Source organism: Uranotaenia lowii, chromosome 2 (genome assembly GCF_029784155.1).
Source record: "Uranotaenia lowii strain MFRU-FL chromosome 2, ASM2978415v1, whole genome shotgun sequence".
In the NCBI taxonomy this organism is placed as follows: Eukaryota; Metazoa; Arthropoda; class Insecta; order Diptera; family Culicidae; genus Uranotaenia; species Uranotaenia lowii.
In genome coordinates, this window is record NC_073692.1 from 69,666,949 (window position 1) to 69,739,037 (window position 72,089).

At 34.7% G+C, this 72,089-nt stretch overlaps 4 protein-coding genes across 6 annotated transcripts in view; 3 read left to right on the forward strand and 1 right to left on the reverse strand.

Moving 5' to 3' along the window:
- Positions 1-2,455, forward strand: part of LOC129742209 (uncharacterized) — a 172,975-nt gene extending 170,520 nt beyond the window's left edge. For 2 of the 3 annotated variants that reach the window (XM_055734080.1, XM_055734079.1), the window contains exon 2: positions 1,429-2,455. In XM_055734080.1, the coding sequence (XP_055590055.1) occupies positions 1,429-2,238 (810 nt within the window). In that variant the 3' untranslated portion in view covers positions 2,239-2,455. The remainder of the gene's footprint in view (positions 1-1,428) is intronic. The other variant, XM_055734081.1, reaches the window with a different exon arrangement.
- Positions 2,456-15,126: 12,671 nt separating this feature from the next.
- LOC129748442 (trypsin-1-like) lies at positions 15,127-29,710 on the forward strand. The gene is made up of 2 exons (XM_055743067.1): positions 15,127-16,105; positions 29,251-29,710. The coding sequence occupies exons 1-2, from the start codon at positions 15,572-15,574 to the stop codon at positions 29,545-29,547; spliced, it is 831 nt and encodes a 276-aa protein (XP_055599042.1). The 5' UTR covers positions 15,127-15,571; the 3' UTR covers positions 29,548-29,710.
- Positions 29,711-33,186: 3,476 nt separating this feature from the next.
- Positions 33,187-37,702, forward strand: LOC129744259 (leucine--tRNA ligase, cytoplasmic). The gene is made up of 5 exons (XM_055736691.1): positions 33,187-33,391; positions 33,476-34,276; positions 34,329-35,515; positions 36,006-37,354; positions 37,412-37,702. Exons 1-5 carry the CDS (start codon positions 33,389-33,391, stop codon positions 37,618-37,620), a joined length of 3,549 nt encoding a protein of 1,182 aa, XP_055592666.1. The 5' UTR covers positions 33,187-33,388; the 3' UTR covers positions 37,621-37,702.
- A 436-nt stretch (positions 37,703-38,138) lies between these two features.
- Positions 38,139-38,796, reverse strand: LOC129747208 (thioredoxin-like protein 4A). Its single transcript, XM_055741302.1, has 2 exons — positions 38,623-38,796; positions 38,139-38,559 (listed from the first exon to the last, which is right to left on the reverse strand). The coding sequence occupies exons 1-2, from the start codon at positions 38,698-38,700 to the stop codon at positions 38,209-38,211; spliced, it is 429 nt and encodes a 142-aa protein (XP_055597277.1). The 5' UTR covers positions 38,701-38,796; the 3' UTR covers positions 38,139-38,208.
- Positions 38,797-72,089: the final 33,293 nt, after the last annotated feature.

Genomic DNA, 72,089 nt, shown 5'->3' on the forward strand with positions numbered 1-72,089 from the left:
TTTCGAGGTAGTTTTTCAACACAGTTTTTTTGGAGTTCACGCTGCAGAAAGATTTTCCGGATTTACAAAAAAATCACCAGCACAAGAATAAACCATCGCCAAAATTCCTGCTCATCTCAACTTCCGATTCAATTTCAAATCATACCAATAATACTACCAGTCGTCTGGTCCGTCAAGCTCCATCGGAAAGTACAAAATTATTCTGATTATCGGTCCTAGAAATTCACTTTTAGTGACCTTGATGAAATTCTAAGTTTTTGATTTTGTGATCTCAGAATTTCCAATGCGGTCACACGGTACAAAGTACTTATTTCTTGATCAAAATTATCCATCACACCTTTGATTATCCTGGATATTCGAAAATGGATCTCCATTCGGTTTAATTGCAAGATAGTGCTGCCATCTATGACTTGAAACTAGAGAAATAGTGTTTGATTATTTTAAAACATTAATATTTTTGAATTTGAAGCCTATTGTTTAATTTAAATTCAGCCTTTATTCTATGTTTCGTCATTTTGCATCATACTGAAGAAATCGAGCAGTTTGATAAAGTATTACAGCTCAAATATCAAATTCCTAAACGCGGGAGAAGCATCTCATAAAACCCCCTTTTTAAACCTTTGAAATTCTAGAAAGCTCCTTAAAATGCAGTTATCTATTCGAATAATTCGTAGAAGCATTATTATTCACTTTTACACAGTAAATTTCTAGAAATAATCTTGTTTTTGTTGAAAAACACAAGTGGCACTATACTTATTTCGCTCACTGTATCAATAAACAGTTGGACCAAAAATATCTATTCTTCCTAGGTAGATATTTCTTTATTGAGAAGATTGTACTAGTTTCAGAGACTTTGTCCAGATTAAAAAAAACCCCTTTTTATACCTCCTCTTATTGCTTCGAAAATCATAATTTTTCTACCACATTAGATTTTGTATTTGACTCCATATTAACTTTATCTGGTCTTGTCAAGATCTTTTGAGGCGAATATTGGTAAAATGCTTCGACTTAATCTGAAACGTGTGTATCAAAAAAGTTGCTCCGTATTACCAATGTTGTACATTTTCTTACACCCCTTTTTTGCACCAAAGATGACTTGAATTGAAGAAAACTTCGGTACCGATGTGATTTGCAAATCGACAAACAAGGCGAACCAACGTTTTTTTTTTCTTCAAATTTTTGCTTTCAAGCCGTTTCTCTTTCTGCTGGTGGGTTGAACATGTTGTTCGATTTAATCTGACATATCTTAAGTGCCTTGTACTACTCATGCAATAGACCCAAAATGGCATTTCATTTCTGATAATTTAAAACCAGCATAATGCTGGGTTAAGTTTAAAGTAAACTACTGTCAATCATAAGTGAAGCCGAGCCATCCCTTTCTAGGTAGTTAGGAAATTAATTGACGTTTTTTTTGTTCTCCTATTACAGAACCCACGACTCATTATTATTTTAATTGTGTGCGGCTTTAGCACGAGATCCTTGGCGCGAGCTGGGGTTAAGCAGAAGCGGCTCCTGTACGACCTTTCCGATCCCTTTCTTACGGTAACTGAACCAACTCCCTACTATCACTCTACCACCTTCCTCCCATCTGGGCCCATCTACTCTGCCCACGCCCCTATCCTAGATCATCATGTAATCAAACCACTCCCAACTTCCATTCCCACTTTCCTTTCCGCAAAGCCATCTTCCCTAGATTCTATCTACAAAAGCAACTTCTTTGAGTATTCCAACTACGGCTCACCTTTCCACTTCATCGGAGGAAACCACCTGGGATATCACGATACCGACACCTACATCGCTGACGGGAGAATCCTGAAACAATACTCGGTCACGGAACACCATCCGGAAGAGATTGAGCGGAATCGGTTGCTGCAGACCAACATCTATCATCCCAGAACGACGGCCACGGCCCCGACATATTTCCCCAGCAAATATCAGCCCTTCTACAATACCTTCCTCCAGCAGCCGACGACGACGGCCACTTTCCCCCCGGTGATTGGTTACAATCCACGGCTGCACCAGAACCTATCGCCAGTTCTCACCAAAAACCATGGCCCAGTCGCTCTCGGATCCGGCTCAATCGGATACATCCACGGTCCCAACGGAGTGGCTCTGGGTTCCGGTTCGCTCGGCTACATCAGCCACAAGCAGCATCAGGACTCGCTGTCGGAACTTTTTGCCCGGAAAAGCCGGAAGCACCGCCCCAGTCCTCTTCATTTTGGCCATAATCACGACTAAAAATGCACACGAGCGAAAACGCATTCCTTACTCTTTCACCGTCTGCGAGATTTCGTGCATTTTTGTAAATTTACTTTCCTATCTACATTACATAGCCTAAGATGCGAAAACATGTGCCTTTTAGAAGAAAAAAAGTTTGATTAGTTGCAAGCACTCGTGTAAATATTGCATATACGAATTTCTTTGTTTGACCGTTTTAAATTTGAAGAGGCGAGAAATTTCGAAAAAAAAACTATATATTATGTACATATCGAAAATGCGAAATAAATTATTATTTGTTTACGAGTTGTTTTAAAATTTTTTTTATATCACAATCCAGCTTATAATACAATATAAGAACGAAAAAATCTTTGTTTTTCTTTTTTAGATGACAAGATTTCCAGAAATTTCTTTGATTTTTTTACATATAAGCTTAAAATCTGAATAAATTCAATACATCAAAATAATGAATTTTCGTAGAAGAAAAACGTTGATTCAAACAAATAACAACATTGACATAAATAATAAAATTGGAAATTTTTTAAAAAATAACACACAATTTGAAAAAATAGACAAAATTTATAAAATTACAAAATTGACAAAATTTGTAAAATTGACAAAATTGACAAAATTGGCAAAATTGACAATATTGACAAATTTAACCAAAATGACAAAACTGACAAAATTGAAAAATTGGCAAAATATAAACTATTTACAAAATTGACACAATTGACAAAAATGACAAAATTCACAAAGTTGACAAAATTGACAAAATTAACAAAATTGACACAATTGACAAAATTAACAAAATTGACAAAATTAACAAAATTGACAAAATTGACAAAAATGACAAAATTGACAAAATTGACAAAATTGACAAAATTGAAAAAATTAAAAAAAAATGACAAAATTGACAAAATTTGCAAAATTCACAAAATTGACAAAATTTGCAAAATTCACAAAATTCACAAAATTTACAAAATTGACAAAATTCACAAAATTCACAAAAGTCACAAAATTTACAAAATTCACAAAATTCACAAAATTCACAAAATTCACAAAATTCACAAAATTCACAAAATTCACAAAATTCACAAAATTCACAAAATTCACAAAATTCACAAAATTCACAAAATTCACAAAATTCACAAAATTCACAAAATTGACAAAATTGACAAAATTGACAAAATTGACAAAATTGACAAAATTGACAAAATTGACAAAATTGACAAAATTGGCAAAATTGACAAAATTGACAAAATTGACAAAAATGACAAAAATGACAAAATTGACAAAATTGACAAAAATGACAAAATTGACAAAATTGACAAAATTGACAAAATTGACAAAATTGACAAAATTGACAAAATTGACAAAATTGACAAAATTGACATAATTGACAAAATTGACAAAATTGACAAAATTGACAAAATTTACAAAATTGACAAAAATGACAAAATTGACAAAATTGACAAAATTGACAAAATTGACACAATTGACACAATTGACACAATTGACACAATTGACAAAATTGACAAAATTGACAAAATTGAAAAAAATGACAAAATTGACAAATTGACAAAATTGAAAAAATTAACAAAATTAACAAAATGGACAAAATTAAGAAAATGGACAAAATTGACAAAATTGGAAAATTAACAAAATTTAAAAAATTGAAACATTAAATAATTGACACTGTGAATTCTTATAATTTTTGTAATTTATGTAATTTTTGTCATTTTTGTCATTTTTGTCATTTTTGTCATTTTTGTCATTTTTGTCATTTTTGTCATTTTTGTCATTTTTGTCATTTTTGTCATTTTTGTCATTTTTGTCATTTTTGTCATTTTTGTCATTTTTGTCATTTTTGTCATTTTTGCCATTTTTGTCATTTTTGTCATTTTTGTCATTTTTGTCATTTTTGTCATTTTTGTCATTTTTGTCATTTTTGTCATTTTTGTCATTTTTGTCATTTTTGTCATTTTTGTCATTTTTGTCATTTTTGTCATTTTTGTCATTTTTGTCATTTTTGTCATTTTTGTCATTTTTGTCATTTTTGTCATTTTTGTCATTTTTGTCATTTTTGTCATTTTTGTCATTTTTGTCATTTTTGTCATTTTTGTCATTTTTGTCATTTTTGTCATTTTTGTCATTTTTGTCATTTTTGTCATTTTTGTCATTTTTGTCATTTTTGTCATTTTTGTCATTTTTGTCATTTTTGTCATTTTTGTCATTTTTGTCATTTTTGTCATTTTTGTCATTTTAGTCATTTTCGTCATTTTTGTCATTTTTGTCATTTTTGTCATTTTTGTCATTTTTGTCATTTTTGTCATTTTTGTCATTTTTGTCATTTTTGTCATTTTTGTCATTTTTGTCATTTTTGTCATTTTTGTAATTTTTGTAATTTTTGTCATTTTTGTCATTTTTGTCATTTTAGTCATTTTAGTCATTTTTGTCATTTTTGTCATTTTTGTCATTTTTGTCATTTTTGTCATTTTTGTCATTTTTGTCATTTTTGTCATTTTTGTCATTTTTGTCATTTTTGTCATTTTTGTCATTTTTGTCATTTTTGTCATTTTTGTCATTTTTGTCATTTTTGTCATTTTTGTCATTTTTGTCATTTTTGTCATTTTTGTCATTTTTGTCATTTTTGTCATTTTTGTCATTTTTGTCATTTTTGTCATTTTTGTCATTTTTGTCATTTTTGTCATTTTTGTCATTTTTGTCATTTTTGTCATTTTTGTCATTTTTGTCATTTTTGTCATTTTTGTCATTTTTGTCATTTTTGTCATTTTTGTCATTTTTGTCATTTTTGTCATTTTTGTCATTTTTGTCATTTTTGTCATTTTTGTCATTTTTGTCATTTTTGTCATTTTTGTCATTTTTGTCATTTTTGTCATTTTTGTCATTTTTGTCATTTTTGTCATTTTTGTCATTTTTGTCATTTTTGTCATTTTTGTCATTTTTGTCATTTTTGTCATTTTTGTCATTTTTGTCATTTTTGTCATTTTTGTCATTTTTGTCATTTTTGTCATTTTTGTCATTTTTGTCATTTTTGTCATTTTTGTCATTTTTGTCATTTTTGTCATTTTTGTCATTTTTGTCATTTTTGTCATTTTTGTCATTTTTGTCATTTTTGTCATTTTTGTCATTTTTGTCATTTTTGTCATTTTTGTCATTTTTGTCATTTTTGTCATTTTTGTCATTTTTGTCATTTTTGTCATTTTTGTCATTTTTGTCATTTTTGTCATTTTTGTCATTTTTGTCATTTTTGTCATTTTTGTCATTTTTGTCATTTTTGTCATTTTTGTCATTTTTGTCATTTTTGTCATTTTTGTCATTTTTGTCATTTTTGTCATTTTTGTCATTTTTGTCATTTTTGTCATTTTTGTCATTTTTGTCATTTTTGTCATTTTTGTCATTTTTGTCATTTTTGTCATTTTTGTCATTTTTGTCATTTTTGTCATTTTTGTCATTTTTGTCATTTTTGTCATTTTTGTCATTTTTGTCATTTTTGTCATTTTTGTCATTTTTGTCATTTTTGTCATTTTTGTCATTTTTGTCATTTTTGTCATTTTTGTCATTTTTGTCATTTTTGTCATTTTTGTCATTTTTGTCATTTTTGTCATTTTTGTCATTTTTGTCATTTTTGTCATTTTTGTCATTTTTGTCATTTTTGTCATTTTTGTCATTTTTGTCATTTTTGTCATTTTTGTCATTTTTGTCATTTTTGTCATTTTTGTCATTTTTGTCATTTTTGTCATTTTTGTCATTTTTGTCATTTTTGTCATTTTTGTCATTTTTGTCATTTTTGTCATTTTTGTCATTTTTGTCATTTTTGTCATTTTTGTCATTTTTGTCATTTTTGTCATTTTTGTCATTTTTGTCATTTTTGTCATTTTTGTCATTTTTGTCATTTTTGTCATTTTTGTCATTTTTGTCATTTTTGTCATTTTTGTCATTTTTGTCATTTTTGTCATTTTTGTCATTTTTGTCATTTTTGTCATTTTTGTCATTTTTGTCATTTTTGTCATTTTTGTCATTTTTGTCATTTTTGTCATTTTTGTCATTTTTGTCATTTTTGTCATTTTTGTCATTTTTGTCATTTTTGTCATTTTTGTCATTTTTGTCATTTTTGTCATTTTTGTCATTTTTGTCATTTTTGTCATTTTTGTCATTTTTGTCATTTTTGTCATTTTTGTCATTTTTGTCATTTTTGTCATTTTTGTCATTTTTGTCATTTTTGTCATTTTTGTCATTTTTGTCATTTTTGTCATTTTTGTCATTTTTGTCATTTTTGTCATTTTTGTCATTTTTGTCATTTTTGTCATTTTTGTCATTTTTGTCATTTTTGTCATTTTTGTCATTTTTGTCATTTTTGTCATTTTTGTCATTTTTGTCATTTTTGTCATTTTTGTCATTTTTGTCATTTTTGTCATTTTTGTCATTTTTGTCATTTTTGTCATTTTTGTCATTTTTGTCATTTTTGTCATTTTTGTCATTTTTGTCATTTTTGTCATTTTTGTCATTTTTGTCATTTTTGTCATTTTTGTCATTTTTGTCATTTTTGTCATTTTTGTCATTTTTGTCATTTTTGTCATTTTTGTCATTTTTGTCATTTTTGTCATTTTTGTCATTTTTGTCATTTTTGTCATTTTTGTCATTTTTGTCATTTTTGTCATTTTTGTCATTTTTGTCATTTTTGTCATTTTTGTCATTTTTGTCATTTTTGTCATTTTTGTCATTTTTGTCATTTTTGTCATTTTTGTCATTTTTGTCATTTTTGTCATTTTTGTCATTTTTGTCATTTTTGTCATTTTTGTCATTTTTGTCATTTTTGTCATTTTTGTCATTTTTGTCATTTTTGTCATTTTTGTCATTTTTGTCATTTTTGTCATTTTTGTCATTTTTGTCATTTTTGTCATTTTTGTCATTTTTGTCATTTTTGTCATTTTTGTCATTTTTGTCATTTTTGTCATTTTTGTCATTTTTGTCATTTTTGTCATTTTTGTCATTTTTGTCATTTTTGTCATTTTTGTCATTTTTGTCATTTTTGTCATTTTTGTCATTTTTGTCATTTTTGTCATTTTTGTCATTTTTGTCATTTTTGTCATTTTTGTCATTTTTGTCATTTTTGTCATTTTTGTCATTTTTGTCATTTTTGTCATTTTTGTCATTTTTGTCATTTTTGTCATTTTTGTCATTTTTGTCATTTTTGTCATTTTTGTCATTTTTGTCATTTTTGTCATTTTTGTCATTTTTGTCATTTTTGTCATTTTTGTCATTTTTGTCATTTTTGTCATTTTTGTCATTTTTGTCATTTTTGTCATTTTTGTCATTTTTGTCATTTTTGTCATTTTTGTCATTTTTGTCATTTTTGTCATTTTTGTCATTTTTGTCATTTTTGTCATTTTTGTCATTTTTGTCATTTTTGTCATTTTTGTCATTTTTGTCATTTTTGTCATTTTTGTCATTTTTGTCATTTTTGTCATTTTTGTCATTTTTGTCATTTTTGTCATTTTTGTCATTTTTGTCATTTTTGTCATTTTTGTCATTTTTGTCATTTTTGTCATTTTTGTCATTTTTGTCATTTTTGTCATTTTTGTCATTTTTGTCATTTTTGTCATTTTTGTCATTTTTGTCATTTTTGTCATTTTTGTCATTTTTGTCATTTTTGTCATTTTTGTCATTTTTGTCATTTTTGTCATTTTTGTCATTTTTATCATTTTTGTCATTTTTGTCATTTTTGTCATTTTTGTCATTTTTGTCATTTTTGTCATTTTTGTCATTTTTGTCATTTTTGTAATTTTTGTCATTTTTGTCATTTTTGTCATTTTTGTCATTTTTGTCATTTTTGTCATTTTTGTCATTTTTGTCATTTTTGTCATTTTTGTCATTTTTGTCATTTTTGTCATTTTTGTCATTTTTGTCATTTTTGTCATTTTTGTCATTTTTGTCATTTTTGTCATTTTTGTCATTTTTGTCATTTTTGTCATTTTTGTCATTTTTTTCATTTTTGTCATTTTTGTCATTTTTGTCATTTTTGTCATTTTTGTCATTTTTGTCATTTTTGTCATTTTTGTCATTTTTGTCATTTTTGTCATTTTTGTCATTTTTGTCATTTTTGTCATTTTTGTCATTTTTGTCATTTTTGTCATTTTTGTCATTTTTGTCATTTTTGTCATTTTTGTCATTTTTGTCATTTTTGTCATTTTTGTCATTTTTGTCATTTTTGTCATTTTTGTCATTTTTGTCATTTTTGTCATTTTTGTCATTTTTGTCATTTTTGTCATTTTTGTCATTTTTGTCATTTTTGTCATTTTTGTCATTTTTGTCATTTTTGTCATTTTTGTCATTTTTGTCATTTTTGTCATTTTTGTCATTTTTGTCATTTTTGTCATTTTTGTCATTTTTGTCATTTTTGTCATTTTTGTCATTTTTGTCATTTTTGTCATTTTTGTCATTTTTGTCATTTTTGTCATTTTTGTCATTTTTGTCATTTTTGTCATTTTTGTCATTTTTGTCATTTTTGTAAATTTTTTTTATTCTTTGTTATTGTTGTATTTTTTTATCATTTTCGTAATTTTTGTATTTTTTAATAATTTTGTTATTTTGATCAGTTTAGTTATTTATAAATTTTTTGTCATTTTTGTCATTTTTGTAATTTTAGTCATTTTTGTCATTTTTTGTCATTTTTGTCATTTTTGTCATTTTTGTCATTTTTGTCATTTTTGTCATTTTTGTCATTTTTGTCATTTTTGTCATTTTTGTCATTTTTGTCATTTTTGTCATTTTTGTCATTTTTGTCATTTTTGTCATTTTTGTCATTTTTGTCATTTTTGTCATTTTTGTCATTTTTGTCATTTTTGTCATTTTTGTCATTTTTGTCATTTTTGTCATTTTTGTCATTTTTGTCATTTTTGTCATTTTTGTCATTTTTGTCATTTTTGTAATTTTTGTCATTTTTGTCATTTTTGTCATTTTTGTCATTTTTGTCATTTTTGTCATTTTTTGTCATTTTTTGTCATTTTTGTCATTTTTTTTCATTTTTGTCATTTTTGTCATTTTTGTCATTTTTGTCATTTTTGTCATTTTTGTCATTTTTGTCATTTTTGTCATTTTTGTCATTTTTGTCATTTTTGTCATTTTTGTCATTTTTGTCATTTTTGTCATTTTTGTCATTTTTGTCATTTTTGTCATTTTTGTCATTTTTGTCATTTTTGTCATTTTTGTCATTTTTGTCATTTTTGTCATTTTTGTCATTTTTGTCATTTTTGTCATTTTTGTCATTTTTGTCATTTTTGTCATTTTTGTCATTTTTGTCATTTTTGTCATTTTTGTCATTTTTGTCATTTTTGTCATTTTTGTCATTTTTGTCATTTTTGTCATTTTTGTCATTTTTGTCATTTTTGTCATTTTTGTCATTTTTGTCATTTTTGTCATTTTTGTCATTTTTGTCATTTTTGTCATTTTTGTCATTTTTGTCATTTTTGTCATTTTTGTCATTTTTGTCATTTTTGTCATTTTTGTCATTTTTGTCATTTTTGTCATTTTTGTCATTTTTATCATTTTTGTCATTTTTGTCATTTTTGTCATTTTTGTCATTTTTGTCATTTTTGTCATTTTTGTCATTTTTGTCATTTTTGTCATTTTTGTCATTTTTGTCATTTTTGTCATTTTTGTCATTTTTGTCATTTTTGTCATTTTTGTCATTTTTGTCATTTTTGTCATTTTTGTCATTTTTGTCATTTTTGTCATTTTTGTCATTTTTTGTCATTTTTGTCATTTTTTGTCATTTTTGTCATTTTTGTCATTTTTGGCATTTTCGTCATTTTTGTCATTTTTGTCATTTTTGTCATTTTTGTCATTTTTGTCATTTTTGTCATTTTTGTCATTTTTGTCATTTTTGTCATTTTTGTCATTTTTGTCATTTTTGTCATTTTTGTCATTTTTGTCATTTTTGTCATTTTTGTCATTTTTGTCATTTTTGTCATTTTTGTCATTTTTGTCATTTGTGTCATTTTTGTCATTTTTGTCATTTTTGTCATTTTTGTCATTTTTGTCATTTTTGTCATTTTTGTCATTTTTGTCATTTTTGTCATTTTTGTCATTTTTGTCATTTTTGTCATTTTTGTCATTTTTGTCATTTTTGTCATTTTTGTCATTTTTGTCATTTTTGTCATTTTTGTCATTTTTGTCATTTTTGTCATTTTTGTCATTTTTGTCATTTTTGTCATTTTTGTCATTTTTGTCATTTTTGTCATTTTTGTCATTTTTGTCATTTTTGTCATTTTTGTCATTTTTGTCATTTTTGTCATTTTTGTCATTTTTGTCATTTTTGTCATTTTTGTCATTTTTGTCATTTTTGTCATTTTTGTCATTTTTGTCATTTTTGTCATTTTTGTCATTTTTGTCATTTTTGTCATTTTTGTCATTTTTGTCATTTTTGTCATTTTCATCATTTTTGTCATTTTTGTCATTTTTGTCATTTTGTGATTTTTGTCATTTTTTGTCATTTTTTGTCATTTTTGTCATTTTTGTCATTTTTGTCATTTTTGTCATTTTTGTCATTTTTGTCATTTTTGTCATTTTTGTCATTTTTGTCATTTTTGTCATTTTTGTCATTTTTGTCATTTTTGTCATTTTTGTCATTTTTGTCATTTTTGTCATTTTTGTCATTTTTGTCATTTTTGTCATTTTTGTCATTTTTGTCATTTTTGTCATTTTTGTCATTTTTGTCATTTTTGTCATTTTTGTCATTTTTGTCATTTTTGTCATTTTTGTCATTTTTGTCATTTTTGTCATTTTTGTCATTTTTGTCATTTTTGTCATTTTTGTCATTTTTGTCATTTTTGTCATTTTTGTCATTTTTGTCATTTTTGTCATTTTTGTCATTTTTGTCATTTTTGTCATTTTTGTCATTTTTGTCATTTTTGTCATTTTTGTCATTTTTGTCATTTTTGTCATTTTTGTCATTTTTGTCATTTTTGTCATTTTTGTCATTTTTGTCATTTTTGTCATTTTTGTCATTTTTGTCATTTTTGTCATTTTTGTCATTTTTGTCATTTTTGTCATTTTTGTCATTTTTGTCATTTTTGTCATTTTTGTCATTTTTGTCATTTTTGTCATTTTTGTCATTTTTGTCATTTTTGTCATTTTTGTCATTTTTGTCATTTTTGTCATTTTTGTCATTTTTGTCATTTTTGTCATTTTTGTCATTTTTGTCATTTTTGTCATTTTTGTCATTTTTGTCATTTTTGTCATTTTTGTCATTTTTGTCATTTTTGTCATTTTTGTCATTTTTGTCATTTTTGTCATTTTTGTCATTTTTGTCATTTTTGTCATTTTTGTCATTTTTGTCATTTTTGTCATTTTTGTCATTTTTGTCATTTTTGTCATTTTTGTCATTTTTGTCATTTTTGTCATTTTTGTCATTTTTGTCATTTTTGTCATTTTTGTCATTTTTGTCATTTTTGTCATTTTTGCTATTTTTGTCATTTTTGTCATTTTTGTCATTTTTGTCATTTTTGTCATTTTTGTCATTTTTGTCATTTTTGTCATTTTTGTCATTTTTGTCATTTTTGTCATTTTTGTCATTTTTGTCATTTTTGTCATTTTTGTCATTTTTGTCATTTTTGTCATTTTTGTCATTTTTGTCATTTTTGTCATTTTTGTCATTTTTGTCATTTTTGTCATTTTTGTCATTTTTGTCATTTTTGTCATTTTTGTCATTTTTGTCATTTTTGTCATTTTTGTCATTTTTGTCATTTTTGTCATTTTTGTCATTTTTGTCATTTTTGTCATTTTTGTCATTTTTGTCATTTTTGTCATTTTTGTCATTTTTGTCATTTTTGTCATTTTTGTCATTTTTGTCATTTTTGTCATTTTTGTCATTTTTGTCATTTTTGTCATTTTTGTCATTTTTGTCATTTTTGTCATTTTTGTCATTTTTGTCATTTTTGTCATTTTTGTCATTTTTGTCATTTTTGTCATTTTTGTCATTTTTGTCATTTTTGTCATTTTTGTCATTTTTGTCATTTTTGTCATTTTTGTCATTTTTGTCATTTTTGTCATTTTTGTCATTTTTGTCATTTTTGTCATTTTTGTCATTTTTGTCATTTTTGTCATTTTTGTCATTTTTGTCATTTTTGTCATTTTTGTCATTTTTGTCATTTTTGTCATTTTTGTCATTTTTGTCATTTTTGTCATTTTTGTCATTTTTGTCATTTTTGTCATTTTTGTCATTTTTGTCATTTTTGTCATTTTTGTCATTTTTGTCATTTTTGTCATTTTTGTCATTTTTGTCATTTTTGTCATTTTTGTCATTTTTGTCATTTTTGTCATTTTTGTCATTTTTGTCATTTTTGTCATTTTTGTCATTTTTGTCATTTTTGTCATTTTTGTCATTTTTGTCATTTTTGTCATTTTTGTCATTTTTGTCATTTTTGTCATTTTTGTCATTTTTGTCATTTTTGTCATTTTTGTCATTTTTGTCATTTTTATCATTTTTATCATTTTTATCATTTTTATCATTTTTATCATTTTTTTCATTTTTGTCATTTTTTTCATTTTTGTCATTTTTGTCATTTTTGTCATTTTTGTCATTTTTGTCATTTTTGTCATTTTTGTCATTTTTGTCATTTTTGCCATTTTTGTCATTTTTGTCATTTTTGTCATTTTTGTCATTTTTGTCATTTTTGTCATTTTTGTCATTTTTGTCATTTTTGTCATTTTTGTCATTTTTGTCATTTTTGTCATTTTTGTCATTTTTGTCATTTTTGTCATTTTTGTCATTTTTGTCATTTTTGTCATTTTTGTCATTTTTGTCATTTTTGTCATTTTTGTCATTTTTGTCATTTTTGTCATTTTTGTCATTTTTGTCATTTTTGTCATTTTTGTCATTTTTGTCATTTTTGTCATTTTTGTCATTTTTGTCATTTTTGTCATTTTTGTCATTTTTGTCATTTTTGTCATTTTTGTCATTTTTGTCATTTTTGTCGTTTTTGTCGTTTTTGTCATTTTTGTCATTTTTGTCATTTTTGTCATTTTTGTCATTTTTGTCATTTTTGTCATTTTTGTCATTTTTGTCATTTTTGTCATTTTTGTCATTTTTGTCATTTTTGTCATTTTTGTCATTTTTGTCATTTTTGTCATTTTTGTCATTTTTGTCATTTTTGTCATTTTTGTCATTTTTGTCATTTTTGTCATTTTTGTCATTTTTGTCATTTTTGTCATTTTTGTCATTTTTGTCATTTTTGTCATTTTTGTCATTTTTGTCATTTTTATCGTTGTCAGCTTGATTATTCAATGGCTGTCTGCTATTTTTGTTGTAATTATAGATTTTGAACTTCTGTCTTTCCATGGTAACTACCAAAAATCTTACTCTGTTATTTTGACTTTTTTTAGAAAAACCCTTAATCAAACAAAACCTTCAACGAAATTTAAGCGAATTCACATGCATGAATCTGCAAGAATGTGCCAGAACAAATCGAAACCTACTTTATTAATTGTGCAATGTATAACAGGAGATTTTCAGCATTGAAAAAGGTTTCTGGAAAATCACTCTCTAAGAAAGTAAAATTTGTACTTTCGCACTGGTCGGTGGATTGATGAGAGAAATTTGTTTTGCCTCATACACTCCTAAAAGTTCAAATTTACTCTTGTTAACTTTATTCAAAAATTCTACAAAAATTACTGATGAGCTTTGGACCAAGACGATGCTTTTCAGATTCCAGGGTTTGGGAAATTCAACAATGACTCCGAATCGATATGCTGTTTTGGTAAATTTAATACGATCATTCCTTCTTAGTGATTCTATTGTTCTTACGATATACCTTCTTAAATGTTTGCTGGGATGTTTGAAGAAGTTTGAATTGCCTATCTATTTTATGTATTGAGAAGAATTTTTTTTTTCTATGTTTATGAAGAATAGGTACCTAAATATTTATTCAAAAAACTTGTAAGAGATAAAATTTTATCTTTCAGCTGATCGACACACAGTTTCACTAAAATCCTAGGCTGATTTTACTTTTAATTTTAGCGTCTTTTTAATTGTCTTTTTGGTTGTTATTAAAGTGCTCTTTAAATAAATTTCAAAGTACCGTAAAAATTGTAGGAATGGCAAGGATTTCAGAATATGTTCATTTCCTGCTGTTCGCTGGTTTCAAAATTAGGAATACAAGTAACACCTAGTTTAAAACAAAAATAAATAAAATAAAGCGAATTAAATGATAAAAATAACAAAAATGAGTTAAATGATAATCATTGTCTCAAAATAAGGACAAAAATTGCAGTCCTGGAAAGTCGATTTTTGGTCAAATTTTTTTTTTCGTAATAGATCTCGACGTTCTATGCTTTCGATAGAGATTGGGAGATAATATAAGATCTGCGATCTAGAGCCTACCTAGATGGAACCAGTTCATTTCAGGTAATATAACGCCATGCAAGCAAATTCTATTTGCTCTAAAAAATATCTACTGCTTCACTTTTGTTTCCGTGATATATTTGGTAAACAAGTTTGTTGTAAACACTCCATATAAATAAATTTTCACTCTGATTACATATCAATTCATTTTTATTCCCTGCACGTGGGAAACAAATAGCCATTATCATAAGTCTGCGGAAATCGTCGAAATCCTCGCTTTAGTGATTCCCGGTACCTATTGGTTGTAGACGAAGAGACAGTGTGGAAGCTGCAAGGCTGTCGTATGCATAATTCGTTCTAATGGCAGACATTAGCCTAGGCATCAAGTGAACAGTAGAATAGTTACGACGAGTGTAGACAACGCAGCGTTACACATTTGATGAGCGGGAAACCACTTTCCCATGATCCGCTAATTTGGTTATTTTCCCTAGACCTAATGCGGATTGTTAAAACCGAGTCTCAGTTTGTTTTGAGTCGTTCGACTCGATATAACTGGCAAAGTTCGTTTTATTGTAGGCGCAAACGTTCGTTTAGAAGGGTTGTAAAGCGTGCGCCAGCAAACTAAACCCACGCGAATTGTAGTGAACCATAACTAGTCAATAACTGAGTCATTTAGCTGGAATACTAAGTTTAAGGCTTTTCAGCCTGATACTGATTGAAAGATCCTGGATGATTGATCGATTTACCGCTTATATCCGGTAAGAGACAGTAATCGCGCGATTGATATTTGTTACGGAACGATAACGATGTTTCAAAGATAAGAACAATCAACGATGAAAATCAAAGAGGATAATTCTTATTTATCAATTCCGTACAAGAGGTTTGATTATTGATATCAAGTATAAAAGCACAAGTCTGAGTGATTGTGCCTGTTAGTTTTGAATAATTGATTCAGTGCAATAGGATTCTAGTACTTATCTAAGGTGAAAGATGGCCCGGTGTCTTTATTCTTTCCTGTGCGTCGCACTTTTTCTCGTGAGCTGTAGTGCTCTACCGGATCCCAAAAAAGTTCGCGCTCGCTCTCGCCCTCGTTACGAGACTGCTCCAACAACTCCTTCAGTGCCAGGAGCTCCACGAATCGTCGGAGGATTCCAGATTGACATTTCCGATGCTCCGTACCAAATTTCGTTGCAATCTTTCGGAAGTCACATTTGTGGTGGATCCATCATCGCCAGAAAATGGATTCTAACGGCAGCCCACTGTACCGATGGAAGAACCGTTTTCAGCCTTCGAATCCGAGTCGGTTCCAGCAGACATGCCCGAGGTGGTGTGCTGATGAGAATCAAGAGAATTATACAGCATCCGGAGTACGACGATAGCACAATCGACTACGATTATTCGCTGCTGGAGCTGGCAAACAACATAGCCCTTTCGAAAAACGCTCAACCGGTCGCACTTCCGGAACAGGATGAATCCTATATGGATGATACGCTGTGTAAAATTTCCGGCTGGGGTCTTACTCAGGTAAGCTTTTATGCTTTGAAAATAACAAATTAAGTTTTCATTCTTCAGAACACTAAAAATGATAGGTCTAAATATTTAAAGTTTAAAAAAAAGAATAGGAAAATATGAATTATACCATATTAAATATGAAATACCTATGTATTCTGATTCAGAATTCGAATTCTTGATTCATTTTCGAAATTTGGCCTCTGATGTCGGCCTCCAAATTATGCATTCTGAATTGAGAATTATGCATTCTAAGTTCTGCTTTCTGATGCTGGTTCCAAATAACTAATTGTAAATTTCGGTTTTAAATTCTAAATTCTGAATTCTGAAATTCTGTTCTAAACACTGATTCTCAGTCTTATGCGTATTCTGTCTAAAACGAAAGCTTTTCAAGAGTATATTCTGCCACTCATGTATCTTACTGATTTAAAATTTTTTACAGGTTGGACTCGATTACTACGTATACTCGATAATCAGGTTTACCGATTATCCGTAGGGGAGAATGGGGATACTTGATCCATTTTTTCTTATTTTCATCATTTTTTTTTTAACTTTTGCAAATGACAGCGTCTAATTTCAAGTTTATATGCTGCAAAAGTTAGATCGTTACATGATCCCGTAGATGAACTAGAAGCGTTTTCGTGGGACTAAAAACTGATATTTTGAAAGTTAAATGAGACTTGATGCTTTATTAAAGGAGACTTGATCCTTCAATCAGGGTGCCCTATGCTTTGACAAAAATCATGCAAAATCTAAAGGTTAAAGTTCCATTGACTTTTTTGGTCAAATTAGGTTTCATTTCACAATTTATAAGTGCCAGACAAAAAGAATTCTAAAAGGTTTTTTTCTACCCTAAAATGATTGCATACTTAAAGGCGCAATTTTCTTACTTTTAGATAAAAGCACTTTTTTGAGTCCTTTTACTAGATAAATATAAGTCATTGGATTAATACTAATAAAATCAAGATTGGGAATAATAAATATCCATTTCGAAGAAAAATATATCTTTTCAGACTCCAGGGATCAAGTGAACCCATAACATAGTTACACATATGTACATTTTGGTAAACTTTTTCTTAATAAAATTGAGAGTTTACTGTTGCTTTGATTGGCAGTTAAGTATAACTGATTGACATATTGAAATATATCTATATTGTTATTATTTTTTTTTTTTGTGTGTGGGAAACATGTTAAAGTGATAAAAAAAGATCTTCAAGTCACAATTTCTTAGATTTTTCAAACAAAGTGCAATAACTCAAACAAATTTTTATTGTGATCACAGGTTTGTTATTTTGTACTGTTTGACTTTTTTTTCTAGAACATTTGATCTATGAAGCTCTTGGGATCAAAGGGGTGCAAGTGCCTTAATGATAGCTTCGCGCTTCTAAGTTGTGAAGGTGCTCGATTTTTCATATGTTTTTCGAATTCGAGCAATTTTAATTCAATCAAAAAAGTGTTAAAAAAAAAACAATCTGAGTTTTGCACCAGATGTACATTGAAACATGAAGAATCGTTAGGTATACATAACTCAATTTTGTTGATTTTGGCTCTGGCACCCCTCTGATACTGAAGGCCTCCTACGTAAGACATTCCAGTTTCGAGATATAGCCAAGGAATCAAGTATCTTAGCAGTCTTAGATACTTGAATCTAAGTACAAGTAGGCTAAATGATCTCGAGTTGAGCTAGCCGAAATCTGATCTTGAGCGGAACTATTTAAGGGAAAACTGTACAAGACGCACCAGCGGGGTAAGATGGTAATTTCATTATTTTTCAAAAATATCCCAATTAATGGCTACGAATGAAGTTTTTATTTGTTTTTTTTTTTTGCGGCAAACAAGCTTCTCTATCATGTCTTAGGTGAAAATTTCATCAAAACTACTTAAATTATTAGAAACAGAAGGTTAACTCGAATCAGCGTGAAACTTGTAATTTTTCATGATTATCATTTAATGTTTAAGGCAAACCAGACTGCGCAGATTTACAAAATTTCAGCTTTTCTTTTTTCCAATCCAGCCCCTTCGGATGACTATAATAATTTTTTTATATTTCATTTAATTTTCACTAAATTCAAATAAAAATAATCATATCAAAATTGGGGCAGAGAGTTCTGGTCTGGTACGCTGTGACAATAATTTACATTAATTTTTGGTTCTATTCGAACTTCATTTAAGTACATCTTTTCTGTCCCTAAAACCGACATAAGAAAAATAGAAAGGTGCTGCATACATTCAGGGGTAAAAACTGGCATAAGGCAGCGCACGTACCGGTTGGTTTTGGAAGCTATGATTTCTACTCAAGATCAAAAATGATTCCACTCAATATCATATTTCAAATTTAAAAACTACGCAATTAATTTATACTTGATGGAAAACTCGTTACAAATCCCGTATAATGCTTTTTAATGAGTTTAACTACCATTTTAGTTATTAAGAATCAATTCATAACGTCAGCAAGATTGGTGAAAATTGCAGCAGAAAAGGAGTATGTTTTTCAAGCTGCTAAACATATTATTTCATTCCATAAAGTTTAGCAAAAATGACAAAGCTTGTATGAAAAAAATTTGAAAAAGTGCCGAGAACTTATGAAGTTTAGTCATAAATAATTTCAGAATTAGAATCAATCTTAATTGCCGTTACTTTTCGAATTTTAAGAAACTCTCATTGAAAGAGGTTGTTCTTGAATTTGAAATTTCAATTAAAAACGATCTAACATACAAAAATATTAATAATTTTCACGATAAATTTCTTCGATTCTGCTAAGTGTAGCAAAGCACACCAGGTCAGAAATTTTATAATACATAAGGATTCAATTGGTAGTATAGTGTTGAAAACCTATCCGATTTACTTGTGGTTGATGTTAACACTCGAGCTCGAACTCAAGGAAATCGGTTCGGGAAATAATTGTTTTATCAACTGAGCTAAATACCTAATGTTTCCATAATTTTAAAATAAAGAGTTTTGTAGTTGTTTAGATCTGGGGTGAGCGACTTTTTGAAGCAACGGGACAAATTGAATTTTAAATCTTTTTAGCGGGCCGCACTCAAAATAATATTTATGATTTAATAGTTTGCAGAGCATAACGTCATTTATAACGACAAATTTGTGACGATAAAAAGGGAAAATAAAACGAATTCACGTTTCAAAAGGAAACAAAAATTTAACACCATTTTTTTTAATACAAGGTGAATAATACCAGCCAAAATTGAACAGGTATCTGTATAACTAAATCTAGGTCATTTTTTAATAGTTTAAATTTTTTTCATCGACTTGAACTTTTTCACTGATTTTTCTTACAATCAGAGACATTGTTTGTTTGAAACGAAAATTCTGAATTCGAAAAAGGTTTGAGTCCTTTTCTAGAAAAAAAAAAAACTGTTTTTGGTTAAAACTGATGCTACTATTCGTCATCACTTCAGTTTAAAATGGAATTATGGAGCTTAATCTCAGCGAAAACTTTGAATGAGAAAAACATTTTTTTTAACACACTGTCTTCCTATCGTGCGATGTCGAATCGTTATCGAAATTTGATTAACTGATTAACTGGTTAATCGCCGCTAAACAAATTTGTAGATTTAAAATTCTTTTCCTGTGCCTATTTTCGAAAAGTTTTTTCACTATTCAAATTTTGTTCTCGAAGATCAGATTTTTTTTACAAACGGTAAAAAACTCTTTTTTTTTGCTATTCAATCACACAAAAAATCACAATGTCACAGATTTTTAGCAAACTTTGTCAAAGTTACAGTTTTCATTCTCGATTCTAGAATTTTTTTTACAGACTTCATGGATTTTCATGAATTAAATTTAGACACCACTGGTATAAGCTTTTCAAAGCTTATTCATGAAAATGTTATGACTAAAGTATTGTCGATTGGCTATTTTTCAAAGTTTTTGGGTCAAATCACAGAATTACAAATATTTCTTTTTGACGAGAATTCACAATTGTCGGAGAATTAGATGTTTAGGCAAAAAAGTTTCATTTTCAATTAATTTTTCTTTATAATAGATCATCGAAGTTCGAAAAAATGGTGGATTTTCACCACTAAAATTTGCAAAACTTTAAAATTAGTTCAAAGTTTTCCATGAAAATGTTCAAGTCAGTGCATTTTAAGCTCCTCATTACAATAAAAAGATCAATACACAATTTTTTATACAAAAACACAATCTTTTATTGGCATTTTAGTAAACTGAGTTAACAATCATGAATTAATGTTAATTGTTCTACATAAGAATTGTATATGGTAAACCGGTTGGATTGAAATCATGACAATCAGTTGAACACTCAATATCTACCAGCAAGACCTTTTTGAAGTTGATATTTTCTTCATTTTTTAAACGCTTTAGCTTCAAGGCGACATTGCATTCATTAATAAATTAAGAAAAAAACCTTGATGCAATCTTCAAAGGACAAAAAAACTCCATTACATAGTCAAATAGAGGCTACAACAAATCAGAAATGAAATTGGAATTCGATTCCGATTTAAAACGTGCTTTTCTTTGAAATTCCTACCATTCTCACATAAATTTTCGATACAATCGTTTTTGTGACGTCACAAAAAAATCCAATATGGCTCTCGACACTACCTTATTTAGATATTCCTTGATCGTTCTCCCAGTCTTTATTATTCAAAAGTTTAAAAACCCCTTGCATATGGATTATTTTTCCTATTTTTTAGGTATTTGAGTGCTAACAGAACAAGTCATTTATCCAAATTTAATCTATATATATAAAAATGAATGTGTGTCTGTCTGTCTGTTCCCTATAGACTCGGAAACTACTGAACCAATCACCGTCAAAATTGGCATCTGAAGGTTTTTGGGCCCGGAGATGGTTTCTGTAATAGTTACAAACCGCTCCGACTTAAGGGAGAGGGGGCTCCTATACAAAATTTGTAGTTTTTCGAAACAAATTAAAGTCATGGCATCCATTTTCTCTATTTTTTTTTCCTTGGGGCAGTTTGTTTTTCGTCTCCATGGTCAAGGCGTCGCGAGAGGATAGTAACCATGGCATAGCATACTGATCAGTGGGAATATTTTGGCGCGTATTTCTCAACCAAGCATTTTCTCAATGCAAGGGGTGGCGATATGAACTCTTGATGTAATTTTTTTTTCAACTTAATTCATAGCTCATTTGTACAGCACCATGTTATGAATGACGCCTAGATGTGACCCAGATTGTCATTTTGAAGATCGAATAAAACATATAAATTTTTTTTGCCAATTTAGATCGTGTTAATGTAGGAAGCATTTGTTGTCTAAAAATATAAATTTAGTACTGATTCTAATGAAATAATGATACCCAAGTAACAATTTTAGTTTTATAAGAATCTACAAGAGATCTATAAAACCTCGCCTGAAATCAACACCAAATTTCATAAGTTCCTTCAAAACATTTATAAAACGCTTATATATACAAAAAGGCCCACCTACAGGAGGTTTTCCAGACAGGAATTAAAATACTTTATAAAACCATGGGAATATATAAGGCCTTTACCAAAAACTCTTCTAAGACCATGAATTCTCGTGATAGAAAAAAACTTCTTGATTGAATCAATTCTCTCCAATAGATGGTTTAAAAATGTTTATAACAAATCAAATCATTGTGACTTAATGTTTTTATATTTTCTCTATCCAATAATCAAAACTCTAAAGTTACATTAGATTTTTTCAAGTTCTTCTCGCATAAAGATATTGCGCTTCTGATTTTATCGATTAATTTTTTGAAAAACTAGCAATGAAAATGCGCCCCACATTAAACCTTCGAAATTAACTAAAACAAATCAATTAATTTTCTTGATAATAGCATTCCGTTTTGTGAAAATGTATTTTTCCTTGTTTTCTTCGTCATAATTTGATTTAACATTCTGCGAAATTAATATTTTTCTTCAAAATACTGTAAAAAATTACTTTTAACGCAATAACATTCAATAAAAAAAAATATTTTTTTTACATTTTCCCTTTAAAAAATGGGGAATGAACAATAATTCCTATTTGATTTATAAAAGTCAGTTATAAAACTAGATTGTCTAGATAAATTCCTTTTCTGGAATAATTGGACTTGGTTAAATCCCTTATGCATCTTATAGAACATTTTATCTACATTTTTTCTTGAAGAAAACCATATCCGGAGAAATTTGTTGGCTATAAAACTATTATGTTTTATGCAAAGCTTCCTTTTTTAAGGTTATTTGACGTTTAACTAGAGCGTACAGAAGAACCCAGATGGGTTTTGGTGATTTATCCGGGAAAATAATATACCAAAGTCCAGCCCGTTACTACGGCAAACCGGTTACTCATTTCGGACAAGTGAAGCTGAACGAACTCGGATCTTGGATTGTGCGCCGCGAAAAGAGTCCCAAAGCCGAAGCCGGGACTGTGGTCACTCGCGCCTTGTGGCGATGATAGCACAAATAGTGGCCACCAAAGCGGATGGGATCCGCTCTGTTTTTGAAGGCCATCGTTTAAAGAATGGTTTTACGGTACTACGGTAAACTGAAGCATCATCGGAACAACAAGTACCTCTAAAAAGGAAGAAATGGAGCACAGGAATGGACCAGTGAATGTGGGTGCTGTGGAGTCGATGTGTTATGTAAGATCAAGAACGTCACAGCCTTCCGGCGGGCATTTTCGATTCAAAACATGCTTGATGGAATCAATGTTAGCCATAATTGAAAACGAACGAACTCCCTAAAAGTTAGATTATACATTTTGTAACTGGTGTGAAGATAAAAAAGGAAATATTGACAATAAATTTTACAATATATCAAAATGCAAAAAGTTTGTTTACATTCTGTTTGGCGTTGTACATTTTTTTCTTGACGAAGACCTCATACGGAGTTATTTGCTACCTATAAAACTATTAAGTTTTATTCAAAGCTTTCTTTCTTAAAAAGGGTTATTTAATGGTATTTTAAAAGACAATTTGTAATACTATTAAACTATAAGGTTTTAATTGGGACTTTTTATATTCATAAGGGTTATTTAAGGGTATTTTGACTGTCAATTTGTAATACTATTAAACTATTAGGTTATAATCAAAGTTTTCTTTCTTTATAAGGGTCACAGTCAATTTGTACTATATAAAAGCAATTATGATTTTATTCGGAAGATATTTCAGATTTCATAAGGAAGTGTGGAAATGGTTTTATAGAACTCTTGAAATCTCTTACAAAAACATCAAAAGAAACATAATTGACACTTTTGTAAAAAGTTTTATAAAGGTTTTGTAGCTATCTTGAAGAACGTTTTTATAGAGTTCTTATCGAAATACCTTAAAGGATAACAAAGACTTTTTGAATCTTTTATAAAACAACCTCATTTGCTTACAAAGCCTATTGGAATTTAAATTGTTACTTGGGATAGGACACTTTGGGGACAATTGAAAAAAAAAATACAGAAAGTAAAGAATTTACGTAGATACAATCTTTTAACCCATTTCGCCAACAAAGTTATTTTACAATCATATTGATAACAGAAATATGAATAAGATGTTTTACAGAGGTAAATCGCAAACATTTTGTTGAACATGAAAAAAAAAGTACTTAACTGAAGTTTTATCAAGCGCTATTCAAATTTAAAGAAGATAAAAAAAAAACCCGATCCGACACATGAGCTGATCAAGAGCCTCTTCTTTAAATTAGATAAGATAGAACTGACGTGTGCATAAGAGAAAGGTATCAGTGAAATAAACTAATTTTTATTGAACAAAAGTGAGGGAATTCATTTTCCGAAAGAATTTTCATTCAAGGAACACTAGAGCATGTTCAAACGTCCAAGTTTTCTTTGTTACAAAAAAAAAAAAATGTTTTCTTCTAGAAATGGTTACTTCAGCCTAAATACACAACTGAAACGAATTTAGAAATGAAAATGGGAGCTTTTTATTTTAAATAATTCTTTAAAAAAATATCGTACTTTTTGTTAACATACCAATTCCAGTACGTACTTAACATGAAAAGTGTTTTTGTGTTACATGGCTGCGTAAAAGAGACTTTTGATCCACATCTTTTTTAAAAAGTGAGACATTAGAACTGATATTCAACTGGAAGCAAAATTTTTATGAGAAATTTTTAATAAACCCCTACAGTTTTAAAAAAATATTCCCTCCTGACAACTCACACGGTGGGGCAAGAGCAAATATCGAACTTTTAAGAAATTCATCCTTTGATTCAATATGTTGGAAAGACCAGAAGGGGTATTCTGAGTTTTGATGCGTTGATTCCGAAAACTGAAGCGGATATTTAAAATTCTTAAATGTCTTTGGTAATGAAGGTCATTTGCTTTGAACAGCATTCGTTAAAAGTGGAGTAACAAACATAAATTTATACTGCAGCAATAATGCAGATATAAATATCAATGAAATTTGACAAAACAAACAAACAGATATACGTATCAAATCCATTTTAAAGCCATTACTCTGACGCATCTGAAAATAAGCTTTGCATTATACTTGCCCCAATAAACGGGGAAAATGTTAACTTAGAAATTTGTTTTTGCCAACATTTTTGAATATTTGACTTTCAAAGAGAAAATAAAAAACGCTGAAAATCTATTTCGTGTTGCAACTGATGTTTTTTTTTAAATATTTAAATTGTTTGCTTTAATAAATTTATTTAAAAAAAAAAGAAATTTGCATTGCATAAAATCGATAATTTTCATACCATGACAAGAGCTGTTTGGGAAAACTTCAAGTTGTAATGTCTCATGTCCACGAAATTGACATATGGCGAAACTTTTTTTTAACATAATTTTGCGCAAAAAGGATAGATATTCAAACTGCTGGGAGAGGATGGTGAAAAACGCCGTTTGAAAGTGGTTATTTAAAATCCTTTTCATCGTTTTATTTCAAATTTCTATAGCTTATTTTTTCAACAACAAAAAATACGCCATCTAAAGCAAATCAGGAGCTGTAGGTGATCATAATACAGGATATAAGGAATATACTCAAAAAAAACTGTCCCGATTCACGCGTTTGATCGATTTTCGAAATTCTATTTCCATAAAGTACAATATGCAATAAATTCCAACATGCGAATCTTTTTCTTTCAATTTGAAATTTATGTAAACTCGAGCCGGGTAAATCAGCCTATCTTCTTCAAGCAGTGGGGGACAAAATTGGAAAAGATCGGGGAGCTCTCATGTAAGTTTAAGATAAAGAGCTTTTCAAAGAAGGAGCCATATTTTATGAAAGGATTTGTTTTGCGCACGGATATTTGGCATAACTCAAGAATAGATGTGACAAATGTTTTTATGGAAGTTCCTAACTTCCCACTTTGGGAAAAAACAAGGTTGAGAATCCATAAATTTTGACATTATTTAAGTCATTATGAAGCTTTAAAAACAGAGTACAAATTTCAGATCTTGAAAAACAAATTAGAGATCAAGTTTCAGTATTTAATGTATACCATCTTTGAATTGCAATTCGGAACTCCAGCTGCCGCTCTTATTTCAAAGTTGTTGGTTCTGAGCTATGATGAGGTTTAATTTTAAAAAAAATGCTTACAAAAATCTAAATTTGAATAATTTTTTACAAATTACATTTATTTTTGGAAGGTGTTGCAAAGCACACCGGGTCCGCTAGTGAAGTAATAAAAATTTTGGAAAAAAATAATTTGTTGAGAATATTCATCATAAAACTTGATCTTTGCTTGAATCCGTTTCATGGATTTGAATTTGAAAGTGGTAGTTAAATAGTGATGCGCGAGCGCTCAAGAGCCGCTCATTTGAACCGGTTCTTTAAAAAGAACGAACGACCCGTGGCTCTTAAAAAAAGAGCCGCGGTTCAAAAATGAACCGTGACCCGCCGCTCAACACCGATTGAAATATTTAACCGCTACAATATGCAAGAGCGGAAAGTGGAGAGCCGTCCGTTCTTCGAATCAAACGAGTCCGGGTTCGTTCGTTCTTTCCAAAAGAGCCGGTTCAAATAAACAGCTCTTGGTTGCTCTCCCATCACCAAACAAGCAATACACAAACTGAAGAGCGGAGAACAGCAGAAATCCGTTCGTTCGCTCTCCCGAACCAAAAGAACCGAGGTGGGTGGTGGGTGGTTAAAAAAGAGCTACAGGACGGCTCGAAAAAAAAACCGAACAGAGCGTCCGAGCCGAGCCGTTTATTTGATCAAATTGAACGGCTCTCCATACTCCGCTCTTGCCGTTCAGATTGTGAACCAGAGTTGAGCGAGTTGCGGTTCTTTTTTGAGCGGTTCTTTTTTGAGCGGTTCTTTTTTGAGCCGTTCTTTTTCGAGCCGTTCTTTTGTGAGCCGTTTTTCGACTCTTTTTTGAACCACCACCCAGCACGGTTCCTTTGGTTCGAGAGAACGATCGAACGGCTTTCTGCTGTTCTTCGCTCCTCAGTCTATGTTACCTGTGATTTGATGGGCGAAGAACCAAAAGCTGCTAATTTGCTGCTAATCAACACACAAAAGAGGGATGCGCTGGAGTCTTTGATTTTTCAGCCATATCTCGTGCTCCGTATACGTATTCGTATACAAAATTAACAAAATTCAGACACTCGAAAAATGTGAGCCTATAATGTAATTTTAACTTTAATTTGGCTAATGTGAGAAAGCTGCTAAAGTGTGCTAGAGATAAATGAACGAAAATTGAGGACTCCAGCGGACATGTTTCTGTGTAATTGAACATGTTTTTTTTATAACATTAAACATTAATCCCGAGTTTATATTCGTAGTAGAAGTTTAATACGTAATGTTGCTTTGAATTTAGCACTTTTAAAAAAAGTTATTTATAGTTTTCATTAAAATACTAGATATTTTAAAATATTAATTACAATTTCATAATATTTATTCAATGTTCAAAAATAGTTATGGAGTGAGTATGTCCACGTGGACATGACTCAAACTCCTACCCCCCTCTACATGTAAATTTCCAAACCACCCTCCCCTCCCCCCACCCCCTTCCCTTAGGTTCACCACGTGGTATGTGAACGGGTCCAGTGTTAGCCGCGTGACACGGTTCATTTTTGAGCCGTTCAAATGAACCGGCTCATTGAATTGAGCGAACGGCTCTGAGCCGCTCATTGAAATGAGCCGTTTTGCCCACCCCTATAGTTAAATGAATAGAAAAAATTGTAAACTGAACAAAACAAAAACTTCAATACCTATAACGTTTCACCAATGCTTAAGATTGCTGTGGAGTCCCGGTTCTGGACCCTATTGAGGTCCAAATCCAGACTGCCGCACAACTGACTTGATTGCTGACTAGACTCTGCATAGGTCAGTTGCGCTAGCGATTGCTCTACATCGTTGGTTGAGTTTGGCTCGTGTATAATCTGTATGGTGAGAGCGCAAAGACAACTTATATCAAGATGCCACAATTGCATCTATGATTTTAAAATAAATACAATAAGAAAATTTAGAAAAAAAATCACAATCTGATGGTTTTGGGGCAAATTCAAATACAAACAATCGATTTGATAAGGTAACTGAAAGATCTTTTCTTTTAAATTGGTATGGACCAGCATTAAAAAATGATTTACAATTTATCATAAATGTCATCATAAATCACAATCTAATCATAAACCACCTGAGTTACCAACTAATAAAAAAAACATTTTTAGTCAAAAACTTAAGTGTTCTTCATTTTCAGTAATTGGCATTTTTTTGCACAAAATTCAACAAATGTGTTTTGATAAGAATGGAATAAGGATTCAAATGCAACTTGAATTTTGAGATGATCGGATTTCAATTTCAAGTGCAGTTTTTGGAAAATGTTTAAACTTTAAGCTATGTTTAAGTCATATACAGTAAACGTATACATTTTGCCCAATGAGTCCGAGAGATTTAGCTCACATACTTTCGAATGTTATCAAAAGAAATGCAATATGTCATAAGATGGCCGAGATGTGGTTGCAAAAAATGTTCATGTTTTCGAGGCGGTGATCCCAAACTTATAGCCGGCAGTGTGAGTAGATCAGAAAATGATCAAACGCATTGAATTTGACTTCAAGTTCCTAATTTTTAACTCATAATTCAGATTTTATAACAAGAATTTAACTTTGCGAAGAGACGGAATATAACTTCACGGAAAGATTTCAATTGAGTTCAGAAGAATTCTGCATCACAAAAAATAGCTAATTTAAAAACTTCCTCGTGACTTTTATCAGAAACTTCTCTTATAGTAATTTGAATTTCTTGTTCTTCCCATAGGTAGATATTAATGAATTAGTTCTAAAGCTACACGGAAAAAAATTGAGTGGTTATCCCAAAGACGCTGTCATGATAATTTTACCATTTCAGCGCTATAGTATTTTCAACCATGAAAAGTTTAACATCGATTTTGTAAAAGTGCGCATGAAACAATATTGAAATTACTATGTACCTGGTAATTTTCGATAACTCTCAATGTTTGTTGTCGAAAATACTATGATCATGATAATTTCATCATAATTTCTATTACAACTAGCGTCCGCATAGTAATTTAGACATTGTGGCACCAATTCATATCAACAAAATACTACGCACATGGTACTTTTGAGAACAAAACATTATTGACTCAAAAACATCAGTGCGTATGATAATTTTACCATGCAAAACATTCTTGTTGTTTACACTAATTCAGGATCATTAATCATCCAACCCGTGAGTAAAAAAACTAATTTTCAGCTGCTTTAAAGTTTCATAACTTTGAAAATCTTTCCAGAGCATCGGGAGAACACACTAACATTGACCGACGTTTGTCGGAAGTGTGAATTTTAATGTTTCAAATAATGTCATAATACATGCATGCAAATAAACAAACAAACATACATAGTAATTTTACTATTTAAATCAAGCTCCTCGCGCCTCCTAATTTTTATCATAACACATACTAGTTTCATCATGGAACATATTAATTTTACTAGGGACGAAGTAGGACAATGCATCATTTCATTGACAATTTTACTAAAACGCAGTCGAATTTACTATGCGCAGCCAAATTGAACACATAGTAAAATTTCTATGCGTACGGTATTATAAACAACAAAACATATTTGACTCAAAAATATGGTTGCCTGTTGTTCATTTAAACCACGGATTTAGTAATTCTACTATGCTTTTTTTTTTGTGTATAAGGTTGAGATACCTGTACAATGTAGTATCCCATGTATACAATGCTAAACATATTTCGAATGCATATGATCTCCTAATATTGTTATTTTAATTACAGAGCCCCACGGAAGCTCGCTCCAGCCTCCGGGCCGCATACGTGCCCACCTACAACCACGCCAAATGTGACGAAGCGTACGCCAGCTACGGAGGCATCACCGATCAGATGCTGTGCGCCGGATACGAGATGGGCGGAAAGGACGCCTGCCAGGGTGATTCCGGTGGTCCTCTGGTGGCCGAGGGCAAACTGCTCGGTGTCGTATCGTGGGGCATCGGTTGCGCACAGCCAAACTACCCCGGAGTGTACGCCCGAGTGTCTGCAGTTCGTGACTGGATCCACAGCAACAGTGGCGTGTGACGAGTTGAACTGATCAACGAGATCTCATATCTCAAAGAACGACCAACGACCACACGGTTCTTATAGCCTCATCAAAAGACCTCAAGCTTGATCGTAAACGGATAGCGTTTCAAAGGACTATTCATTATTCAATAAACTATTAGCTATACATACCCGCCATAAATCATTTATCGTTCAAAACAATTATTCGAATTGGAAGAAAATGCCTATGTTGAGATAGTCGGAAAGAGATTATTATATTCAACTGACAACTTATAAAGTCGTGCTTATTTAATTTGCTGTATCACTTGTCTGTATACATCGAAAATGTTCATCGAGCATATTTTCGCTCAGCTTACAATCCTTCATTCATTAAATCGAACTTTCAAATTAAAAATTAAATTAAAGAAAAAAACTAAGTTGACGCTTGAAAAGAAAATATTGATTTAGGGAAAAAAATATAATCGATGCTCCACCACTTGCCTAACAATAAGTCACAGTAGAAGCCTGCTTAACCGAACTCCAGTGTTTGTGAGCTCCCTCGTTGTCCCAGCCATCAGGTTGACACAAGATCCATATTTTACTCGAGCTTTTCGCCCGCATGCTAAGAAAAAGGATGTACAATAGAACCAGACTTCCCCGAGGTAGTCCGGGGAGGGACCACCTCGGATAAGTGAAACGTCGGATTAAACGAAATACATCACGGAAAATAATAAAAAGGTAAAATTTACCGAGACAGCAAAGGTGAATGCTCGCAAAAGCCAAAAAGGTAACTTCTACCTATTCGAGGTGAAACTCACCTCACAGCGAGGTAAAATATACCTGAAACGAAGAATGAAAAAAGGTACAATTCACCGAGAAAAAATGTGAATCCAAAAAAGGTAAATTTCACCTCGTAGCGAGGTGAAGTTCACCTGAATTGAGCTGAATCAAAAAGTATAATCCACCTAGAAAGAAAGGTAAATCCAAATAAGGTAAAACTTACCTCGTAGCGAGGTGAAGTTGACCTGGATTGATCAAAACAAAACGGTACAAATCATCTCGAAAAAAAGTAAATATTTGACGAATTCGTTTATTGAGGTTAAGCTGTTTTGCCGTTTAGGAACAAGTTCTGCTTCGTGCACAATATGTGAAACTCGGAACAAAATGGTAAGTGTTTTCTTAGATTTCATTTAGTTGTGCTGGTTCTCTTCATAATACTTTGCTTTTGTTTCAGATCGGCCCACAGAGCTTCGTGTTGTATTCCCGTCAGCCTTCAGATATTATTCCGGACAAGCCGGACCTGACAAGCTTGGCGAACAAAGGACTTGCCTCAACAATTTTTAAAGAACACGGTGATATATCTCAAAAATAAATATAAGGTAACAGTCCCTATTTATTTCAAATAAATGCCAATTTTTTTCATGAATTGTGTTTTTTTTAAAATTAATTATTATTGAAGAAACCAATCAAACAAACAAGCATTTACCTTTTAAATCAGTGAATGGGAAAACGGTATTATTTACTATTTTGCTAGGTGAATGAGAAAATGGTAAAATCTACCTTTTTGCTAGGTGAATTGAAAAAAAGGTAAAATTTACCTTTTTGCTAGGTGAATGAAAAAAAGGTAAAATTTACCTCGAAAGAGGGATGGAAAAAATTCACCTCGCAAAAAGGTAAATTTTACCTTTTTTTAATTTCCGTGATTGACAAACCCTATCCTTTTGCTCTGGTATTGCATACCATCCAGGCGCATTGCTCGGTTCCTACATTGATTTTATATTTCTATTAATCGCCGTTTCTCACAAGTTTAGACTTTTAACTTGCCGAAAACGTCGATTTTATAGCTTAACTATATATCGCGATGATTAAACACATTTTGACATGGATTTTGAATGAAATGTTGGCTCGGATACGTGGAAGCTCGGATAATCGGAGCTGGGAAAAGCGAGGTTCTACTGTACATATATCGTGGTATCTGAGGTGGCACCGAGATATTTCAATTCAATCAAATACTGTAAATGTCTTGGAGGTTAGGTTACTACCAAGACAATTATAAAATTTTGCTGAAAATATTCTTGAACTATACCTAAATTTAGTGCATATGGATAACTGTTTGCATACTCAAAGGCGCTTATTGCACTCAGTGTTTATAACGACTAGAAATGCATGTTGATTTAAACAAAATTTTTTAATATTTTGTTGTAAGCTGTATTTCTTTCGTAGTTTTTGCATAAACAACTTCATAAAATGGAAGAAATACGTTGGAGTACATTTGGTAAAATTTCTCAAAAAGAAGAGTACTTTCATTTCTCGATCGAAAAATAGTACATGTACTTTTAAAAGAGTACGTAAGATGATAAACTGTTTTATTACATATTCGTTTGATGTTCTCATCATTAAACTACAAATTCAAATATGATTAAGATATTTTTTAAATCAGGACAGTTCAGGACATTTTAAAGACCAGATTTAAAAAATCAGGACAATTCGAGAGTTTTGAAAACTCAGAACGGTTTCTCGAAAATCCTGAAAAATCAAAACACTTCTGGAACCTCTGATTCGAAAAGCAGCGTCTTTTCTCGTAAACGTACCAAGAAAAAACTGCACAAGTGTTTAACTCTTACATTCCTCCTAGACACAATGCGCAATAGATTTTTCCTGAGAAGGAAACTCTCTTCATCAGCGGATGTGATAGCTCTCGCTAACTTTTATGTGTTGACAATCTCACTCTTGATTGCAGTTCGATTTATCTCTCTCCGCACAGTTTGGGGGAGCAGGCGAAAAAAAAATTGCACGCTATTTCACAGGCGAGTCGATCTGAGAAGTTTTGCCGTCCATGAATCAATTAGCTTGTTTTTTTCTCTTAAACTCTTGAAATGCTCGTCAGAGACTCTAACTACTGAACAAGTTTGTGAAGATGAGCCACGCAATTAGGAAAAATATGTTCAACAAGGTTTCAAAAATTATAAAAATGACAAAAAATAACAACTGGCAGAAGTGACAGAAGTAACACTGCAAACATGATATAAATTCTATAATTCAAAAAAATTGTTGAAAAAACAAAACAATAACAAAAATTACCAAAATGATAAAAATTACAAAAATAACAAAAAAATCAAATATTTAAGAAGTTCAAATGACCAAAAATACAATAATTTTTTTTAAATAAATTATAAAAATTACACAACTTACCAATAATCTAAAGTTACAAAAATTTACAAAATTGAAAAGTTCACAATAGTTATGAAAACTAAAAAAAAAGCCAATAAGGAGGGAACAAATATCAAACTCTTCTTTTGTCACAACTACATAACATAAGCTTTTGTCAAATTTGTTCCAATATGTTGAGAATTTGAATTATCAAATATTATTATTAACTTGGTCATCTTTGTTATTTTTGTAATTTTGTTCTATTTTGTAATTTTTGTTTTTTTTTAAATATTTTTGTTTTTGAAGTTTTTGTCGTTTTTTGACCAATTTTGATTAATTTTATTTTGTGTTTCAAATATAAAAAAAATTGAATTTGAAATTTTCAAAGCCACGCTAATATAATTCTGCACTGTAACAAAAAAATTTTCGAAAAAAATCGCTTCCCAATTTCTGTGAATAACGCTGTGTATTTTTTTCAGTGCAGCCAGTCTACAACAAAATTCGAGTTCATTGAACGGTTGATATGTCACAACAAACCGATCGACGTGTTTTTTCGTTTGTCGTTTTGTTCGCCGGTTTGGTCACTTTTGCGGTCGATTTTGGAAATCCCATGCGGATGCAAAAATTGTTCAGATTTCTTCGGATTTAACGGAGGTGAAGAAGTTTGTTGTCTTTATTCAATCGTGATCGAAGATTTCTCATAGTCGGTCTGTTATAATTACTAAGGATCATGGTGAGTAATGGGAAAAATGATGCAACTCTGATTCGAGGTGATGTGTCTGCAATATGGAAATTATGCTGATTTTTTTTCTCTTAGGCGGCCGAACGAAAGGGAACTTTTAAGGTGGAATACCTGCAAAAGATCGAACGGGATATGCAGGCTCGATGGGAGGAACAGAAAATTCACGAGAGCGATGCATCTACCAGTCCGAAAAAATCCGAGGACGAGAAGTTTATGGTGACGTTTCCGTTTCCGTACATGAATGGTAGACTGCATCTGGGACATACGTTTTCCCTGTCGAAGGCCGAGTTTGGGGTGCGCTATCAGCGCCTGAAGGGTAAAAGAGTTTTGTTTCCTTTCGGGTTCCACTGTACCGGAATGCCGATTAAGGCATGTGCGGATAAGTTGAAACGGGAGATGGAAACGTTCGGATGCCCTCCGGTCTTTCCGGTTACTGAAGAAGAAGTTGTGGCGGAAGAGAAAGACGTGATCCCGAAGGATAAAAACAAGGGTAAGAAAAGTAAGGCCACGGCTAAGGCTGGCGGTGCCAAATATCAGTGGCAGATTATGCAAAGTCTGGGACTGCAGGATGAGGATATCAAAAAGTTTGCTGATACTGATCATTGGTTGGAATACTTTCCGCCGTTGGCAATCCAAGATCTCAAGTCAATCGGATGCCACATTGATTGGAGGCGAACTTTCATAACGACCGATGCCAACCCGTACTTCGATTCGTTCGTCCGTTGGCAGTTTAACCATCTGAAGACACGGGGCAAGATTATGTATGGAAAGCGGCACACGATTTTCTCGCCCAAAGACGGGCAACCGTGTATGGATCACGATCGTTCCTCTGGCGAAGGTGTGGGACCACAGGAGTATACGCTCATTAAGATGAAGGTAGTAAGCTAAATAATTTTGCAATTATGGTTCTAAGTGGAATGTTTTTTAGGTAACCGGAAAGCTTCCAGCAAAATTGGCTTCGGTAAAGGCTCCGGTCTATTTGGTCTGCGGTACCCTGCGTCCGGAAACTATGTATGGCCAAACTAATTGCTGGGTTCACCCGGACATCAAGTATATCGCTTTCGAAACCACTCGAAACGGAGAGGTGTGGATTGCTACTAGACGAGCCGCTCGAAATATGGCTTATCAGGGCTTCACGGCCACCGAAGGGGTGGTTAAAGAAGTGGCCGAACTCACTGGTCAGGAAATTATGGGATTGGCGCTGTCAGCTCCCTTGACTCCGAATAAGGTTATCTACACCCTTCCGATGCTTTCGATCAAGGAAGACAAAGGTACCGGTGTGGTCACCTCGGTTCCATCTGATTCACCGGACGATTACGCGGCTTTGGTGGACTTGCAAAAGAAGCAACCGTTCCGTGAAAAGTACGGAATAACTGATGAGATGGTGCTGCCATTTAAACCTATTCCGATTATCGAAGTTCCAGGTTTGGGAAATTTGAGCGCTGTCACTGCATACGATCAGTTTAAGATTCAGAGTCAGAATGACCGTGATAAACTGATCGAGGCAAAGGAGCTGGTGTATTTGAAGGGATTCTATGATGGCATTCTGCTAGTTGGGGAGCACGCTGGCAAGAAAGTTCAAGATGTCAAGAAAGATCTAAAGAAATATCTAGTAGATCGTAACGAGGCTGATGTTTACTACGAGCCAGAGAAGACGATCATGTCCCGATCGGGAGACGTCTGCGTTGTGGCCCTTTGTAATCAGTGGTATTTGAACTATGGTGAACCTACCTGGCAAAAGACCACAACCGACCATTTGAGAACGATGGAACTGTATCACGAAGAGGTGGCCCGCAATTTCGAGAACTGTCTGGACTGGCTCCACGAGTATGCTTGCTCTCGAACCTACGGTCTGGGAACGAAACTGCCTTGGGATGAGCAGTGGCTGATTGAGTCGCTTTCGGATTCCACTATCTATAATGCGTTCTATACGGTGGTACATTTGCTGCAAGGAGGTTCGTTCCGCGGGGAAAAACCGAGCCCACTAGGAATTAAACCAGCCGATATGACCCCGGCTGTGTGGGACTATATTTTCTTTGCTGACGCTAAACTGCCCGCTGGCAGTAAGATCAAGAAGGAACATCTGGAAAGGATGAAGCGAGAATTCAATTATTGGTAAGACTTTTGTTGAATGATAACCTGTTTGTTGAACTAAGTGTTAACCCAAAATAGTCATTCCAAAATTAAGTCAAATGCATGAGACCATGAGCACTGAGACATAAGACAGAAAATCGCGCGATCTGAGAACTGATACCTGAGAACTTCTATAAGATATGAGACCTGAGCCCTGAAACTTGAGACTTGGAACACCAAACCTGAGTTATGAGAAAGACAAATACCTGAAAAGATTTGACATTTTATTATTTCTCAGATCTCATGTCTAAGGTAAAGGTTTTAGATCTCATGTCTCAAGTTTCATGTCTTAGACTTTATGTTTCGTGTCTGAATTGGTTTTCAGCGATAAGCAAGTTTTTTTACCCGCTTATTGCACAACTTTTTTCAACTTAAAAAAATCCAGATTTCTAGTAAAATTTTACACGTTTATCTCATCTCAATTTATTGAATTGTAATTTTATCATAATTTTTTTCTCATTCATTCCAACAGGTACCCGGTAGACCTGCGAGTTTCGGGAAAAGATCTCATCCAAAATCATTTGACGTTCTATCTCTACAACCATGTGGCGATTTGGCCCAACGAACCTAGCAAGTGGCCCCGGGGCGTCCGTTGCAATGGGCATTTGTTGCTGAACTCTGCCAAAATGTCCAAGTCGGAAGGCAACTTTTTGACACTGTATGAGGCGATTGTCAAATTCAGCGCCGACGGAACGCGTCTGTGCTTAGCTGATGCCGGAGACAGTATCGAGGATGCTAACTTCGTTGAGAGTTCGGCCGATGCTGGAATTCTGAGATTGTACACTTTCATCGAATGGGTAAAGGAAACACTGGCTTCGAAGGCTGCTTTGAGAAAAGGCAAACAAGATGATTTCAACGATGCCGTTTTTCTAAGCGAAATGAACCTAAAGACGAAGGAAACGGATGAATACTACAAGAAGATGTTGTACAAGGAAGCTCTACGTACAGGGTTCTTCGAATTTCAATCTGCCAGGGACAAGTATAGAGAGCTGTGCGGCGCAGATGGAATGCACGTGGATTTGGTTCTTGAATTCATTCGCCGACAGGCCCTACTGATTGCTCCCATTTGTCCCCATGTAGCCGAATACGTTTGGGAATTGCTCGGAAACAAATCCAGTATCATGAAAGCATCTTGGCCTCAAGTTGGAACTATCGACGAAAAGAAAATCAAATGTTCAGCGTACCTGATGGATGCTGCTCACTCGTTCCGCGTCAATCTGAAGAGTGCATCGCAAACGAAAACCAAGGGCGGAAAAGCTCTTCCTCCAGCGCCCGCTCTGAAACCTAGTGACGGTATTATTTGGGTCGCAAAAACTTTCCCTCCTTGGCAATCGTGCGTACTCGATACAATGCGGGGGCTGTTCGAAAAGAACAAAGGTTTCCCCGATAACAAAATCATCGCCGTGGAACTTGGCAAAAAGGAAATCCTCAAGAAGTACATGAAGCGAGTGATGCCTTTCGCTCAGATGGTACGGGAACGTGTTGAGTCTTCGGGAGGACCTGGCAAAAGTGCTATGGATGTGACACTCGACTTCGATGAACGCGAGGTTCTCGAGAAAAATCTCGAATATCTCAAAAGTACCCTGGAGGTGGAATCGCTCAGCATCCGTTTCACTGATGAACCGGACGCTCCGGAAAAGATGAAGGAAGAAGTGCGTCCCGGCGTGCCGTACATCGTCTTTAGCGTGAAACCATTTGTGGCCGTTGTTCTGGAAAATCCCATCGAGCGATCCGGACTGTTTACGGTGAATATTCATCTGTCCGATGGGGACACCTTGACCAGTCTGAAAGAGAAGCTAGCCAAGCAAATCGGATTCAAAGGTAAATCATTGATTTTCGACTTTTTTCAAAGAAACTTTATCGACCTTTTTTCCACAGCTGATATTCGAACTCTGGAAATTTTGAGATTCGAGGACCCGATCATGGGTCCCCGGAAGATCCCAAACTTCCAGGACTATCGCAGCGGTAAAACCAGCCTGGAGGAGGGTTCTTTCAAGGTGGATGTTGAGAAGAAGCAGGTATTTCTCAGCAACGGAAAGGTTCAGAACCATAATATCGGAACCAGCTTCATCTATGTTATCAATTAAACTTAACCGGTATCGTTGAACGATTTTTGGTGGAGAGTTGCTAAATAAACATAAAAATGTCTTATTTAAATGATAATATTAATTTTTTTTCTAAGTTGTTTCTTTAATGATATCACCCCTTTGTAGTAAATGTTCTCAAACAAGGTGACCATTTCATTTGATCGGGTTTTCAAGAAAAAGTTTTTTAATTTAAATGAAAGGTATGCAAAATGTGAAATTTTAATGCAAATGCTTTCAAATCACTTCATTTTTTTGCGGAAAAATAAAAAGAATTTTCAATCAGAAACGAAAATGACAAGTTCTGAGGCTCACAAGTAAAAATTCAATTTAACACACTGAAGAGTGTCAAGAGTACATAATTGGTGCTGATACAGCAATCGAGCATAGTGCTAGGAACGATATACCTTCCTCGTATTTGGTCCTCTATCAAAGGGGCCCTGCTTTTAAAAATAATTTTAAAAAATCTTAAAAAATAGGGGGTTAAAAGGAGGTTCTCTAAAATGATTTTCAAAACTATGTTCCAATTTTCAGTCATACACATATCCTTATTCATAAATAATTTGAAAAACTAAACATAATACCTTCAACCTAGTAGCGATACTTGGTCGAATAGTCCTTCGGGGACACCACCAGACCCCGACCTTTTCGTGCCCCCCGATACACCGTCTCCACGATGTCGATCATCTCCTGCTTGTCCTCTAGCGGCCAATTAATTTTGTTATTGTTACCGGTGCCCAAATCGATCATGATGTGCTTGTTCCGGAAGAAAAACATCACCGTACAGGGGTCGTACAATTCGTACATCTTGTTAAAATCCGGTACCGCCGTTATGTCCACCAGATAGATGACGGCAAAGTTTTTCACCTTTTCCGCTATGCTGTATAGCACCTCGTCCATTTTCATGCAGGAGGGGTCCCAATCGTGCCCGAATCGGATAACCTGGAAAGCATGATTCGATTTAGGCAAAATTAGTTCCGGAGGCTTCTAGAAATTTCTTCTTACCACAACTCGGTCTTCCTCGGAGAGAATGGCCTGGTCCACTTGCCAGCCGTTGTGTAAATGTGCTAACATATAAGACATCTTTGCAAGTTATGGTTTAATTCACCTTTTTACGAGAAAAACTATTATTTTATGTGTGAAGGTAATGTAAACGCGCAGCGCTGCAGAGCACGATTTGTGTACGATTAAACCAAAACAAACTTTCCAGTAGTAAATATTCTAAAGGTCATATACCCTTTTAAATATGAATGTTAAGTAATGAATTTTAGGACAAAATTATGATAATTAAATTTGTTACGATGGTTTTCTTTTTGATAGTCATTAATTTTAATTGTTTTCTTCAAACGAACTGGTTTTTAAAATCGCATATATCATTTTACGTTGAGACATTTTCAAAACGGCTTCCTGTTTCAAAACATTCGAGTAGTCATGCAGATTTGCTCATTTTCTCCAGGGTTGATTCTTTTCAGGAAAATGAAACGATCACGAACTTGCATGCAAGCACATTCGTTTTTCTGTTTTTTTTCGTTTTAAAGTATTTTAAGAACGCATTTTTAAATTTTCCTCTCATGTTATTGAATTGATTGTCGATAGTAATGGTTTAAAGAATTCTGTTGGACACGCTTCCTAGTTTCAAGTTAAAAACGGCTGAATGAAAACGATTGATTAAACGCCTGGATTGATGCAAACCAATACAAATTTCTAGCTTCCTTGTTATAATCAAAGGGGTGGAATGGTAGAAAAAAATTCCGAGCCGGCATTTTAGTACCACACAGACGTTTTGATACCAAAATTGTATTGAAATCAATGGAGTTCATTTCAATTTTAATTCAGAGTTTGTAAAAAAACCATCGAATATTTGATTATTTTCGATACATGAAGAAACAGGCAAGTCATTTAATGTTAAAATTATTGTGTTAAACTTTCTAAAAACTGTGGCTTGTATTAAGAAAACGCCTGGATGTTCTCTAAAAGAATAATTTAAAGACCATCTTAAATGTCTGGATGAGAATAGTCCTATTTGTCACTGATAGTGTTCGTGATTTTATGCACGTTATTTCACCAACACTTTTCAACAAATATGTGATTATTTTCTTTACATGAAGAAACAGGCAAGTCATTTAAAGTTAAAATTATTGTGCAAAATTTCCTTAAAACTGTGGCTTGTGTTAAGAAAACGCCTGGATGTTCTCTAAGAAAATAATTTGCAGACCATATTAAAAGTCTGGATGAGAATTGTTAGAATAACATCTAGGCGTTTTTTTTTTTTCAAACGAAGCTTGCACTAGAGATAGATAACCGTCAGTAAGAAATGTGAATCCTTTTTCCCAGGGTATGAAAATAAATTTTTAGGTTCTTCAAAAAACTTTAGGTAAATAATTTAAAAAAATAAATCCTAGACGTATCATTCGTTTTTCCTTCAAGTAGCAATGTCTTTCCATCGCTCATTTATAAAAGGCCATTTCTGATAAGTGAAACCTCTGACTACACAAAAAATAATTTGAGGCACTTGGGATCAGAGGGGTGCAAGTGCCTTCATGATAGTTTCGAGAAAAAGCGCTTCAAAGTTGTGAAAGCGCTCGATTTTTCATATATATTTTTTTGAATTCGAGCAGTTTTAATTCAATCGAAAAAGTTTTCAAAAAATTACTCAAAAATCGAGTTTGGCACCAGATGTACATTGGAGATCCTGAGGGCCTCATCCTATCCTTCGAACAAGTTGCATATCATCAAGGCGCAAAAAACATGGATTGTGTACGTCTTTCGGCGAATTTAAACTAGTAAGAAACGGCTATTAAATAGCATAACTAATACATGGCAGTAATAAAATACTACTATAAATACATTTTGTATACAAGCGAAAGCTCGAATATCCGAAGCTCGGATAAGCAGGGTCTCTACTGTATAAAAAGCAATTTATATGAATTTTTATTTGGTTGTTTGTCAAAGTAAGATTGCCAGATTGTACGGTTTTATCCGGATTTGCCCGGATATTTGATATAAAGTTTGGAAAGGTAGCCCGGATTTTGATTTAAAAAAAGCTTGGATTTTGTCAGAATTTTGCCCGGATTCATTCACTTTAAAATCAAAACAAATCGAACAAAAATCTCAATGTAAGAAACTATCATATATGATTTTTGCGTCAAAAGTTAAAATTTCTAAGGAGATACTATTACAATCATCATTAAGGGTTTTTTTGGAAGATAACCAAACGATTTTAAATTTGCTGATGTGTTTCGATGAAAATTTTTTTTAAACTGTTTTTATTCTTGAGTTTTGTTGAATAATTCCTGAGTTTTTGACCAAATTTGCCCGGATATTGCTCGGATTTTGGGATACCGGTTTCTAGATAAAACCGCCTGGATGCGTGTGGGAAAATATCTGGCAACCTAACATTATAGCAGTGGTTTTCAAACTTTTTCACTCCCCGCCTCCCTGTCTCCCCAGACAACCATTTGGTGGGTATTTCGAATTTGCAACGCAAATATACGTGCAAATATACGTATACACATATCGTATATAATGTAGCAAAACCAGTATATACGTTTCATTTTGGAGGCCATATAGGTACATTAGCAAACATATTCTTGATTTGGATTGTATTAAATTACGATTTGCCCGACTTGTCATGCGCATCATTTACGGCTACCCTGATTCTTTTTGGAATTTACTATGACAATTCACATCATCATATAGATGATTGAGGTTGTAATATACGACATTTTTCGTAACAATATGGAAAGTTTGACGACTTATTTGGTGAGAGCAGGGCTCTCATTTTCCGTCAGTTCAAATAAAATATTTTTTTTTTTTGGGATTTAAACCAAAAACCAATTCATCCCCAAAAAATAATAAAAATAAGATTGTTTCAAAGAAATGGGTTTTTTTTTGCTGTCAAATTCAAGTTTATATCGTACACATTTATTATTTTCCTGATTGCTGATTTTTTTCCACGTTCATGAATTTATTGTTGGCGCCTGGACTTGATCCCCTGACGATTCCTGACGAATATATAAATTCAAGGGGATTTGCTTCAAAGGCATTAAACCAAAAACAAATCGTATATTTCTATAACTTAAATCTTTTAAATCGTAGAACACGTCATCGATGATCTAAAAATAGACCAACATTTTGAAGCCTCCTTTAATACGATTCCAATCATCGATGTCCCATTATCATAAACGATTTTATTTAACTATTTTGTATTCTTTTACGATTGCCAGCAAATACGTTTTACGAAAATCAGACATGCCAATTAATTTGCAAAGGTATACGATTGCATGCACATTATTACGAATCAATGCAGTGATATACGTTTTTTATTTCGAATTATTTTATGCATAGCACGACAAAATCTCTCAATCACGGCTGATCACCGTATATCGGTCGTTTCACGGATTTTTTGCGAATTGTCGTACACAAAGGTCGAGTTCATATGTACATAAATACTTCTTGTCGTAATAAAATCATGCAATGCTTTTAAATACGATAAAGAATATGCATGGACCGCACATTGTAGGTGAAGATATACGAAAAAGAGTTTAAATAACATTCTATACGATGTAATCTGTAAAAGACAATACGACTTCTGGTTGTCTGGGTCGATATTTTAGAGCAAACCGGCCCTCTAGGAGTATTTTCATACAAGTTTGTATAGAGTAGAGATACAGAAAAAATGCGTAGTTCTGAGCTCTTTCACAGACCTCTTGAAGGCTCTAAACGCTCCAGGAGTCGGTAGGGATTACTTTGAAGTTCACTGCTCTATAGGCTCAGCCGTCTCAAGACATAGAGAGCTTAAATTTGGCACGGATGCTTATTGGGACCAGAAATGATGAAATATGTTTTAAGGTTATCTGATGATCCCTTTTAGAAGGGGTCGTTCATACAAGACAAATATTATTTTAAAGATATTGGTGTTATTATTGTGGTAACCCTATGAGTTCCCCAACTGGCTTTGATGAACGAATAAAAAAGAGCTGGGCTCAGAAGTCTTTTTAGCGTACCTAAGAACACAAGCTAATTGGTCTTTTTATTGATTAAAAGGAAAACCTTAATATAATAGTGGCGATGAGGTGAAGATTTTTACTTCTCAAAAGTTTAGTTTGATACAGTAATTTGTTTTTTAAATTTCTACCAAAAGTATGTGCTTTAAAAGAAAAAGTGTTTATTAAGTGATTTTTACTATCCAGATTAGGAATACCTCAGGTTTGGTGTTCGTATGTTTGATCGCAGTTTTATGATGGTGGAATGAGCCTTCGAAATTCGTGAATCATAGTTTCTTATAACAAAATAATTATAAGTCGGTGTTTCGGTGATTTGATAAAAAAGGCGGCCTTTTTAGAGCATCAGTTTGCCGTAGTTTGCTAAATTTCAATACTGTATCAATCTCCATTTTGTTTCATAGCCTTAGTATTCGGTTTGGCGCAATTCTTACTAGCGTCGTTTGGTGATCAAAAGTACAAGTTTGTCTGTGGTACAAGTGTGCTTATCAAAATTATAGCAGAGACGTTACGGTTTGCTGCTTTGTCTCGCATTGTTTCGCAACGACTTATCAAGTTGATAAGTTTATTGTGCTTCATCACTTTTGGGGTTCAGTTCATCATTATCAACGACACGATGCCTTTGGCCAACAACGTCGAACCGTATGTTCCGGGGAGTATTCCTTTTGCTCAATATCTTGACCAATTGGAGTGCACGCAAAATAATCTACACGTAGCGGCTACGTGAAAAACTCCATATAGGAATTGATGTATGATGAAAATCATCTACAACTTACGTGAATTCCTAGTGAGTTCAACTCGATGTGACAGTGGAAGCTCTGTGAAATGTTGATCGATTTCAATTTTTCTTTCCCTTTTAGGGAACATCCATAAATGACGTAGCTTTATTTTTTCTACCCTCCCCTCCCCCCTCTTAGCATTTCGTCACAAAGTCATAGACCCCACCTAGATAATAACGTAGCTTTAATAACCCCCCCCCCCCCATTTTTAAAAATCGGTTTTTAATTATTACCTTTAATTTTATCAGCATTTTGCAAGAATAATACACAAAATAACAAAAAAAAGATAAAGAAGTTATAAATGGAAGTTTAAAAAAGTATATCAAAAAATCAAGCTACCTTTCAACAATCAGGATAGCTAGTAAGTATTTAATCAGTTGCGTCGATCCAAATTATCTCAATTCGGGATTCTAATGAAATCGTTGGGCAGCTTTCCTCCATCGTCTGTTCGGCTGGAATAATTGCATCTGCGATGTCAGCTGCCTCCACTCACTCTCTATCGTCCTCCGGAGTGATGATCAGCACTTCGTGTCCTCTTTTGCCTACAATTCGCTTTGGACGAATCTTTCTATCCGAGGCTGGGGCCTTATGGATTTTGCTATGCTTCTTTTGGAGAACATTTGAAGCAAAATATAAATAATAATTTCTTGCATGTACGCTCCTCGATAGGCTTGAAAACAGTCGGGCAGTGGTGGTCAAAAGCTACATGTTCAGACTGGATTGAATTAGGCATAATTTTTCTCAATTTGGATTTTTTTTTTCGAAAATTAATTAAAGCTACGTAGCTTTACTTGAACCCCTACCCCCCCTCTCGTCACACATCGTCACACAAAGTCAAACTCCCCCCCTCCCACTCAAATGCTACTTCATTTATGAATGTTCCCTTAGTTGGTTTTATCAATAATAATAAGAAAATTTAGAAAAAACATATCTTTGATTTTATTTTCCAATTAATCACTACAAATACTTTAATCACTATCACTGGATATCACTGTAGAGTAAAGTGGGGCAAGAGTACGCACTTAGTTGTGTACTTATTGTATCTCTTCAAAGAAAAAAGTATTGATCATAGTAATTAAACCAAATGAAAGTAATGCTCTTCACCTTGATTGTATGACGCAAAAAGTTTTGATAACGTTTGTAAACATTGATAAAAAATTATATTTTTCAAAAACTACCAAAGCGTACTCTTACCCCACCAGTGGGGCAAGAGTACGCATGAGGTGGGGCAAGAGTACGCATAAAATAAGCTCATTGTATTCCATTCTGGTCCGGTGTAAGTGAGGTCTTGAATCATTATAATCGTTTATTAAACAAAACAAAACTTTTATTTCATAAACAATAGTTAAAATAAAACAGTGAATTCATTTTCCATTGGTTAAAGACTTTAAATCAAATCGAAGAAAAAAAAAATGCAGAGGTAAAAGAGCTTTAGGCAGGCTTTGCCTTTCGTGGTCTCTTTGCTCCTTTTGGAGCCTCAGAGCCTTTAGGAGGCTTTTACTTCATTGTCGTGTTGGTTCCTTTTGCAGTGTCTGTCTCAGTTGCAAGTTTACGTTTCGCCGGCGGTTTTGCCTTTTTCTGTTGAAGATTGGATTCCAATTTTTGCTTGGAGGGGAGTGCTCGTGATGATTTCAGACTTTTGGCCTTTCTTCCGTCTTTGTTGAGGGTCCGCTTCGAAAGTGGTCGAATTTCTGTAGGAGTCACATATGATCGTTTCGAAAGATTCAGTGCCCAAGCAACCAAAAGTCGCGTTTTTACTTAACTCCGAACTCCGAAGTTCACATTTGGATGAAAAAATGTATTACGGGAACTTCAGGTGACTCTTGTCGCGTAAAAATTACTCAGGAACTTCCATCGCCCTTTGAAAGGTTAAACTATCGATAACGGAACTTCTAAGCGCTTTTAATGGAACTTCTTTCAAGAAGGTCGATAACGTTCGCGTTACATTCCAAAACGCACCATTAAGATACTTGAAGGTGTTTTAAAGAACCTATATGGGAAATCTAAGCGACATGTCAAAAATGATTTTCAAGAAGGTCGATAACGTTCGCGTAACATTCTAAAGCGCACCATTAAGATACTTGAAGGTGTTTTAAAGAACCTATATGGGAATTCTAAGCGACATGTCAAAAATGATTTTCAAGAAGGTCGATAACGTTCGCGTAACATTCTAAAGCGCACCATTAAGATACTTGAAGGTGTGTTAAAGAACCTATATGGGAATTCTAAGCGACATGTCAAAAATGTCTGTCAATTTCTTGTCATGGTATTTGTTTTGTTTATATCTGTACTGATATTTACGAATGGAATTCAAGATTTTTTCGAATTTTTCTTATAAATGTTAAATAAGATATTCGAATAAATTTTTGATGATGCGAATTTTTGTTATGATTCATATTGTGTACTGAAAGTCCTTTGAACGAAATAAGGTACCTTCTATTGACCAACCCACTCAATCATCTCAAATGACATTAAGTTTAAATACTAATCATTACAGTGGCAATTAGCTATTGCTGGATTGGTCGAGAGGCTGGCGAGTTTCATTGCAACCTAGAGAGCAGCGGTTCAATTCTCTAGGCGTGTAAGCAGCTTTTGTAATCAAAACAATATAATTAAAATCAATGAGATAGACCATGATAGACCGGCAACCTAGCAATCTGACATGTGGTTGTCAGAGCAATCTGTCAATTGGATTTTTTTTTTCGGCGCATAGAAGTTTCTTGACATTCTCTTAGAAGCTGAATAGCGTTCTCTACAGCCCCCTAAACGAACTTGAAAGTAGCTTTAAGAACTTAAATTTTGGGCTGATTAGCATTCTCTTCAGACACAAACGAGAGCTGATTAAGCTTCTATGGAACCTTTTTAAGGGAATTCTGGTTGCTTGGGTGGTTCTTCATAATCAATGGATTCCACTCGCCCGGAAGTTGAAGGCAGTGGATCGGGAGTTTCACAACGCTTCGGTTCGACCTGCTGTTTCGTAAATAGGCTTTCAGCAATCCGGCGCTTCGATTCTCCGACCTTCAACCGCTGCCTGGCGTTTCCCAGCATCTCCGGAGAGCAAATCTTCCGGCTGGTTTTCCTTTTGTACGTCCTGATTATTGAAAACATGATTATTTTTTGGGTTAGCTTTCCAAATGCTATCAAAAAGACGAAGAAACCAACGCGTACTTAACTCTTGCCCCACCAAACCTGCGTACTCTTGCCCTCTACGACCATTTGTGAAAAAAGCTAAAAGAGCTAAATATACCGATCATATCCTGGCATTAGTGTTCCACAGATTTAATCTATATTAATAATGTGTCCTTTGTCACGAATGCTGATTTGATTAGCGAATTTCCATGAAGCGTAATAATGTTTCCAAATACGTATAAAATTACATAAAAATTGGAAAAACTAAAACTTAACTCATTTCTCCGACGTGCGCGAACCAAACCACAAACAAAAACACGTATGATCAGCTGACTCGATGACCTGTCAAACCGGTACAGTGTTGTCGTTTACTGTAAAAGCCTAGTGCGTACTCTTTCCGCCTGCGTACTTTTGCCCCACTTTACTCTATAACAAAATAAATATGATTCCGGGTGGTTTAACGGCGCACTTATGTTTTTACGATCCTGTAGAAATTGAAAAATATTAATTGATTACAATCCAATACTTTAGTGATAAAAAATTTACCTTGTTCAAGGAACAAGGAACAAGTTATTGATCATATTGATTGTTTAGAGAGAGACGGAGTTCTGAAACCAGTGCACAGTGGTCCGAAATGGCTAAAAGTGGAACTTTTTTCCTAGCGCCTCTGTCTTTCACCTTATGTCTTAAGTGTCTTGAGAACATTTGCTTCTTCCAACATGCTTCATAGCTTGAAAGTATAAAAAGTTAGTCTAAGTCCACTATAAAAAAAATGAAAATTCTAACTTTTTTATTTCTATAGATGGAGCTTTATTTTATACTACAAACACTGACCACACTGACTTGACTCTTAGAACAAAAATTCAACCATTTTCTGTCTAATTTTTTGTTGTCAGCTTTTGCAGGTTCGCAATACCGACGGCAGGTGGCGAACCTGAAAAATTTGACAAAAAATGCCCTGTAGGAAAAATGGTCCTGTTTAGCCCGATTTTATCGTAGAAATTGCGTGTTTTATTTTTAAAGTTGGGTGGCATTTCCTAACTGGGATAGCATTTCTTCAAATCGATCGATGCGCACTCTGGAATCGACATTGCGTACTGTTGGAAAAATGATTTTTTTTGTTTTTTTTCTGGAAAAATTATCCAGAAAACGAAATCGAGTGTCCAGTCAGTATGGTCAGTGCTACAAAGTTGTAGAATACGTGGAAATATGAAACTTTGTGGAATACATTAAAACTCTACCTCTTTTCAGGGCAGAGTTTTAAAAGTTTTATTTTAAAAGTTATTTAAAACTTAGTATTTTAAACTTAACTATAGTTAGATGAGGATTTACATGGATAAGATGTTCATTGTTAGGGCATTCAAATCACACCTTTTGCATAAGATTTCAACATTCTACGTCGTTTCCTAGCCAACTTATTTCAACTTTAAGTTTAATTTTTACTCAATTTCACGAGCGTTTATTGCAAAAACGTGCAAGTGGATTTTTAAAACTAATAAAGTACATTGAAGCTTGAGCTAAGTGCAACAAATTGGTGTTGGCGCCATTTTCTCCACGAGCTCATATTTGAACACAACAAGCATATATTTGATGTGTTTTACGTGTCTAGCAAATTTTTCGTTTCTAGTTTGCCTTATTTAAATATAGGGCATGTATTAACAGATAAAGTTTTGTTTCCGAGTCCTGATAAATTTGAAACAATTCGTAAAGCGAAAGCTCCTAGCAATGTAACTGAGCTTAAGGCGTTTTTTTAGGACTGATGAATTATTATTGTGGTTTTGTTCCAAACTTACATATCTTCACATCTTAATCCTTTGTACTGTTTGCTGAAGAAAAATTCTAGATTTGTTTGGAGTAAAGAATGTGATTCTGTTTTCAATAATAGCAAACATATGTTGTTGAATTCAAATTTGTTGGAGTATTACGATCCAATATATTAATTATATACATCGGTTTATGATAAAAATTTGCACATAAGTGTTTTGAGGGACGAGCAAACGATTCCAGGTCTTATGCCATATTCGTTTTCATCCTGGTGGTGCACCGGTAGTGCACCAAGTGCTGTCAAAGCGTTTTTTTTATATGAAGATGACAGCAGTTGGTGCACTACCATCTTTCCACCAGATGAAAACGAATATGGCATTAAATTCAGGGTCAGTGTTCGGCTAAAGGAGTCGTCCATATTGGCTATTTACATATTGGCGATATTAACGCTAAAATACTTTAGATGGAGATGGAAATTTGCGCATGGGAGTTTTAAGGTTATTGATTTCAGGTTTGAAATTTTGGGTCAGAGGTCTATTTATTTATTTATTTATTTAAGTCTTTGACTGCCGTCATACAGACCGAGTATTAAAATTAACTTATGATTAAATTAAAGTTATGTTAATGCTAGGGAACGTCACGAATGGCACATTTAAACATTGATTTGGATACATTGAAGTCAAACAAGTGTGACACATCGTTGAAGACTTGACAACATCGATTAAGCGGGTGGTTTTGTCCAAAAACTGTTCTGCTTCTAGGTAGCCAAAAGGTGGTTTGGTTGCGCAAACGGCGTGCTGGGGCGTGTAAACTCAAGCTTTGGAGCAATTGTGGACAGTCAACAGTGTTTGTCAGGATATTGTATACAAACATTCTTTGCAAATATGTTCTTCTTTGACTCAGAGTCGATATAGACAGAAGAGCGCATCTTTGTAAGTAAGGCGGTAGCCTTACGGGGTCTCGCCAGGGCAGTCGACGCAGAGCATAACGAAGAAATTTTTTCTGAACTCGTTCGATCCGTTCGATATGAACAGAGTGGTAGGGTGCCCAAACTGGTGCCGCATATTCTAAGACACTTCGCACTAAAGAGCAGAACACTGTCTTGAGAGCATATGGGTCCTCGAAGCTTAAAGTATTTCTTCGCAGGAATCCAAACATAGCGAAGGCTTTAGCTGTTGTTGTCGCGATATGCTGATTAAACGATAGCTTCTGATCAAAGGTTACTCCTAGATCCTTAATGGTGACAACTCTTTCAAGCGGAGTGCCACCAAAAGCGTATTCGAAGGCCACGGAGGTTCTGGTTCTAAAAAAACTGATACACTTGCACTTGCACTTGCATGTCCTGTAACAAAAAGGAGCAGGACATTTACCGTAATTTTACAGGTCGAAAATCAAATTTCGTGACATTTGATTTTTAGTGTAGGGGAGATGAGGGCATAACGAGCACCCGAGGCATAATGAGAACTACGAAAGTGCGTATTTTCTTAAATAAATTTTCATGAGGATTTGTTTCGTACTTCCTATAGTATTAATTTTTCACAAAAAAAGGAATCTCCTTATCATCTTTACAGAGCTATTTAAAAAAAACTAGCTTGGTTCTCAAGTTACGAAAATATTATAATTTTTGAGCACCACGAAATAAGCTCTTATGATCTTAAAATAACCTTGATCTATAATGTACGCACTGCAACATGATGTACACATTGTTTCTCAATTTTTACCATCATAAATATTTTGATTTTTCACTTTTATCAATTTTAAAACACGTTTTTACTTAAATTTGTTCACTAGGGGCATATAGAGCACCATATTATCGAGGCATAATGAGCATTTTCTGCCGTAGAATCTAGCAGCGAATTAAAATTGATTTATAGCGCCACACCTTGACTAGTTTTCATCCGACAATTTAGCCTATTGGTAAGGTGTCGGAGAGGTAATCAAAAGACTAGAGTTAGATTTCTGTTCGAGGTGATTTTTTCCATTCACAATTCATGATCGATTTTTTTATTGTTACATTATACGGCTAGTAGCATCATCCTCCGAACAAAGCACTTAATGTATGAGCGTGCGTGAATTGTTTGTATTCTACAAACAGACCTCGATTATTTAGTTATTGCTTTGTTTGATGAATCTACGACTCACCTGACTTCAACGAATTGAATTCGCTGCTAGATTCCCCGGCAAAAACGTACATCTTGCTCTGATTAATGGTGCTCATACTGCCTCAGGGGGGGTTCTCATTATGCCTCCACAGTGGCTGGTTTTCAGCTTTTGGCAAAATTTTTTAAAATGCATTTTTTAACGTTTTCATCTAGTTTTTCACGTTTCAGCCCGTTAGGGAATAGGCTTTTTAAGTGTCTGAACACGAAACAATAATGTAACCTCCATATTATAGCTATTTTCTATGGTTAAATAACCGTTTTCCTTAAGGTGGCCATTATGCCCCCATCTCCCCTACAACTTGTTTACAGGACATCTGCTGTAATAATAAATGAATCTTCGTTAACTTTAAAGGAAAACTATTTAAAATTACAGGTTTGGTTAGTTACAGATTGATTCATTTTAAAGGTTGCAGTTTCAGTGACACGTAATAGTCAAAATTTTTTCTGTGTAGTAAAAAAAAACAAATGTCTTCTAACTTGTTCGTGGTAAAAACACGTTTTTAAATGGTTTTGAAATAATGAAACTTAACTGAATCAACATTGAAAAATGTGTAGCAATAAATTCATAGTACTGTAGGTTTTCTCAACATTTAATCAAAGCATAAGCTAAATGAACTTTGAATAAGCTCTGGACGTCTGTTAAGATACTGACTTCTGCATAAACCAAAAAAAAAGGTTAACCAGAGCAGACTAATCAAGGAAATGTATCTCCTTCTGCTACACACGATTGTATTTATGAGTGCCTTCCCGGAGCAATTTTCCTTGTACGGTTAGAGGTAAGTCTAATTTGTTCCGCCGCCCAAATGGTGGATTGTAAAATTTGCCCCACAGTATATGAGCAAACTTTTTCCATATGCAGATACTTATGGATGTAGGTAGAGTTGTTCCTCTTGTTTTGTTTTGCTTTCGTTTTCCCACATACCAAATTGGCAGTGGGAAGGCTGAAATATGATTTAGTTTCTCTCAGATTTCGTTGAAATTTTGCACCAGGTATCTTAACTTACGCTGTCAGCGAATTAATTTTTTTCTTCTCCATATTTTCCGGAACTGTAGCTTGGTTATGTTTAATCCATCGACAAGCAGATTGGATAGCAAAGCAAATTAACATTCTTGCAGCGAAGGAAAAATATGTATTAGTCATATGCTGACATGAGTATTGCAAACGAAATTTTAATTTTTTTCCCATTTGTCATGTCTGTTTTTCTGTGGTGAGTCAGCTGCTTGCAGCTCGTGGAATTCATATTTCGATTTTTTTTACTTTATATGCCTCAGCGTGTTTTGCATACATACAGGGTACGTTAGTCCGAAACGAAGAAATTCCTGAGGGATAAATGGAACGTAGGAATCCTTTCTCCCTGAGCATGACCATTGAATCGAACATTCAGCTTCAACTGTTTGATACTTTAATTTTTTTGTAAAAAATTGCGACAAACATACGTATAAATGATCAAACATGAAAAAAATTCAACAGCAAATGTGTTATACGAATATCAACAAATAAAACTCAGAGATTAGGCAAAGTTAAATTTTCCCTAGAATCTAAGTCAGTAAAAAAATCTTTCCAACCTTAAAAGTTTCAACTGAACACAAATATAAGGCAGAGTTTTTTTTATTTTGTACACAACGCATGAAACTTGTCAAACTGAGTTTGGGTTTCGTAATTTTTTGTTGCGGTTTCGAGTATAGGCACTGAATAATTTATCAGCCAGAAAGTAATCATTCCAGGGTTGATGACACACGAGCCAAATTTCTCGGATATGGCAGGCAGCAGCCCAACAGCGGGTTGAATTTTTGTCACCATGTCTCAAGCTGACATGACCTATATTTCCTTAATGATAATGGAGGATCATAACAACAAGAACCAGATTTTCGGGTACTTTTATGATTTTTCAGATTTTCTTGCACGGTTCGCAATGTAACCAAACGCGTCAAGTGGTTTAATTTCAGTCAGCTTAGAAAGTGGTCGTTCAATATTGTCTTGCCAAGGAATCCCACAAAATTCGCTTCTGTTTCAATCTGAAAATTTTGGCCGGAGGTCAAAAAAATCTTCACCTAGCACTTAACATCAACTGTGACTTAGGTTTTATTTCCCTTTTTTTCCTATACCATAAGATGTCTGATCTGAAACTTACCCAAAAACCATTTCCACCGTCTTCTGGCACGCTTTATATCCATGCACTTCATTCAGTATTTAAATAATCATTAGGTTTTGTGTCTGCTTTGGCAATTTTATGTCTGCATAATGGATGAGTGCCATTTGCCACACTGCCAGTCGGTTTGTCGATTTGGTTTGATGGTCGTATTTTGTTAAGTTCATGCTGCTTTTTTTTCCTTTCTCTTGCTTAACTGTCGCAACATCATCGAGAAGAAGAGAAATCTGCAAATAACCCGACAGGAAACAGCCTATCTGATTTCGCATATCAGCCAAGCAGGAAAGTCTGACGACATTCAGTACCTACCTAAATACATACATATGTGTGCATCCAACTGTATGTGACTGTCCCTTCCATGTATGTGAGTGAAAGTGCGTAAAGGGACGTTTCACGAGGACTCTTTCCGTGCTTCATACGTAGGACGGGGCCTGAAATAGTGCCAAGAGAGCACAGGAAATCGATCGAAATCATCGTCCGGAACGGCTTCCTGCGGGCTGAGCATCTCCTCATGGGCACCTCTACTTTGAGCGCGTAATACTCAAAAAGAAAAGTAACAGTAATAATCAACAGCCTTAATAGCTCTCAATGTTCTCGAAACTACTCTTAAGTGAATTCCGGGAAAAATCGTTTTTTTCCGAAGATTTTCTGTTTGAAAGCTACAACGGCTGTGAGCAGATTAAGAATTTCGTATTTTGCAACTCAACCTGCAAATCAATTTCTAAGTTCATCCAAATTTTGAAAAGATATTTGAAAAGAAATTGAAAATTTCTACCGAACGCTACGAAACTGTGATAAATAAAAGCTCCATTTTCGAATTAAGCTCATGATGGTCATATCTGGTTCGTTTCCGATACCAAAAGTTTGAATATGGGGAAACTATCAGCACAAAAACGTGGGCTTATTTGTAATATGCCCGTGAAACATAAACAATAAATTTCTAGACCGTCGATAGTTAGGTCAGGGGCGGATATTTTGTCTCCCTTAATTGTAAATTTTTATTTCTCTTTATAAGAAACAAAATTACAACCAAAAAAAGATGAAGTTGATGATATTGAAGGCTGATATTGGGCCTATGCTTTGCACCCAGAATAATGAAATTTTCAAATATAGTCATATCAACTATCATCAATGAAAATTATATGTAGAAAATTTGGAGATAACTGTTGTCAGAGATTCATATTAATTTGAGGTCGTAAGGTCGTATTGTACATCCATACATAGGAGAGGATGGGGATACTTGATTTCTTTTCCTTATTTTTAACATATCTTTTTTGAAAAAAGTTGCAGAGCCGTCATTTGTATTTTCTGACAGCGTGCTACTTCAAGTTTATATGCTGAAAAAGTTAAAGCGATACATGAACCCGTAGATGAACCTGAAGCGTTTTCGTGGGACTTAAAAAATTATGATGTTTTGAAAGTTAAAGGAGACTTACTTACTTACTTAATGATCCCGCGCCGATCCTCCGGTGCATAGGGCCGTGGTAAAAGACCTCCACTGTAGACGATCCGGAGCCAGCGTCTTCACCTGGTCAAGGTTCTCGTCGACAGTTCGGATTTAAGCGGCTTGGCTTCGCCGCCACGAGTTTCTGGGTCTGCCTCTTCTTCGATGACCTTCTGGATTCCAATCTAGCGCCTCTCTGCAAATCTCGTTTTCATCTTCCGCAGCGTGTGCCCAATCCATCTCCACTTACGTTCCCGAATCTCGATTTCTAGCGCCCTTTGATGACACCGGCGATGTAGTTCCTCATTTGAGATCCAGTTGCCAGGCCACCAAGCGCGGATGATATTCCGCAGGCAGCGGTTCACAAACACTTGCAGTTTTCGCATCGTCACCGCATATGTGCACCAAGTTTCGCACCCGTACAGCAATATGGATTTGACCTTTGAATTGAAGATTCGGATTTTTGTTCGTAGAGAGATCTGGCGTGACCGCCAGATGTTTCGGAGACTCGCAAACGCAAATCGGGCCTTTCTGATCCAGATTTCTATGTCTTTCCTGGTACCACCATCAGGCGTTATCTGGCTACCAAGATACTGGAAGCACTCCACTTTCTCAACTTGTTGCCCAGCTACCATGAAACTGGAGGGATTTGCTGTGTTGATCTCCATCGACTTGGTCTTTCCGACATTGACTTTGAGACCTGCTGCCTTGGAACTTTCGGTGAAATCGTCGAGTTTTCTCTGCATATCCGGTTGTGTTTGGGCGAGCAAAACAATATCGTCAGCCAGGTCAAGGTCGTTCAATTGCTTCATTGTTGAAGGATTCCACGGCAATCCTCGGTTCGGTGCACAGTCAATCGATGCAGTCAGAATCTCATCCATAACGATGATGAAAAGTAGCGGTGATAAGATACATCCTTGTCTCACTCCAGCAGTTTCCGGGATTGGTTCGGACAAGACACCATCGTGAAAGACCTTGCACGAAAATGCCTCGTATTGTGCTTCGATGAGATGGACTAGTTTTTCTGGGACCCCTTGTCGCCTTAGAGGCGCCCAGATGTTTTCATGGTTAAGTCGGTCGAATGCTTTTTCGAAATCAACGAAAACCAGCAGAAGAGAGTCCTGGAATTCGTTGATTTGTTCCAGTATTATTCGTAGCGTTGTGATGTGGTTCACACATGATCGTCCGGATCGGAATCCAGCTTGTTGCCGTCGGAGTGTAGCGTCGATTTTCTCCTGGATCCTGTTCAGGATCACTTTGCAGGGTACTTTGAGATCAACGTTATGCCTCGCCAGTTACCGCACTCTGTCAGGTCTCCTTTCTTCGGGACCTTAACGAGGATACCCTGCATCCAGTCGGCCGGGAATGTTGCAGTATCCCAGATGTCAGCGAAATGACGGTGCAACATTTGTGCTGACAGGGCAGGGTCGGCTTTCAGCATTTCAGCAGGGATACAATCGCCCAAATGGATTTGAATGTCACCCTTCGGAATTTTCTCTACCACGCTGTTCAGTTGACTGTAAAACTGATCTTTCTCCTGCAAGTCGGCAACGTCAGTTGGCGCATAACACTGGACCATTGTAAGGTTTCTAGCCCGTGTTCTAAATCTGGCTACGATTATTCTTTCGTTTATCGGTTCCCATCTAATGAGGGCCGCGTAGGCCTGCGGGCTTAACAGGAAACCAACTCCTCGTTCCCGAGTAGCATGTTCTCCTCGTATGCCAGAGTAAAGCAGGACTTGCCCGGATTGTGTCTTGTGTTCTCCAGAATTAATTTTTTTTAAATTTGTTTAAATTTCAAGCTTGAGGCGGCTAGCTTCTCTAGCAAGTTGAGCCAGCTTGCCTTGTTGGGCAAGGGTTAAAACGTTCCAAATTCCAATTCGTGTCCGTGTTTTTATGCTAAAAGTCGTCGCCAAAGTTCAAGGTCGGCCATTTCTTTCGGATTCTGTAATAATTTTATGAATCGGGAGCAGTAGGTTGTTGGCCTAAAGCCCCTATCCCCCGATGGGGCTGCCATCTGGTCTTAGCTGCCGGGAGCCGCATTTCATAAATTCAGCCGCTTGCTGCAAGACAGACGCTGTTTGAGCCGCCCCTGACCTGGAGAACAGACGCTCAGTTGTTGTTGCACGCCGCCCCTAACCTGGGCAACAGACGCGTGCGGCCACCTTCTCAGTCTGCATGCGACCAAAGCATCCACCGGGGTTGGGTACCCGATCTCCGCTTAGGTTACTCGCATCCCAGCCGGTACCACGGGGAGGTAGAGATAGGAGAGGTGACATGACCACTATGGGGTCTCGTGTTGCACATTATCCACCATTTACCAGCCATAAACGATTTGAAGACGATTGAAGAGTTAATTCAGATAGTTCACTTCCATCTGTACCGTTGAGCCGTCAACACGTACGCCGGAGCATCGTATCGTTGCTGTGTACCTGCAGGAACATTTTACATTATTTATTTTTTTTTTCCTTACCTGTTTTTCAATCAGCACTTTTCAGTGCTAAAATTATTTTCATTTTCTTTTATTCATATTTTCTCTTTTCTTTCCAGCATGGGGAAGTCATCGGCTGGCTCAAGGGCTGGTAGAAAGCGTATTGCCGAAACTAATTCAGGTCCATCGCCCAAAAAAGTTGAAATTTCCAACTCATTCGATGTCCTTCATAACATCGGTGATGAGGAAATATTCATATTTAATTCTGATAAGAGTACTAAGAAACCTTCTTCTTCTTATACTCTTAAAAACGAAAAGATTCCACCAATAACGGTCACGATTCCTGACTTCAATGCCTTTCGAAAAGAAATCGTCACTTCCGTTAAGGATGTGAAGATTTCTTTTCAGATCGGTCGAAGGGGAACTGCTCGTATATTGGCGGAATCTTTTAATGATTTTCAAAAAATTTTAAATTATTTGAATAATAAAAAACACCAATTTTTTACGTACGACACTAGAAGTGATCGTCCATTTAAAGTTGTTCTTCGTGGTCTCACCGGCGATCAGACACCGGATGAGATCACAGCTGAATTAAATTCTTTGTTAGGTTTTTCTCCAATTCAAGTAATTCAAATGAGGAAAAGAACCAACACGAATAATACCAGTAGTGTTGGTTTTGCTCCTGAACTTTATTTGATCCATTTTAAAAAGGATCAGGTCAATAATTTGCAAATTTTGGAAAAGGCTCGTCTTATGTTTCATTGTCGAGTAAAATTTGAACCTTTTCGTAAATCCCATACCAATTTTTTACAAAATATTACGCAATGTCGTCGTTGTCAAGCTTTTTGTCATGGCACTAAAAATTGTAGAATGAATGCCAGATGCATGTTTTGCGGCTCATTCGATCATGAAAAATCTAAATGCCTTTTTGGTGGTGATAAGCCAAAAACAGAATTTTTTAAGTGTGCGAATTGCGCAGGTAATCATTCCTCGAATTCTCTAGAATGTCCCGTTAGGGCAAAAATTGTTGCTTCTAGGAAAAATCCCAAAGTTTCCAGAAAAGTTTCTTCTCCTCCTTCCTCTGTTTCGTCTTCACACGTCAGACCGGCAAACAACCTGCCTGTTCGCAGTCAGCCTCGGCCTACATTGGAATCACGGCTGGGTAATACCCGAAGTGATTTTAATGTTACCTGGGCTGATTCTGCGCCACAGACTCGTTGTTTATCGTTCTCAGAGGTGGTTGAAAATGGGTTGCCCTCTTCAGGTTTAACTAATAAAAATGGGAAAAAAACCAAGTCTCAACGTTCACGCGAAGGCTTGGGAAAATCCCCGAAATTCAAATACTTTTTCTTCTCCTTCATTTTCTGATCCTAACAATTTTGTTGATTTGGGTGAGATTACTGAGGAAAAATTAAAATTTTTGCATCAAAATTTAATGGAAATGATGCAACTTATGTTGAAAGCAAATTCAATGTTTGAAGCTTTCCAAACTTCTTTTAATTATGCTAACAAAATTATTATGACTTTACGATTCCCTCATGGATCCAAATAGATGTTTAAATATTATGAATTGGAACGCTAGATCTTTGCTGGCTAACCAAGACGAGTTCTTTTTATTTTTGAAAACTCAAAACATACATATTGCTGCCATCACTGAAACTTTTTTAAAGCCAGACAATAACTTGAAAAGCAATGCTTTCTTTAAAATTTTACGAAATGATCGACTTGATCGACAAGGTGGGGGTGTAGCTATTGTCATCAATAGTCGTCTCAAATTTAGACTTCTTCCTTCTTTCAATACAAAAGTCTTAGAAACAATTGGAATTGAATTAGAAACTTCTATGGGGAAAATTATAATTGTTGCCGCATATTTGCCTTTTCAATGCAGCGGCGAACAGAAAAATTTTTTGAGGGGAGATTTGCAAAAACTCACCAGAAATAAGACTAAATTTTTTATTATTGGTGACTTTAATGCAAAACACCGATCTTGGAATAATATTTCATCAAATTCATTATTGGCTGGTAAACGGTGGATAATGTGCAACACGAGACCCCATAGTGGTCATATCACCTCTTATTCACAACTCCTATCTCTACCTCCCCGCGGTGCCGGCTGGGGTGCGAGTAACCTAAGCGGAGATCGGGTACCCAACCCCGGTGGATGCTTTGGTCGCATGCAGACTGAGAAGGTGGCCGCACGCGTCTGTTCCCCAGGTCAGGGGCGGCGTGCAACAACAACCGAGCGTCTGTTCTCCAGGTCAGGGGCGGCTCAAACAGCGTCTGTCTTGCAGCAAGCGGCTGAATTTATGAAATGCGGCTCCCGCCAGCTAAGTCCAAGATGGCAGCCCCATCGCGGGATAGGGACTTTAGGCTAACAACCTACTGCTCCCGATTCATAACTTGTTACGGAATCCGAAAGAAATGACCGATCTGGAACTTTGGCGACGACTTTTAGCATGAAAACACGGACACGAATTGGAACTTGGAATGTTTTAACCCTTGCCCAACAAGGCAAACTGGAACAACTTGCTAGAGAGACTAGCCGCCTCAAGCTTGAAATTCTGGGACTGAGCGAAGTCCGTTGGCCTAATACTGGAGAACACAAGACACAATCCGGGCAAGTCCTGCTTTACTCTGGCATACGAGGAGAACATGCTACTCGGGAACGAGGAGTTGGTTTCCTGTTAAGCCCGCAGGCCTACGCGGCCCTCATTAGATGGGAACCGATAAACGAAAGAATAATCGTAGCCAGATTTAGAACACGGGTTAGAAACCTTACAATGGTCCAGTGTTATGCGCCAACTGACGTTGCCGATTTGCAGGAGAAAGAGCAGTTTTACAGTCAACTGAACAGCGTGGTAGAGAGAATTCCGAAGGGTGACATTCAAATCCATTTGGGCGACTTCAACGCAAAGATTGGCTCCGACAATCAAGACCTTGAGCGCATCATGGGGCGCCATGGCCTAGGACAGATGAGCGAAAACGGAGAGCTGTTTGTAGAATTTTGTGGCAACAACAACATGGTGATCGGTGGATCGCTCTTCCCCCATCGACCAGCACATAAGGTCACTTGGGTATCCCGAGATGGCCGAACAGAAAATCAAATTGACCACATCTGCATCAGCCGAAAATGGAGAAGGAGCCTTCTTGATGTCCGCAACAAGCGAAGCGCAGACATTGCATCTGACCATCACCTCGTCCTTGGCGAGATACGACTGAGAGTTGCGCGTGTCCAACGGCGTGAGGAGAAAGTCGGGTGTCGATACGACGTCCGCCGGTTGGAGAATCCAGAGGTGAAAAGGGCATACGTTGAACAGCTAGAATCCCGAGCCTCGGAGCTGCCGACAGACGGAACAGTCGAAGAACAGTGGTGTGGAATCAAGAATGCCTTTATCACGACGAGCCATGGTACTCTCGGTAAAGTTTGTGGAAGAAGAAGTGACTGGATGTCGGATGAAACTTGGAGGATGGTCGATGATCGGAGAAAGGCGAAAGTCGGAATTGAGCAGGCATGTACCGGGTCAGCCAAAGCAGCCGCCCGCTTACGATATGCGGAGCTGGAAAAGGCAGTTAAACGAGCTTGTAGACGAGACAAGAGAGCCTGGACAAACTCCCTAGCCGAAGAGGGGGAAAGAGCCGCCGCCAATGGAGATATCCGATTACTTTATGACATTTCTCGCCGCCTCAGTGGTGCAAGGACTAATGCAAGAATGCCGCTGAAAGACCGAGCAGGTCAGTTATTGACCGATCGAACAGATCAGCTCAAACGATGGACTGAGCACTTCGAACAACTCTTCCGAGTCACGAATAGCGATGGCCAACAGAACCCGCAGCTTGAAGCGCCAACAGTAAGTCGCATAAATGGCGTCAACTCGGAAGCGCCTTCGCTGGCTGAAATAGAAGCGGCAATCAAAAACATGAAATCCAACAAAGCACCTGGGATCGATTGCATCCCTGCTGAAATGCTGAAAGCCGACCCTGCCCTGTCAGCACAAATGTTGCACCGTCTTTTCGCTGACATCTGGGATACTGCAACATTCCCGGCCGACTGGATGCAGGGTATCCTTGTAAAGGTCCCGAAGAAAGGAGACCTGACAGAGTGCGGTAACTGGCGAGGCATAACGTTGATCTGTACAACCCTCAAAGTACTCTGCAAAGTGATCCTGAACAGGATCCAGGAGAAAATCGACGCTACACTCCGACGGCAACAAGCTGGATTCCGATCCGGACGATCATGTGTGGACCACATCACAACGCTACGAATCATACTGGAACAAATCAACGAATTCCAGGACTCTCTTCTGCTGGTGTTCGTTGATTTCGAAAAAGCATTCGACCGACTTAATCATGAAAACATCTGGGCGGCTCTAAGGCGACGAGGGGTCCCAGAGAAACTAGTCCATCTCATCGAAGCACAATACGAGGCATTTTCGTGCAAGGTCTTGCACGATGGTGTCTTGTCCGAACCAATCCCGGTAACTGCTGGAGTGAGACAAGGATGTATCTTATCACCGCTACTTTTCCTCATCGTAATGGATGAGATTCTGACTGGATCGATCGACTGTGCACCGAACCGAGGATTGCCGTGGAATCCTTTAACAATGGAGCAACTGAACGACCTTGACCTGGCTGACGATATTGTTTTGCTCGCCCAAACACAACCGGACATGCAGAGCAAACTCGACGACCTCACCGAAAGTTCCAAGGCAGCAGGTCTCAAAGTCAATGTCGGAAAGACCAAGTCAATGGAGATCAACACAGGAAATCCCTCCAGTTTCATGGTAGCTGGGCAACAAGTTGAGAAAGTGGAGTGCTTCCAGTATCTTGGTAGCCAGATAACGCCTGATGGTGGTACCAGGAAAGACATCGAAACCCGGATCAGAAAGGCCCGATTTGCGTTTGCGAGTCTCCGAAACATCTGGCGGTCACGCCAGATCTCTCTACGAACAAAAATCCGAATCTTCAACTCAAACGTCAAATCCGTATTGCTGTACGGGTGCGAAACTTGGTGCACATATGCGGTGACGACGCGAAAACTGCAAGTATTTGTAAACCGCTGTCTGCGGAACATCATCCGCGCTTGGTGGCCTGGCAACTGGATCTCGAATGAGGAACTACATCGCCGGTGTCATCAAAGGGCGCTAGAAATCGAGATTCGGGAACGTAAGTGGAGATGGATTGGGCACACGCTGCGAAAAGATGAAAACGAGATTTGCAGAGAGGCGCTTGACTGGAATCCAGAAGGTCATCGAAGAAGAGGCAGGCCCAGAAACTCGTGGCGGCGAAGCCTAGCCGCTGAAATCCGAACTGTCGACGAGAATCTTGACTGGGACCAGGTGAAGTCGCTGGCTCCGGATCGTCAACAGTGGAGGTCTTTTACCACGGCCCTATGCACCGGAGGATCGGCGCGGGATCATTAAGTTCGAAGTCGAAATTCAAATGGGAATATTTTGTTTAATGACTGCTCTGCAGGTTATTATACTGTTGAATATCCTAATGGGCATACTTGTTTTTCTTCAATTAGAAATCCCTCCACAATTGATTTGGTTCTAACGGATTTAGGCGAGCATTGTAGTCAATTAGTTACTCATGCGGACCTCGATTCAGACCACCTTCCAGTAACATTTTCTTTATCCCAAAGTCCCATTGAAAACCCTTTAAAATCAACTTTTAACTTTCAAAAGGCTAACTGGGAGCGATATATGAATTTTATTGAACGTAATTTAGATGTAAACGTTCCACTGAATTCAATAGAAGATATTGATTTGGCTGTAGAAAATTTGACAACTGCAATAGTCAATGCTAAAGCCGCTTCAATACCTAAAGTTAAACATAAATTCAATCAACCTTTGATCGATGATGATCTTCAGTTTTTGATACGACTGAAAAACATTCGTCGACGCCAATATCAACGTACTAGAGATCCTTATTTGAAATTAATTTATTGCGACCTTCAAAAAGAGATCAAACGTCGTTTAAATTTCATTCGTAATGAAAATTTTGCTAAAGCAGTAGAGGATATAAAACCCTACTCAAAGCCATTTTGGAAATTAACTAAAATTTTGAAAAAGCCCCAGAAGCCAATTCCTACTTTGAAAGATGGGGATAAACTTCTTTTAACTAATTCAGAAAAGGCTCAAAAATTAGCCCAACAATTTGAGTCTGCTCATGATTTTAATTTAAACGTTGTAAGTCCAATTGATGCTCAAATTTCCCTAGAATTTGATGATATTCTTTCTAAGCAAAATGTGTTTGAAAGTTCTTGTGAGACAAATATTGATGAACTTAAATTTATTTTCAAAAAATTTAAAAATATGAAAGCTCCAGGGGAAGATGGGATTTTCTATATTCTTCTTAAAAAGTTGCCTGAAAGCACTTTAAATTTTTTAGTTAAAATTTTCAACAAATGTTTTCACTTGGCCTATTTTCCCAATAAATGGAAAAATGCCAAAGTAACTCCAATTTTGAAACCTGGAAAAAGTGCTTCAGAGCCTTCAAGTTATCGACCAATTAGTTTGCTTCCATCTTTAAGTAAACTATTTGAGAGAGTTATTTTGAATAGAATGATGATTCACATTAATCAGAATTCTATTTTCCCTGATGAACAATTTGGTTTTCGTCATGGACATTCTACTACACATCAACTTTTGAGTGTAACTAATATGATTAACGCTAGCAAATCTGAGGGTTATTCAACTGGTGTTGCTCTTCTTGATATTGAAAAAGCTTTTGACAGTGTTTGGCACAAAGGTTTAGTAGCTAAATTAGCTCGATTTGATTTTCCTGTATATCTCATCAAAATTATTCAAAATTATTTGACTAGCCGAACCTTACAAGTAAGCTATCAAAATTCATGCTCTGAAAGGACACCCATTAGAGCTGGTGTCCCTCAGGGCAGTATACTTGGGCCAATTTTATACAATATTTTTACTTCTGATCTTCCTGATGTACCAGAAGGAAAAGGTAGAAGATTATTTGCTGATGATACTTTGCTTTCAGCAAAAGGTCGAAATTTACGGGTGGTACGCGGTAGATTGCAACAAAATTTAAATTCCTTTTTGAATTACTTGAAAATGTGGAAAATTTATCCTAACGCTTCCAAAACTCAACTTATTTTATTTCCCCATAAGCCAAGAGCAAATTTTTTAAAACCTAATGAAAATCATTCCATAACTTTTAATGGGGTTTCATTAGAATGGTCTGATCACGTGAAGTACTTGGGACTTACACTTGATCGGAATCTTACTTTTAAAAATCACATTGAAGATATTCAATCTAAATGTAATAAATACACTAAATCTCTTTATTCTCTCATCAACAGGAAATCCCGGTTGTGTCTGCGAAATAAGATGCTCATCTACAAACAAGTTTTCCGACCAGCGATCATGTATGCAGTTCCGATTTGGTCTAGCTGCTGCGAGACGAGGAAGAAAGCCATCCAGAGGATTCAGAACAAGGTTCTGAAAATGATTTTGCGGCTTCCACCTTGGCACAGCACCGAAGATCTTCATCGGATTGCAGGCATTGAATCGATCGAAGAGATGGCCAACATAATCATCTCCAACTTCAGAGGCAAATCGATGCAGTCTTCCATCGCAGAGATTCGTTCTCTTTATGTTTAGTTTAATTTTAAGATAGTGTTTAGTTTTAAGTATAAAATATTTTTGCTATTACAGGATGTTCTCCTACATTAAAAACTTGATTGCGCTCAGCAAATTTAAATCTTATAAATAAATTTTTATAATCTAGTTACTTATAGGGCTATGAACAGTTCATTATTGAGCTGAACACCTAGTTTAATGCAATAATGTAATATAAGTGTAATCATGATTTGATACAAATAAAGACATATTTAAAAAAAATAAAAAATAAAAAAAAAAAAATTCAGATAGTTAACTCTATTCTATAGTAAATAGTCGTAATCAATTACAATTTAAATAGCCAAATTTTGAGATTCAGATAATCAAACCTTAAACTGGATTTTAACATAAAATTTCAATATTATTGTTTAAATGTAGTATCGGCGAAATAATTGGTGTAGATCGTGAAATCCAAAAGTGTTGTATAAATATCACTAAAATATCTTCAGAATGTTTATATTGATGGAAAGCCTTTTTTCTGCAAAAAAAGTCGACTGATAACGGAATATTTTTGATTCACAAGGGAAAAATTGAAACATAGGCACTGATTTTGTAAGATTTTTGCGTCTAAGAGTCGATTTTATTTGTCAAATTTTGTCTATTACTTCGTTTATTCATTTCAAAACTAATCAGCTTAAAGTTAAATCGATTAGTGATAACTGATGAAGTAACTTATCTACATGAACAACAAAAAATATTATGAATCTATATCTATATTCATTCAACGATACAGATTTTAGGAAAGAATTCCACAAAGTGACAAATTCCCGGAAAAAAAACCATACCAAACCAAACCATACCATTTTGGCTAGATAATCTTGTACCGAAAATACAACGATTTGAAAAATTAATTTGACTTTTTATTTTTAAATTGAATAGAAAGAATTATAACTGTTGCAACATCACAAAAGGAAGGTTTGTTTAGTTAAATATTTGATACTGAATATTTTGATCTATTTCACAACTTTGTTGAAGACTGAAAAGCCTTTTCCTTTGTGGGTTGAAAAGATTGATTTTGGTTTAAAGTGTTTTCTACGGGAACGTATTTTACAATACGGGGAACCACCCTTACTTAATATTTTCGTCCAGAAGTAACGGTAAATTACACACCATCTTCAGGAAAATTGATAATAAAGTTAAAGCCTTTCTTCAAAATCTTTTTGATATTTTACAGTTTTGCTTAAAGGTATACAAATTTTACTCTGTTATCCCAAAGGTTATAACAAGAACTGATAAAAACAATACTCATTTAAATTCAATGCCCCTAAATAAGTCAAAATAAGTTTTAAAATTCTTCACACCTCGAAAAACATGAATTTGTTTCCTTTTGTTTTAATTGTGAATGTAGATTTTGAGTTCTAGAAATAAATTTAAATTTCTATCGCCAAAAACCAATTCCTTTATATTAATTTTTATAAATATTTTATATTCCTTTTTGGCTCTAAATACTCATAGAAAAGGTTGCCAGAATTTTTTCAGCAAGTTTCCGGGCCGGACAAATCTTGGGAATTTTATATAACGTAGGAATCTAGTGAGCATACACGATCATGATAAGGAGGCCACGATTGTATGACTGTAGTTCCATCATTATTGCTCAAGATGTCAAACAATAAAGCTGTATAAAGCCCTAAGTCTCTCATTCATTCCGGCCCCTGCAGATTCAGAAGTGGGATCAAGAACCAATGGTCCCTGAAAAAACGAGAATCGTTCCGGATCTGTCAGTAGAAGTTGATGGAGCAGCTTTTCGAGGCACTAGCGCTGTCGAAGTGGCAGGCAGCGATGGAGCCGAAGATGCCGGAAGATCGGGTTTCGTTCAGCTGGACAATATGGACAGTCTCGAAAATGTTTCAATGATCCGGTGTTTGCAGAAAATGAATTCTGGAAGAGGATTGCTGCCGTTGTTGTTGCTGCACAACTGTCAAGGAAGACTGAAAACGATCCGGATGTTACGGTAAGCGCTGACAGTGCAGCTTATCCAGGCACTGACGTTGTCAAGGTGACAAGCAGGGCTGGATGCCGTAGATCGCGGAAGTGCGTTTTGTCTTCAACTTGACTAAGCATGGAGACCCAGAAATAGCGCTGGAATTATCGATTTTCTAACCATGAAGAAGCAAAAGCAGAGAATCACCAACAATAGAGAAAAAATTCAAAAATATAGTTCAGGAAAACGGTTTAGTTTTAGTAATGGTAGAGCAATTCATTTAATTCCATATAAATTTGTTTAGACAGTGTGAGTTTCGAAAGCAAAATTATTTTTGAAATTGTGAGTGAAATTTGTAAAATTTATATTTTATTTTTTATCTTTCTAAGAAGTGACACATTGAGGACAATGTTATTGGTCAGGATGGCCGAGTTGTAGGGATCTAGTGAGCATACATGATCATAATAAGGAGGCTACGATTGTATGACTGTAGTTCCATCATTATTGCTCAAGATGTCAAACAATAAAGCTGTATAAAGCCCTAAGTCTCTCATTCATTCCGGCCCCTGCAATAAATACCTGACAAATCCAAGCATAAGATTTCAAAATTGTCGACCAAAATCCGGGCAAATTTTGTCAAAACCTAGGAGTTACTCACTTTAAAAAAAAATCTTGAAATAAATTGTATCATCAAATTTAATAAGCAGATTTTAAATTGTATTTGAGGCTTTCAATAAACCTTTTATGATTTTTATGAAATTAGCTCAAAAAATTTCGTTTTTGTTGCAAAAAAAAAAACAATTGTTTTTTTTAAAATTTGGTTTAAAAATGAGAATGAGAAAAAACCTGGGCAAAATCCGGGCTTTTCTAATGAAATCCGGGCATCCGGGCCGGGCCGAACTTTTCCTAGATTTCGTATTAAACATCTGGACATAGCCGGATAAAACCGGGCAATCTGGCAACCCTACTCATTGGGATCCCAAACGTTTTTACTCACAATCTCTTCTTTTGATTAATTGATGCAGAAATCTCTCGTCTTTTAACGCACTGACTTGAACTTAGAAATCTTTTTTTTTTTTTTTAATTTTAACTCTTGCGATGAATAATTCATAGTTGATTTCTGTTTGGCAGTACATGCTTTTCGGCCGTCCATAGTATGTAGTTTTATATGTAGTTTTAAAATTAATATTTAAATGATGCAACATTGAATGTGAAATAAATTCGTGCAAAAAAAAAATTTATTGTAGTTCATAACTTTGATACTTATTTTCAAATTTATTTGGTGTAATTTGGTCCAGGGAATTACAAGTAACAGCTGCTTGAGTTTGGTGTGCCGACTTTTTTTCAATGTTGAGCTTTTAGGTGATGAATAAACATTCTGTTTGAACAAACACATTCACGAAGTGGAAAATTTTTGAAAATTTAGAAGCACATTTACTAGGAAAAGTTATAATTTTTTATAGAAATTCTAGCATTTGCGGGTATTTTGTAAAGGTTTTTTGCCTTTTGGGGCGGGTGGGGGGTTTAAGGGGGGGAGGGGGGGTGATCATCCCGATCAAATAGGACCGCGCCTGGTGTGAAACAAATATATGGAAGTTATTGTTCTTCAATTGGCGAAACCAAAAAATAGCGGAAGTTTTTAATTCACTAGGTCAATACAAATGAAGCGGCCAAATTAAATTGCTAACAAAAAGTTAGCGGACTAACTACCGTTTAGCGGATTAGCGCTTTTGTGCCGAACACTGGAATCTAGAATACCGTCAACTGGGGCAACATGCAACAATTTTCAACTTCAATGGCTTCTAAAAAACTTGTGTTCTCAGTTAACCTACCCCTTATGCGTGAAAAGTTTTAAGGATCATAGGACATCAAATCGGCGTAGTTGGAAAAATTATTTATTTCTTAAGTTATTTTAAATTTTCGCAAAACATGATATTTTCACTCTCCTCAGAAAATGGGGTAACTTGCAACAAACTTTGTTTTTAATGACAAATCTTATGAACACGTATGAAAATTTATAATTTTTAATATATTTGCGATGCCTTAATGACCATTTCGCATCCAAACACCAATTGCAGTAATTTTGTGTTCTGTTAAAACTAATTTTCACATTTTTTTCTGAAAATAAGGATGCTGCCTACATTTAGTGGTTAAATAATACTACGAAAAATTATACAAGCTGAAATCATAAAAATAAATGTTTGGATAAAAAGAAATTTCAATGTTTACAAACGCATGATGCAAAACATAAATATTCCAGCACATGGAAACGAGATTTACAAGGTGTTTTTTTTACACAAGGTGTTACATTTTACCCCAGACACCTAACTGAATAAAAAAAAATTATTTGAAAAAATTGAGTGATTGTTCGAAAAATATTTTTACACCAACAGTTTTGGAATAGCATGAGAAAACCAGTAAAAAGTTTGTAGGTAATATTATCAAGAAAATCCGTCATACTGGGTAAAGTTTTTTACGGCATCAAAAAATGTTAAAATTTGAACATTTATTGCTTGATTTTACAAATTTTATATAAAAATAAAAAAAACTTTGATTTATCGGCCTAGCGGTGAAAAGTGATGTCCTTTTTAGTAGAGACATCTAAAGATTATGAATTTTTTTTTTTTTTTTTTTTTATATAGATGGATAAGTTAGAAGAAAATGAAAGATGGTGAAAATGAGCGGGTAGAATTTGTCTAGAAGCATTACCATCACATACCAAATTTTTGTTCCTCACGAGCCTACTACTATGAAGTGGTAGATACAGATAGAGTTGCATCTACCACCACACATTAGTAGGCTTAGCGTGGTCCGCCCCACAAGCGAGAACTTGTAGTGCGGACGAACAAAAAGATGGTATGTGATCGCTCAGATAAGCTCCCTTTAACTCAGAAACGCATCTATCGATGTTTAAGTCTTCTCAGTTTGTTATCTTCGCATTCGTTACATGCGGGGTTTGCATGCGAAACGGTACGGTCGATAGTCTGATAGTGACCAACCACCGATGCTATGATGTCGTGTTTTTATTTCTTTTTGGCCAAAGTTATTTTAATTTTATGAAGAGATTAACCACCGTAATTTTTGTTTGTTACTTTGATTTATCGGCCTAGCGGTGAAAAGTGATGTCCTTTTTAGTAGGGACATCTAAAGATTATGAATTTTTTTTTTTTTTTTTTTTTTTATATAGATGGATAGAAGGTTAGAAGAAAATGAAAGATGGTGAAAATGAGCGGGTAGAATTTGTCTAGAAGCATTACCATCACATACCAAATTTTTGTTCCTCACGAGCCTACTACTATGAAGTGGTAGATACAGATAGAGTTGCATCTACCACCACACATTAGTAGTGGTGGGGCGGACCACGCTAAGCCTACTAATGTGTGGTGGTAGATGCAACTCTATCTGTATCTACCACTTCATAGTAGTAGGCTCGTGAGGAACAAAAATTTGGTATGTGATGGTAATGCTTCTAGACAAATTCTACCCGCTCATTTTCACCATCTTTCATTTTCTTCTAACCTTCTATCCATCTATATAAAAAAAAAAAAAAAAAAATTCATAATCTTTAGATGTCCCTACTAAAAAGGACATCACTTTTCACCGCTAGGCCGATAAATCAAAGTAACAAACAAAAATTACGGTGGTTAATCTCTTCATAAAATTAAAATAACTTTGGCCAAAAAGAAATAAAAACACGACATCATAGCATCGGTGGTTGGTCACTATCAGACTATCGACCGTACCGTTTCGCATGCAAACCCCGCATGTAACGAATGCGAAGATAACAAACTGAGAAGACTTAAACATCGATAGATGCGTTTCTGAGTTAAAGGGAGCTTATCTGAGCGATCACATACCATCTTTTTGTTCGTCCGCACTACAAGTTCTCGCTTGTGGGGCGGACCACGCTAAGCCTACTAATGTGTGGTGGTAGATGCAACTCTATCTGTATCTACCACTTCATAGTAGTAGGCTCGTGAGGAACAAAAATTTGGTATGTGATGGTAATGCTTCTAGACAAATTCTACCCGCTCATTTTCACCATCTTTCATTTTCTTCTAACCTTCTATCCATCTATATATATAAAAAAAAAAAAAAAATTCATAATCTTTAGATGTCCCTACTAAAAAGGACATCACTTTTCACCGCTAGGCCGATAAATCAAAGTAACAAACAAAAATTACGGTGGTTAATCTCTTCATAAAAATAAAAAAACTTTTATGAACTAGCGTAAGATGCGAGGAATTATGTCACCATAATCTTGTAATCATAAAAAGATAACTTTATTACAATACATTTAATTAAAAATTGATTCAGTGGGGTGTTATATAAATGTTGCATCTAACCCCGCTGTTGCATGATGCCCCGTTTGACGGTATCAAAAAAAAAAACATTTGAATCCTTTATTGGATGGATGCAAATAATTGAAAGAGATGTTTTTCATTTCTAAATTTGGTGTTCTGTTGTGCTTGGCGAATCGTGCGAGAAGAAAATCAATCGTTGGTTGAAAAGGAAAAGGTTGAGAAAAAGGAATTATATTTCTGGTCGTCGTGATTTTCATACTAAGATCAAAAAAGTTAAGTTTCGGTAGGAGGGATATTAATGAACTTATGATTGTGCATCAATCGATGAGTGTATTTCCGTTAAAGTTTGGTTCTCGTAAAATGCTCATGTAGATTTCTCCGGGTGGAAGAACGAAAAAAACAAACTGGAGGTCTGAGCATCATTCTCTTTCAGCTCGTATTTGTTTTTTTGTACTTGACGGAGCCTTAGGTAAACGCGAACAATCAATTGTCGGTTAATGTTAGGCGATTGAAATTGGTACAGTGATGTTGAGAACATGTAAATGCAACTAATTTGAAGATGACCGGAACCAAGAAAAATAAGGAGATAGCACCAGCGGAAACCTTTGGAGTTTGGTGAGATCGTTTCTTTTTAAAATTACTCCTTTAACCATATTTCGTCCCAGATTTTTCCCAATTACCAATCAACCAATAGTGTTAAATTTTAGCAAAATATCATATGAAGCGTTTGGCAGGGAACTCAACGCTTCATTCCTCCCTTGTTCCTGTATCTTTCGCGGGTTTCATCACATGGTTGGCCTGGCCGTAGTAGAATCTGCAATGCATGGTAATATGTAACAGATAATACGCTGAAAAGAAAAATGAAAGACGCAAGTCTTCCATTTTCCAGGATGCCTACATGTTTTGGCCATGTTGATGTAAGAAGAAGAAGAAGAAGAAGAAGAATCCTTTATTGGATGGATGCCATATCATTAAAACAAGAGCTGATAAAAAATCAGTCAAATGATTCGAATCAGGACGCCAAAATCTTCCAAAAACAATTAATAAAACAAAGGCACCAAAAATGCTGTTCCCTAGTGTAATTTATAAAATTTTAAAATATTTTTCAATAAAACATCTTAGGTTTATCCGTGTATCTTTCAATGTAGATGGCTTTATAACCCCTCTAATTCTTCTTAATTTGTGAATTCATGTTTTAGAACCGAAACACCACTTTTCACTTTAATTGGCTACTTCATGCGATAAACTTACGCTTGTGAATTTATTCTCTATCACAACTTTTTCACTTTAAACAATTTTTTGAGATATTTGAAAACTCGAAGTGAGATGAACTATTGGCGCACTCCGCCATATTGATAGACGAACTTAGTAATTCCCCCAACGCCTTTGTTTGTTTCAATCCCTAAAGAGGGTGGAATAAATTGAGACCAATATCGGAGTCTTAGTACGTTGAAAGTAGGGATCTGGTACGACAATTAGGGAACTTAAATGTGATAAATAAATCATTAATAGGCTCAAAAGAACGTAATGAATTGACCTATGTCCTGAATAGTTCCATTAAACAATATTAGAAATATAGTTCAATGGAAGGCAATTCTACTAAAGTTATGAAAACAGCTTCCTTAAGCCGTTGTCTCAGTCAGGGGCCTCTATCCTACTTATTAATTCTCGACCACATCGTGAGAATGAAGCCGAAAGAGTCACATTTGGGTTCATAAAAATATTTGTAAGTTTTTTTTTTGTATT

Bases quoted from the DNA above. Each gene is read 5' to 3' on its own strand.
- LOC129744259 (XM_055736691.1), top strand. The intron at 35,516-36,005 runs GTAAGACTTTTG...TCATTCCAACAG, and splicing joins AAGCGAGAATTCAATTATTG to GTACCCGGTAGACCTGCGAG. The intron at 37,355-37,411 runs GTAAATCATTGA...TTTTTTCCACAG, and splicing joins CAAGCAAATCGGATTCAAAG to CTGATATTCGAACTCTGGAA.
- LOC129748442 (XM_055743067.1), top strand. From the start codon at position 15,572: ATGGCCCGGTGTCTTTATTCTTTCCTGTGCGTCGCACTTTTTCTCGTG. The intron at 16,106-29,250 runs GTAAGCTTTTAT...TTTTAATTACAG, and splicing joins CCGGCTGGGGTCTTACTCAG to AGCCCCACGGAAGCTCGCTC.
- LOC129747208 (XM_055741302.1), bottom strand. From the start codon at position 38,700: ATGTCTTATATGTTAGCACATTTACACAACGGCTGGCAAGTGGACCAG. The intron at 38,560-38,622 runs GTAAGAAGAAAT...CATGCTTTCCAG, and splicing joins CCGAGGAAGACCGAGTTGTG to GTTATCCGATTCGGGCACGA.